The sequence below is a fragment of the Rhinatrema bivittatum genome, chromosome 3 (assembly GCF_901001135.1).
Source record: "Rhinatrema bivittatum chromosome 3, aRhiBiv1.1, whole genome shotgun sequence".
Lineage (NCBI taxonomy): Eukaryota > Metazoa > Chordata > Amphibia > Gymnophiona > Rhinatrematidae > Rhinatrema > Rhinatrema bivittatum.
In genome coordinates this window covers 348,559,457-348,631,545 of record NC_042617.1, presented here as the reverse complement: position 1 = coordinate 348,631,545, position 72,089 = coordinate 348,559,457, and positions in this window count along the sequence as shown.

Sequence of the window (72,089 nt, the reverse complement as noted above, 5' to 3'; positions counted from 1 at the left end):
CTATCTAAATGGCTTTTGAATATTTACCTCTCAGCTATTCAACTTTGTTAAAACAGCAGCAGAATGCAAGGAACTGTAGAAGGATCATGTGAGATTAGGGAATTGGGTAACTGAATGGCAGATTAAATTTAATGCAGGAAAGTGCAAAGTAATGCACATAGGGAAAGATAATCCTCACTGCAGATTCATGATGCTGGTTCTGTATTGGGAATTACCACCCAGGAAAAGGAGTCCTTGTGGAAAAATAAGTTTAAATCCTCGTTTCAGTGTGTGCCGGCAGTCAAAAAAGCAAATAGAATATAAGAAATGAAGTGAAAAGGAATAGAAAAAAAAGCAGAAAATGTCATATTGCTTCTGTATCGAGCCATTGTTTGACCACACCTTGAGTATTATGTGCAGTTCTGATTTCCCCATCTCAAGAAAAACATAGCAGAACTAGAAAAGGTACAGAGGAGAGTGAAAAAATGATAAAGGAGATGCAATATCTCACCAATGGTGAGAGACCAGGCAGGCTAGGAATCTTCAGATTGGAAAACAGACAGCTGAGAGGAGTCATGAAATAAGATTATCATAAGTGGGGTGGAATGGGTGAATAAAGGACATTATTTTCCCTTTCAAATAATTCTAAAACAAAGGGCACTCCATGAAACTAACAATTAGCAGATTTAAAATATAATTATAAAAACTACTTTTTCAATCAGGCTATGAAATCTGTTGCCGGAGGATGTGATCAAGGTGATTAGCATTACAAGATTTAAAAGAAGTTTAGACAAGATCATGGAGGAAAAGTCCATAACTCATTAGCCTAGTAGACTATATATAGCTTTGTTATACCTGGGAATAAGTAACAGGAATTAGATCTGATTTATGGGATCTGCCAGGCACTTGTGACTTGGATTGGCCTCTGTCTGAAACAAGATGCTAGGTTCGATGGACCTTGGTCTGAACCAGCATGGAAATTATGTTCTTGTGTTCATTAAAAATGTCACTTTATATAAACAATAACTTTTTTTTAGAGAAATGAGCAATTGATGGCTAATTGGTTGTTGAACTATTTTCTTGCATCCACTTATACAGTCCCCATAGATGAGTGTATGGGCACGCGAGTTGACATACACTGAAATTTTAAATCATGGTGCATTTACATGTGTATGATTTAGAATATGTCTTTCACATGTATGTGTGCTCCTAATTTTAAGTGTTTACTCAAGCAAACGTAAAGCACATATCTTCCTTAAGGATTTTTCGGCTTTAATGTGCGCAAAGAAGTAGATTTTAAAACATTCACATGTGAAGGCCATTCAGTTTTACCCATTAATCCACCAGTTTGCCTAGTCTGATGTCATTTGGCATTTCATCCTGCACTCCCCCCAGTTGATCCAGACCACTCACCAAGTCGATCTTGTTGCGACCGTCGCTGCCCGACGTCTACACTATGCCCACCTTACCTCTTTGGTGACTCCCTCTTTGCCTGTTGGAAGTTTGGCTGCCGCGGCGTCGTCTTGCTGTTCCCCTCCGGCATCCCCGGACCGGCTGGATGCTGCATTCCGCCATGTTTCCCAGCAGCCTAAGGGCGCGCGTGCGCAGCACGGCCCCGACTCAAGTACCAGCAAAGGCGCGAACCTCAGGGGCGTCCCCCTGAGGTGACATCATCCTCACCGGATATTTAAGGTCTCTGAAATCGCTAATGAATCAAGTTAGCAAGGGCTTTCCTCCATGTATCGGCGGATGGGATTCGCACTCCGCATACCTTGCTATTCTGCCTCCTTGGACTTACCAGGGGTACCCGCTCCTCGGGGGCCTCGCTTTCTCTTTGCTTTTCAGTCTGGAATCGGTATTCGCTCATCGAGGGCCCACGTTCCCGGATTTGCTACTGAATACCACTGCTGCCTACAACACCAGTGAGTTACCATCTCTCTCTCAGAGTGTTCCCTGGAACCAGGTACTCGCTCCTCGAGGGACTACTTCATTCCAGCTCCTGGGCTGCTTCTAAGAGACTCAGTTTATCTGCCTATGTATATCACTGAGTTTTGCTTTAGAACTGGAACCATTGATTTTCTATTACCAAGGTCAAAACTGTCCATCTTTGTATATGTTAAACTGTAGTATAAGCTGAAGTAATTGTCTAGACCTCTTTCTGTTTCTGATCTCCCTGTCTGTATGCTCTTCATGAATCTGTGCGCACATAGGGGCATATAGGGGCAGATCTTTAAACCTTTGCGCGGGCGTAGATTTGTTCGTGCAACCTGGCGCAAACAAATCTACACGCAATTTTATAACATGCGCGTGCTGCAGCGCGCATGTTGTAAAATCCAGGGTCGGCATGCGCAAGGGGGTGCACAATTGTGCAACTTGCGCTCGCCGAGCCGCTCAGCCTTACTCTGTTCCCTCCGAGGTCACTCCGAAATCAGAGCAGCCTCAGAGGGAACTTTCCTTCTACCCCCCGCACCTTCCCCTCCCTTCCCCTGGCGCACCATCCCCCGGCATGGCAGCTGTTCCGGAGGCCTTGGTCCCGCCCCCGGAATGCCCCCAGACCGGTGCCCCGCCCACAGCCCCGCCCCCAGAACGCCCCTTTTTCGAAGCCCCTGGACATACGCGCATCCTGGGGCTTGTGCGCGCCGCCGAGCCTCTGCAAGATAGGCTCGGCGTGCGCAGGGGCAGCTTGGGGTAGCTTTTCGGGGGTTATATGTGTATGTTATGCGCGTAACCCTTTGAAAATCTGCCCCATAGGGAACTGACAGGCCTCAAGGCCCTTGACAGCTTGGCATGGTGTAGGGCCATGGAGGCCTTTGTCAATTTAAGGGTGTGTAAAGGTTGAGAGGGTCCTTTTCAATTTCTTATGTGTGTGTATGTGTTGGGGGGCATTTATGTGTGTGTGGAGGGGCAATCTTTGACATTTAGGCCTAGTTAACACAGGCTACTAAGGACACTAGGGATAACCAAACACTCTGAAGGGTTGTTAACTTTTGCAGCATTAGTAAGCCATGTTAAGCTTCTTTGGTTTTAACTCTGGCTAGTATATCCCATATTTATTGCTAATGAGCTAATTGAAATATATGATTTTTAATGTGGGTCATCTGCATGCACTTTGCATGCTTAGAACATGGGCCTCATAAAATGTTTGCTTAATGTGGGTGTTAACACTAATGTCAGTTAGTACATAGGTTCCTAAGTGTTGTCAGGATTTGGTATAATTCTAAAAATACAGTACTTACCTGTAATTCTCAGACTTCTGTTGAATTGCCCTATAATTAATCATATAACCTCTCTGGAGCTGTAATATTACTGAGCCTTTGGGATTCATGTGAAGAGATTTAAATATCTTGATAAATCAAAATGGGATACTGTTATAAGGGACATCTTAAAATTTGTAGTCATTGCTAATGTAGATGTGGGTTATACATCATTAGCAATAGTAATAAAATAGGGTTTTATATGGAAGCTCAGCAAAGATTAATTAAATGATAATTAGGGTCTATCTGGCTTACCTGAGGTAAATGTTAATCCTTTGCCAATGATAATACATATTAGATTTAATCTGTCATCTATTACAATGCATACCATTTTTAATAGACATTCTTATGCCTGATAATTAGTTCTAACACAGATTATACTGGAGTGTACAATTGAAATATCATCATCCAGTATTAATTCAGCCTCCATAAGTTTATTAGTTTCTTTTTTTAATTGTATTTTTATTAATTTTATAACAAATACAAATCTAGCAAATACACTTGATTTAGAAAAAAACAGAGTTGCCTTAAGAAAAAAAACCTATAATTTTTATCATTATTTATTTATTTATTTATTTTAAGTTTTTCTATACTGGCATTCGCAATAAATATTGCATCATGTCGGTTTACAATTAACAAGTGTAGAGGGAACAAAGGTCATAAATAACATTAAATAACATAAATAATAATGGTAGTAGTAATAGTAAACATAAAACAAGAGGAAGTTAAGGGTTGCAGTTACAATAAAACAAGGGAGTAATATAACTTGGAACAGAGAAAAGAAGGTGGGGTTTTAATAGAGAGTACATATATGCCTATCAATGCAATTGAGGCAATTGCATTGATAGGCATTGCATGCCATCAAGAAAATTGGCACTCTAAACTACACCACTTAGGAGAGGAACAAGAAAAAATGTAAAGAAAAATATCTAGCCTTAATATTAAAAATTCCAGATAATATTAAGCCAAATCATCTGTCAACTCTTGATCACAAAGGAATTTCTCTAGTTGCTTGGGATTGTAGAAAACATATTTAAAATTCTCTAATTTAACATTGCACTTACCTGGGAATCGTAAATGTAAAGCAGCACTCATTGCCATTAATCATTGTCTCTTCTCCAAATATTGTTTATGCCTGATCTGTGTAGATCTAGACACATCTGGAAATACAATACGTTTACCCAAGAAACACTTCTGATCAGATCTGAAAATGTACACAAACCACAATTAAAGTAGCATTCAGGACATTATCTTCCTGAGAATTAAGCAATGTAATGCCAACACCAGCACTCCCAGTTGGTGAAGAACCTCCAACTGTGATAAGGCTGTTGGTTCCCTGTTGCTTCTAATAGAGAGATAAAGAATTTTTAATATCAAAGGAATATATTCAGAGGAAACATTTAAACACTCAGTGTAAAATCTCATGAGCATATCCAATGGTAACACTGAGAAAATCTTAGGAAGATTTATAAAAGATATATTTAACCTGTGAGAAAAATTCTCAGCATTTTCCAGCTTGCATTGTAATAGCTCATTGTCCTTAATAAGAGCTAAGAAGGAACTCTACAAATTAAGAATCTGAGAATCTAAACTTGCAAGCTTCATATCATGCTCACATTTAGAAGAAACATGGGAAACAAGCCCCCCCGCGTGTGTAAAATCCAGGGGTTACGTGTGTGGCCGAGCCTTGCGCGTGCTACATGCGTTTTAGAAGGGGCCCGGCCACGCGTGTAACTTCGTGCAGAAGTGCTGGGCCAAAGGAAAGGGGCGGGGCTGGAGGCAGGTGGTACAGCGGCAAATTCCCCCACTGCGTGCGCGAGTCACAGGCTACCTGCACACGTGTGCGTGGATTTGAAAATCTGGTGCACATAGCTATTGGATTTTATAACATGCGCGTGCCAGCATGCGCATGTTATAAAATAAGCACCTCTATGTGCACCGACCCCGGATTTTATAAGATATGCGTGGCTACGCGCATATCTTATAAAATCTGGCGTACTTTTGTTCGCGCCTGGTGCACGAACAAAAGTACGCACTCCCGCTGTGTTTTAAAATGTACCCCAATCTGTTTATCTATGTTTAACTCAATATCTACTGGTTCTCTTAAAAACCCTTCTTCTTATTCCACCCTCTCAGCACTCAAAGGAAAGATCCATGATTTCACTTATTTCAAAATGGTGAAGTAATTTTGTTCTAGCCAAATTTCCAGTGGCAGTTTATGCTAAAGGAAGGGACCCATTATTGATAAAACTCTCACATTCATTCTGTCCTGTACATCTCTTTTAAGGCAGGGACAGCAAGCGATGTCCTTTGGTTTGAGCGCAAATGACATATAGGAGCCTCTAACAAGTCAAAGTGTTCCTAAAATACAGAGGGGCAAATTTTCAAAGGGTTACGCTCGTAACCCTGAAAATCTGCCCCTGCGCGCGCCGAGCCTATCTTTGCATAGGCTTGGCAGCGCGTGCAAGCCCCAGGATGCGCGTATGTCCCGGGACTTGCAAAAAGGGGCGAGGCGTGGTAGGTCCTGGGCGGTCCAGGGCCGTGGCGTGGGTGTGGCCGGAGCTTCCAGGCACAGCGGCTATTTGCTGCTGTGCCCGGGATCGCAGGCCGGCCGTTGGCTGGCATGCATAAGCTTCGCCTGCTGGAAGGCAGGCGCAACTTCTCTGACAAAGGTAAGGGGGGGTTTAGGTAGGGCTGGGGGGTGGGTTAGGTAGGGGAAGGGAGGAGAAGGTGGGGGGAGGCAGAAGGAAAGTTCCCTCCGAGGCTGCTCTGATTTCGGCTGCGCGCGCATGTTATAAAATCGGGCGTAGATTTGTTTGCGCCGGGTTGCCCGAGCAAATCTACGCCCGCACGCAGGTTTTAAGATCTGCCCCTGAGGGTCCATTTCCACTCATCAACTATAAAACAAAAATATTTTAAACCATTCGGGCCTGTATTGGGAGATAGTACATGATCTCAAATCAGAGATAAAGAAGTGTGCTAGAGTATATATATTAGCGGGCGGATTTTCAAAGCCCTGCTCGCGTAAATCCGCCCGGATTTACGCGAGCAGGGCCTTGAGCGCCGGCGCGCCTATTTTCCATAGGCCGCCGGCGCGCGCAGAACTCCGGGACGCGCGTAGGTCCCGGGGTTTTCGGAAGGGGGCGTGTCGGGGGCGGGGACGAATGACGCGACATTTTGGGGGCAGGGCTCAGCGTTTTGGGGGCAGGCCCATGGGCGTGGTTTCAGGCCGGGGCGTTCCGGGGGCGTGGCCGCGCCCTCCGGAACCGCCCCCGGGTCCGGTCTCGGCGCGCCAGCAGCCCGCTGGCGCGCGTGGATTTACGTCTCCCTCCGGGAGGCGTAAATCCATGGATAAAGGTAGGGGGGGTTTAGATAGGGCCGGGGGGGTGGGTTAGGTAGAGGAAGGGAGGGGAAGGGGAGGGGAGGGCGAAAGTGAGTTCCCTCCGAGGCCGCTCCGATTTCGGAGCGGCCTCGGAGCGGCCTCGGAGGGAACGGAGGCAGGCTGCGCGGCTCGGCGCGCGCCGGCTGTCCAAAATCGGCAGCCGATCCAGGATTTTAGAAGATACACGCGGCTACGCCCGTATCTTATAAAATCCAGCGTACTTTGTTTGCGCCTGCTGCGCAACAAAAGTACGCGATCGCGCAGTTTTTCAAAATCTACCCCTAGGGATAAGCATGGGAAAACATTTATTCATTTTTTTTGTCATGGGTATTTTTGTTACATTTTTAAAGTTCAATTTGTTTCATTACTTATGCACATAAAATTTGGTTTATGTATGTAAATATGATTTAATTGAAATAAACATTTACACATGTAAAGTAATGAAACAGAAAAAAATGAATTCACGTCCCTAATTTTCATACCATTCTGGTTGCTGCATTCTGACCATTTGCAATCTATGCATGAACTGCTTGGGAAGGCACATGGATATGTTAGATGGGAAAATTAGAGTGTATAGCACTGAATGAAGAGTCTGATATAATTGACATCTCAGAGATCTGGATAGAGGATAACCAATTGAACACTGTGATACCAGGGTACAAATCATATTAAAATGATAGGATGGATAGGAGGGGTTGCACTATATATTAAAGAGGGCATTGAGTCAAACAGGATAAAAAGGTCTGCAGGAAACAAAATGCAATGTTGAATCTATGGATAGAAATTCCAGGTGAAAAAGAGAAAAAAATTGCTATGGGGGTATTTTGTCATCCACCTGGCCAGGGTGAACAAACAGACAATGAAATGCTATAAGAAATTAGGGAAGCTAATAAAATCAGCAGCACAGTATTAATGGGCTGTCCTTCTCTAATCCTGCTTTTTGTCACTTCAATGCTGATTACATTCAGATATTATTTATTATTTATTTACAAGATTTGTATTTCGCTATCTCTCAGAGATTCTGTCCACTGTGGATTACAAGAAGATAAAAACTATTTAAAAATACAAAGTTTACATAGTAAAAATAACATAATACTTAAAACTGTATAAAACCATCTACACATACATTTCTACAAACCGCTGTTCAGAGCTCTTAAAGACTACTCAACATAAGCTTTTTGAATTAGCCATTTTTTGCATGCTTCCGGAACTTCATTATATCAGATTCTTTCTTTAACGCGTCGGGAAGATTATTCCACAGTGAGGGCTCCAATACTGAAAATGCCCTTTTCCTACAGCTTGGTGGAGAGGCCTACTGGTTAGAGCAGTGGGCTACAAACCAGGAAAGTCAGAGATCAAGTCCCTTGTGTCCTCGGGCAAGTCACTTTGCCCTACGTTGCCTCTTATACAAATTTAGGGCCTCATTTAACAAGCATTTTTCCCCTAAACACAGAATGGGAGAAAAGCCTTCATAAATCAAGGCCCTTAGATTGTGAGCCCTCTAGGCATAGGGAAACGCTTGCAGTACCTGAGAGGGAATTGCAATCAAGTGAGCAAAAGCTCTTGATTGTTCCTTCTAATAGACTTCTGCCCTCATCCCTGGGCATGGGCTGACTCGTGTGCTCTAATGTGTGCACGCGTCGATTTGAAAGTTACCATCCCTGGTTTTATCCTAACCATTTTCCTCATTTTATCATCATCACCCTTCTGAAATTGAAATGCTGTCACAGTAGATTTCTTTAGTGCCCTCCCTCCAGTTATTACGTCAAATATGATCATGTTGTGATCACTTTTGCCAAGTGGTTCCAGCATTGTTATCTCTTGCAGAAGATCCTGTTTTCCACTAAGGACTCAGTCTAAAATAGTTTCCCTTCTTCTTGGTTCTTGTATCAGCTGCTCCATGAAGCAGTCATTTATTTTATCTAGGAACTTTACTTTCTCTATAAAGTCCCGATGTAACATTCACTCAGTCAATACTGGAGTTATTGAAATCACCCATTATTACTGTGCTGCTGATTTTGTTAGCTTCCCTAATTTCTTATAGCATTTCATTCTCTGTTTGTTCACTCTGGCCAGGTGGATGGAAAAATACCCCCACTGTTATTTTATTCTCTTTTTCACCTGGAATTTCTATCCATAGATTCAACATTGCATTTTGTTTCCTGCAGACCTTTTTATTCTGTTTGACTCAATGGCCTCTTTAATATATAGTGTGACCCCTCCTATCCATACTATCATTTTAATATAATTTGTACCCTGGTATCACAGTGTTCAATTGATTATCCTCTTTACACCAGATCTCTGAGATGTCAATTACATCAGACTCTTCATTCATTGATATCCTAAATCATATTGGGTGAATTGAATCAAGTTCTAATGTTGAGAAAAACACTTTAAGACATCAAATTCCCACTGATTTTAGGTTAGCACTCTGCTCTATCCAACTGCACACTAATATATTTAACCTTGATAAGATCCACAATATTTATTGAAAAGGCATGTCAACATAAAGGAGCCCTTTAAAAGCAAAAGTTTAACATTTTTTTAATCTTCTGATTGAACGCTATCCAAAAATAACAATGTATCTCTATCCAGCTTAGCCCAGTCAAACAATCCTTACCTTTTTCCTATTTCTTTTTTTCACAGCCTTAATGACAACAAGCACTCCTGATCATAAACTGAAGGGTATCAATCATCATCACTACCAGCCCCCTTTCATGACTTACCACTACACTTTGCAATGATCAAAAAGTTGCCAACATTAGTGAGACTGTTGCCCAAACTTCATACCCGATCATATTAGGACTGTAACCATGGCTGGCTTGCACAGGTTGCCCCAGCTATTTGTGGAAATCCAGTGCAAACACACCACTGTATTTGCAGTGAAATCATAGCATAGTGGCTGACATCAAATAAGGACCAATTAATCCACCCAGTCTACCCATTTGTTGAAGTCACCATTGTTCATGCTAAGGATAAACCCCAGTCGTTGGCCATATAACCTTGACCAACTGCAGGGAATCGTTTCTTAACCAAATCAGTTTTTCTGTCTTCACTCTTTGGTCCTCTGCCTAGCAGGATAGATGAACATACAAGTTTCCATACTTAAACCAAAGCCAAGTCCATGACTTTTATCCAGCTTTTCAACCCTGTTTTTACTATTGTCTTCTTTATCTGTTCAAAGCATGCTTAAATAAATTCTATCACTGAATTAAATATCCATGACTTCTGCTGGAATTTAAACAAGGTGAAAGAGGGAGCATGAAGCAGCAGCTCAGGAAGTCTATTCCAAGTATATGGTGCTCAGAGTTTGGAATTGGCAGCAGAGGAGAAGGGCATAGATAGCAGTGACTTGTGTAATGAATGGAAGCGTGTAGAGAGGGATAAGAGAGGTAGTGGGGAGCTGCAGCAGAGTGCAGGCACTTATAGGTGTGTAAGAGGAGCTTGAACTATATGCAGGCATGGATAGGAGGCCAATGCAGTGACTTCAGAAGGGTTATATGGGAATAGCGACTTCATATTACCTCTGAACCTCCCTCCCACCAACTTATTTTCATAACCCCTTATCCTTGAATTTACTTGTCTATGGAAAATTTCACATTCCTGTACTTTAGCATAGCTGGTAAATATTTGAAAGCTTTCACCATATCCCCCTTGTTGTTTGTTTCCTACAGTGAGTACATTGAGAGTGTCCTGTAGGGTTTATTTGTAGATTTGAGAAAATATTTGAGAAAGAGTAGTTAGAAATAAAGATGGCTAAAGAAGAGTCTAGAAATCAAATCCTGTAGTGCATATGTTGCATATTTCAGTGTTATCTGGTGATCTGAGTAAATAACAACCAGACATACAATTTAAGATTTGATTTATTGAAACAGCAGGTTCATGGCAGCTGTGCAACATTTAGCAAAATCAAAGTCCACTGGGTTGAATTGGATGGTGGATTTTCAAAGCAAAGTTAGAAAACACTTCTAGTGAAAACATTTAGGGGTAGATTTTCAAAGTAGCGCGCAGGCGTAAATATGTGCACGCTACCCAGCACGCACACATGAACGCCCAATTTTATAACATGCGTGTGTGCATGTTATAAAATCGTGGGTTGGCGCGTGCAAGGGGGTGCACACTAGTGCATCTTGCATGCGCTGATGCCTGCGGGCTTCCCCCGTTCCCTCCCAGGCCGCTCTGAAATCGGAGTGGCAGAGGAAGTTCCCTTCCAGGCCGAAATCGGAGCGGCCTGGAAGGGAACTTCCTTTCCCCCTAACCCTCCCCAAAAATTTTGACAAACCATTTGCGCCTGCCTGGAGGCAGGCGCAGGTTGCGCACCAGCAGCACGCGATCCTTCGACACAGCATCAAATGGCCGCTGTGTCGGAGGCCTCTGGCTCCACCCTTCCCCACCCCCAGACCTCCCCGCCCCTTTAGTAAAGCCCCCGGGACTTAGCCCCGGGACTTAGACGTGTCCAAGGGCTTTACGCACATCGCCGGGCCTTTCAAAAATAGGTCCGGCGTTCATAGGCCTTTGAAAATCTGGCCCTTAGACTGCATTCTGAATAGTGATGTATGAACAGTTTTGTCTGGAACCTAAGCCTGGTTCAGATTTGAAAGAAAGTTTTCTCTCTTCTGGGGGACTTCCCTTGCAAATGTGGTGAAAAATCCAACACACACATTCAAAGCAGCTCTACTAATGTGAGTCAAATCCACTGATATGGAAGATTTCCTCAAATCTGGTTCAGATGTTTTGGGGATCTACCATGAAAAGGACCAGAGGAGATGCAGGACAATGAGGATCCCCGTAATTCCTGAGTTATTTATATGAACGCAGAAAGTTCTCTGAGAACAAGCATGGCAGATTCTAGTGATTCACTCAGCCTGTCCCTGGTAAGGGACATAAATGGCTGTGGATGGAGGTGGTTATGAGGATTTACTGTTAAGTAACAGCAAATCTAAATGTTTACTTCTTTCTGTACATGCTAGTTAGGGCCTGATTTAGTAATCCCCCCCCCCCCCCATCACCCAATCCCATATAGATGGAATGGAAATAAAATGTTTTAGTAAATCAGAACCTTAGGGCCGGATTTTAGAAGCTCTACGCACGTAAATCAGCTTACGTGCGCCGGGCCTATTTTATAAAGGCCAGGCGATGGGCGTAAAGGCCCGGAACGCGTCTAAGTCCTGGGGCTTTACTGAAGGGGCAGTCCGGGGGCGGGGACGGAGGCCTCCGGCACAGCGGCCGTTTGCCGCTGTGCCGGAGGATCGCGTGCCGGCAGGGTGCCGGTGCTGGCAACCTGCGCCTGCATCCAGGCTGGCGCAAAAGGTATTAAAATAATTTGGGGGGGCTAGAGTAGGGCTGGGGGGGAAAGGTTAGGGGAAGGCGTGGGAAGGTTACGTTAGGGGGAAGGGAAGTTCCCTCTCGGGTTGCGGCCTGGGAGGGAACGGGAGAAGCCCACATCAGCGCGCGCAAGGTGCACTAGTGTGCACCCCCTTGTGCGCGCCGACCTCTGATTTTATAACATGCGCATTCCTGCGCGCGCATGTTATAAAATCGGGCATACATGTGTGCAAGCCGTGTAGTGAGCGCGCATGTACACCAGTGCGCAAGTTTGAAAATTCACCCCTTAATGTGTATGCTGTATTGACATAAATTGTTTTGAAATTTTCCTTAACCCAGGGCTTCCTAAACTTATAGTCGATGTGACCCCATTTTAGCACTTGAAAATTTGCATGACCCCAGATGATGACCAGAACAAATTATCAGGAGTGCAGACTCCTCCATCAATCCCTCCTTCTTACCCTACTTGCACTCCAGCTAATTCCCTCTCTCGACTTCCATCCCTTCCAGAGGACTTCCTCTCCCCTGTGGAATCCCCTGTCTCTGTGAAGGAAAGTGTGGGTGTGCGCCCTTTGTGCTGCGGTGTAGTTGACTAGGGATGTGAATCGTTTTAGGACGATTAAAATTATTGTCCGATAATTTTAATATCGTCTTAAACCGTTATGGAACACAATACAATAGAGATTCTAACGATTTATCGTTATAAATCGTTAGAATCGTGAGCCGGCACACTAAAACCCCCTAAAACCCACCCCCGACCCTTTAAATTAAATCCCCCACCCTCCCGAACCCCCCCCAAATGACTTAAATAACCTGCGGGTCCAGCGGCGGTCCGGAACGGCAGCGGTCCGGAACGGGCTCCTGCTCCTGAATCTTGTTGTCTTCAGCCGGCGCCATTTTCCAAAATGGCGCCGAAAAATGGCGGCGGCCATAGACGAACACGATTGGACGGCAGGAGGTCCTTCTGGACCCCCGCTGGACTTTTGGCAAGTCTCGTGGGGGTCAGGAGGCCCCCCACAAGCTGGCCAAAAGTTCCTGGAGGTCCAGCGGGGGTCAGGGAGCGATTTCCCGCCGCGAATCGTTTTCGTACGGAAAATGGCGCCGGCAGGAGATCGACTGCAGGAGGTTGTTCAGCGAGGCGCCGGAACCCTCGCTGAACGACCTCCTGCAGTCGATCTCCTGCCGGCGCCATTTTCCGTACGGAAAATGGCGCCGGCCATACGCGTATGGCCGGCGCCGGAACCCTCGCTGAACGACCTCCTGCAGTCGATCTCCTGCCGGCGCCATTTTCCGTACGAAAACGATTTGCGGCGGGAAATCGCTCCCTGACCCCCGCTGGACCTCCAGGAACTTTTGGCCAGCTTGTGGGGGGCCTCCTGACCCCCACGAGACTTGCCAAAAGTCCAGCGGGGGTCCGGAAGGACCTCCTGCCGTCCAATCGTGTTCGTCTATGGCCGCCGCCATTTTTCGGCGCCATTTTGGAAAATGGCGCCGGCTGAAGACAACAAGATTCAGGAGCAGGAGCCCGTTCCGGACCGCTGCCGTTCCGGACCGCCGCTGGACCCGCAGGTTATTTAAGTCATTTGGGGGGGGTTCGGGAGGGTGGGGGATTTAATTTAAAGGGTCGGGGGTGGGTTTTAGGGGGTTTTAATGTGCCGGTTTTGCGATTTTTAGATTTTTAGATTTTTCACGATTTTTCACGATATTTTACCCCCCCAAACGGCAACAATACGATTCCCTCCCCCTCCCAGCCGAAATCGATCGTTAAGACGATCGAGGACACGATTCACATCCCTATAGTTGACACAGCCTCATAGGTGAACCTACTTGGCCTATGCCAGCAGCTGGCAAATGAGCCCTGTAGTGGGACAGTCTGGAGCTTCACCTATACTAAGCTCCTTTCCTGCAAGTTGAGACCTTGAGTTCTGGCAGCCAGCAAGACTTAGGTGGATCCCTAGGGCAGTGAATAGAACAAGAGTCTAGTGGCTTGCTGGAGTCAGGGTATGCAGCAGACTGATGGAGTTGGAGACAGCCAAGATCGGGGGCAGGCAGCTAAAAAGGATGGTCAGGTCCAGTCGGCAGACAATCATGGTCAGGTCCAGGCAAGAGGTCAAGATTTGGAGGGTCAGGCCACGGGTAGACAAATTCACAGTGAAGACACTGGATCATACAGAAGGGCAAGGCAGGCTGTACAAGGAAGACAAGGTGAGGCAAGGCAGGATAAAGAATCAGGAACTGGGAACTGAAGGCAACATACACTGCAAAAGCAGGAGACATGTTGCAAAGGCAAAGCAGGTAGGTCCGAAGAGCATGTATATAAGACTGGGTTGCTGACATCATCCAAGAGTGCCTCTTCCCCTCTGACCTTTCTCTCACATTCCATTCAGCATATCCCCTCTTACCCCCACCTCTTTTGTCATTCCCTCCCTCCCTCACCCCCCACAGCCAATCCTCTTCACTTTATTCAACCCTCAAACCTCTCTTGCTTTTCATCCATCTCTTCAAACAGTTCTTTCGCCAAACATCCCCCCTGGCCAGGGTCAGTGCCAACATTTTCATTTGGTTCCCGGGCAACAGGTAAATGACAACCGGTGGGAATAGAAGGCAAGCAACATTTTACTTGGGTGGATTTAGTGAGGGCTGAGGAGAAAGGAGCAGTGGCAATCTCCTCCTCTCCCCTCATGGCTAGTCCCAAACCTGACTGATCTGCAAGTGGCAGCAGCTTTACTAATGAAAGTCAGCATGGGGCCTGAATGCTGCTGCAAGCTCACAGGGCCTGCAGCAGCCCTGATCCTTCCTGATGCAGGGCTTTCTGTTACCCCAGAAACTCATGCAAAGCCAGTGCCACTGCAGGGCCTATGAGCACAGGCTTGCTCATAGGCCTCATGCTGACTTCCACTACTAATGCTACTGGCACCTGAAGAGTGCTCACATTTGAAGCACTTGTGACCCCAAGTGAAGGTTTGGTGAGCCCATTTGGGGTCTCGACCCACAGTTTGGGAAGCCCTGCATTAACCCCATGATAGATATGAAATTTGCTCTGTTTTTATTGCATATGAGAATGCATTTTAGCATTTCTTTCAGAATACTGTATGTATTAGCTTTCAAAAAATTTGTGTTGTGTACATTTATTCAAATTTAGCTCTGGGTAACAATGTACACCTCTTAGTTATGGCAATTTCTCCTTTCTTCGACATTATAAACCATTCAGAATTGATTGCTATTGAATAGATCGATATATGGTGTGTTTTTAAATCAAGTGAGTATTATAATATACATAAAACTGTATGCTTCTTTTGTAATAATGTATTCATGCTGTTTGCAAGCAAGGATTAAATAGTAACATATTCTATGATGATAGAAGAAGACCAATAGGCCCGTGTAGACTATTACTATTACTACTTAACATTTCTATAATGCTACTCAACATATGCATCGCTGTACAAGCATACAAAAAGACAGTCCCTGCTCAATAGAGCTTACAATTTAATCAAGACAAGCATAGAGGGCAAAAGAGCCTTTAGGAATTTCATTTTTAAGAAAATCATTAAAAATTAATGAGATTGTAAGCAGGACAATCAGAGTTAAGATTTAAAAGCAGCCTCAAAAAGTTGGGTTTTTAAAGTGGATTTAAGTAAGGCAAAAGAGGTAGCATGATGGATCAGCTTAGGAAGTCAGGAATTGGTGATAGAGGAGAAGTGCATAGATAGGAGTGACGTGCCTGATGAGTGGAGTACACAAGGAGAGGTGTAGAGAGAAATAAGAGAGGAGAGATAAAGAGAAAAAAAAATACAGATATAGGGTTGTGTTATAGACTATATTCAACCATTCATGGAGCCGAGTCATATTTGCTTGTGTTTATCATGTGTTGTTTAAGACTTCTAATAAACATTTATTTATAAAAAAAAAAATGAATGGAGAGATAGTGAGAACCTGCAGAGTGATCTTGTAGGTGAGTAAAAGGAACTTGAAATGTATGCGAGACTTGAGCAGAGGAGTTATATGGATGTTGAGACGGTGAACGATAAGTTGCATAGAAGAATTTTGGATGGATTAAGATGATTCACTAGGCAAACTGTGAGGAGCAGGTTGCAATAGTCTAAGGAGAAGGTGATAACAGAAAGTGGATAAGGGTTCTGGAAGTGTGTTCAGAAAGGGTCAGATTTTGGTGATGTTATAGAGAAAATAATGGCACATTTTAGCAGTGTTTTGGATATGTGTAGAGAAGGAGAGAGGGAAGTAAAAAATGACTCCATTTATGGGCTGAGGGGACTGGGAACATCCACAGAAATAGAAAAAGGGGGAAGAGGGGAAGTGGGCTTGGGGAAAAAGATAAGGAGTTCTGTCTTGGCTATGTAGAGTTTAAGGTGGCAGTGGGACATCCAGACAGCAATATGAACCATCAGCATAAAGACCAGGAGAGGAAATCAGAGCACCAAGGGAATTAATATACAGAGAGAAGAGGGCCCTGAACAGAACCCTGAGGCCAACTGATAGTAGGATAGCAGCAGAGGAGAGTCCTCCAGAGAGAACACTAAAAGTGCGTTGGAAGAGGTAAGAAGGGAATCACGATAGGACAGAGTCCCAAAATCCAAGGGAGTACAAACTACCCAGTTGTACCACAATACAAGGATATATTTTTTACAGTTCATAGGCTTTGTGGACACTTGGACCGAGATGGGGTAGATGCCACCTGAGGGGAAGACCCCTCAGGTCCCCACTGTCAGCAGGCGGAGTCAGATGAAGCGGTGGTCAGAATCTATAGGCAGTTCATAGGGAGGTCAGGCGTAGCAGTGAATGGAGCTCCGTGGCCAGCTGATGTAACAACATTCCAGCTGCCAGTCATAGGAGCTTGACTTTCTATAAGAAATCATACCTTATACGTTAGTTTTTATTATAGGTGTAATAATAATGGAGCAATTGTAAAAAAGGAAGCAATGTAACATTTTTTTCTCTCCTAATTTAAGAACATAAAATGTACCATGATGTGTCAGACCAAAGGTTCGCTGAGCCCAGCATCCTGTCTCCGACATTGGGCAATTTGGGTCATTAAGAAAGAAGTGCCCAGCAGATACTAAAAAGTAAATCCAATTGCTTGTTACTATTTCTCAGGGCGCAGCAGTAGGGTTTATGAACTTTTCCTCCAGGAACTTATCCCAACATCTTTTGAACTCAGCTATGGTTGATGCCTTCACCACATCCTCTAGCAATGAGTCACACAGCTTAATTGTGCATTGAGTAAAAAAAAAAATCCTTTCTCTTGAAGCATCTAGGTGGTTAACAATGTAAAACAATCAAAAATTCAAAATAAAACATGCATGCAAATACATAAATTGCTATCTGACTTTATCTTTCTTCCTTATAAATTTGAAAGTTCTATTAACATTTGAATAGTAGCAGTAACGCATGCTTTCATGAACAAGTAGTATGAAATAATATATCTTATATATCATGCTATAGATCCTCCAAGGTATATTCTTTCTTATGATCCTTGCATGACAGAAGACGATCTCCAGATGTGTTATTCTTAATTTTTATTTCTTTATCCATTAATAGTTTTATATTATAAACTAGTAAGATATAATGTAATTATAACTGATTTGAGTTTACACTCTTACATAGATATTTATTTTCTTATAGTTGCATGTTATTATTATTGCAGCTCTTGAAAATCAGACTGTGGGTATAAGGTAAAAAAGAGAAATAATGAGATATGAAACAAAACTATGATGGAAAATGCATATATCACTAGAGAATAGATGGCAAGAGAGTTGGCCGTGTTGTGTTTGAACCTATTTATTACAAAAATAGTGTCCAAGTACAGGAGAAAAGCAGGATATAGAGCTACTGACATAGAAATTATAACAAATTATTGCCACACATGATCATTTCAAGCTATACATAGAAGAGAGAGATTCCTTTCAAAATAAAATTAACATGTCTATACATTGGAGTAACATACAGATTACGTATAGCTAAGAAGTGGTCCACCAACTTCCACTTGATGGAAACTTGATGGTAACTTGATGGAGACAAACAGCAGCTTCTTTCTGTCTTGATGGAGACAAACAGTGTGCCACCAGAAAGGAAAGCTCAAATTTGTAGCTGTTTTCCAGTTAGACAAAGGCATTTTGACAGCAGTGAGAGAAGTGGCCTTGTTAAGTGACATAGAAACATTTTCTCTGTCAGCATGAAAGATTTGATTGTGGCTACAGCTGAAGAATGGCTCCTATTATTGAAAGCTGTATGCAATAAAGAAAGTGGAAGGGCTGCAGCATACATTATTAGATGCAATAATGAGCTGAGGAAGACATTTTTGAAAAACCTACAGTTTCTTTCACCCAAGATAAAAGGGGCTCAGACCCTTTAAAAAGTTATAGTACAGGAAATGCTGGCAGGTAAATATCAACTGGCCCACCCAGTCTGTCCAGTTTTTATGGTCCATGAGGTAAAGGATATACTCCAACTGCCAGATGTAGAATCCTGACTGCTTATAGGATATTGCCTCTTACCCAAATCAATTGTCTTTATCGTAATCTTTGGTTCACTACAATTCTAGGTATATATAAAGTTCTCATATTTAACCTTATATCCATAATTACACCCCTTCTAACCCCCTATGCTTTACCACCAAACGTTGAAGTAATCTTAGCAGCTATCAAAATTAGCCAGGCTGTTGTTCAAACACCAATCCACCTGGTAATCTTGGCCTTCTTGAAGAGTCTTCAGTCACCACCAACCTACCAGCATTGATCCAGTGGGTTTCTGGGGAACTATAGCCTGCTAATACCAGTGTCATTAGGTTGTGCTTCCTTTATGGCAGTGATAGCGATCTCCAGTCGCCAAGTGCCACAAATAGGCCAGGTTTTCAGGATATCCACAATGAATATGCATGAGATAGATTTGCATACAATGGAGGCATTTCCTAGCAATACTGATGTTCCCTCCAATGCACCTGATGTTAAATTAAACAAAAATGCCTGGCAGTTCCCCATCCCCACAGAACCCCCACACTGCTCCCAAAACCAAGATGGCAGGAGGAGTCACTCTTACCTCCTATCAGCTCAAGGTTGCAAGACTGGATTCTGGGCCAGAATGAATCAAAACTGAATCCCCCTGCTGGCTGAGGTTTTTGGGCACTTAGAGGGTTTATAGGAGATAGGGTGGATAAAGAGGCTGCCAGAGGTCATTGTTTAATTTGATATTGGGAAAGGGGTGGGAGGATCATGATGCTGTTTGAGGGGATTTATTTTAAGCATCAGGGTATTGATGGTTGGAGGGAAGGCAGCATGGGCTGGAGGTAGGGGGTTTACTGTGAGATCAGGGTTGGGAGGATGGGATGGGGCATCAAGGATGGCTATTTTCAGCCACAGCTGCACATTTGTCCCAACCAGCTAGATTTCAGCTAACAGTTGAATTCTCAGCAGTCCCTGCTTCTACCTATTGAAATTCAACACTGCAGGTACCATAATGCATCTGAATCTCCATCCTTGAACTGGATCACTTGACGTCTCTGTTAATATCATAGTCTTAGGAATATCATATTGAAGAGATAACCAAGAGATGAAAGGTTGAGCTTTTTCACAGGCTTAGAAAATCCTCTTCCCATGAGGGTCATATTTGCCAAGCAGCCCTACTGCAATACTCTGAACCTAACAGATTAAGGAGATCCAATGTGAATTTGTCCTTTTGAGTCAGCATAAAATTTATTTAATTTACAACACTGCTGTCAGATATTCATTTCATTCTAACTAAAGCCATGACATGACATTTGTCTTATTCCCCAGACAATTTTTATTCCTGTACATCGTTTTGTATTCAGTTTTCAGAAGATTTCCATCATAGACATGGATTGAAACTTCCCCCTCCTTTGAATCTCTATGATACAAGCATAGTTTCTTCTAGTTTGACTATGACATTTCATTTCCTTATGTCTACATTAAATTGTGCAGGAATATATTTTATTTATAATTGTAAATCACCTTCTCAAATCGTTCCCCAAAAGGCTCTCTCTATGGTTCCTGGTTTGTCCTGTTTATTTGTCTATTATTTTCTCTTTTCTAGTGAATATAATACTTGTGCAAAATGCTGGGTTGGCACAGCCAGAAATGAAAATCTTCCATCTTTTGATGTAATTGTTCTCTGAGGGGCCAATGTACTAAAGTGTGCTAACCCTCCCGCAAGCATTAATGCAGTATCTCAAATGGTTAATGCATGTTAATTGCACTGTTACTACAAGTACACCATAGTGTTAATGTGAAATCTATGTTAATAAGGTGCAAAACAGCTCATTGCCTATTAGCAGAGTGAAAAGGTACGCATTCCAGGAATTTGCAGGACAACATTTTTCAAATTTTCATTTGGGCTCTTTGTTTTTTGCTCCAGGGTTGTTTTTTCATTTCATTTCTTGGTTCATGCAATTTTTTTTTTTCAGTTTGGTTTGTTTCCAAATCCAAAAAATAAACCCAACATAAAAACAAAAAATTAAAAACAAAATGGGCCTCCCAACAGCCCCAACCCACCCTCTTCCCTCCTCCCCAATTTGATATTGTAAAAGACAGTATAGAAATGTCTTAAATAAATAAATAAATAAATAAATAAATACATACATACATACATTTAAGGGGCTGAGGCCTACATGGCTGGATTGAGCTGAGCCTGGCTGGAGCCTCCCTGGGCCCCTCAAGAAAGATTTACTGGGATCAGAGTCCTCCCTTTTTGACCTCCATTTAACCACTTTTGTGGAGTTCACTTCTGGAAGATGAAAAGAGGAGGAGTGATGCCCACTCATTCTTGCCCTGCCTACCAGAGATTTAAAAATGATGTTGGGGACCTAATGCTGGTGCCAAAGTGATGTCACATTGATGCCTGTCTCAGGTGCGACTGGTGGCATTACGTTGTAATGGGTCCAGATGCTTCAGCTATTATAAGGCAACAAGCCCTAGAGTGAAATGGATCCATGCTTCTTGGAATCAGAGTTCTGAAAGTTCTTGAGTCAGTCAAGAGTTTAGACGCCCAGGAGCTAGGTTCCAGGAACTGGCAGAAGTGAGAGGACCAGGACTACGTTTCCAAGATCAGATAGGACAAACTGTCAGGTACTGCTGGTGCCAGCATATGCTTCAGTCTGCTAGTTTTACATACTGGCCTCAGTCAAGGTTCCAGCATTAATCAAACTAACACGGTCTTGTTGAGGGCCTGGCCTGAACTTGTCTGTTGTGGATTGTGCCTTCTGTGTGGCCCTCCTTGCTGTATGACTGGTTGCCTACCCTCCTTCTTGCAGGTTGCCATTCCAGTCCAAATGTTCATCACGGAATCAAACCCACATGAGTTCAAATCAATAGCCCTGGTGATATTCAGGAAATGAAGTATGTCTACGAAATCGCTTTCTACTGCTCTTCTTTTCTGTTCAATATAGGATTATTGAATACAGTCAGGAATGTAGGTAAGCATAGCCTCCAGGAAACAGTTGAAACACCTGGAGACAAATGCCAGTTGTGTACCCTGCAATCCTTTGGAAGGATCTCATAGCCAAATAGGGCAAGAGTGATTATTTTCACCCTGCACAGACATACTGTAATGACAATCTATGGAAGAGGCCCTTCAGTTTGTCCGTATAACTTCTCACACAGCTGGAAGATGAGAGCTCTGGTCATTTTTTACCTACTCAGGTGCTCTCTCCTTGTCATCTCCTCTAAATCTGGCCTAGTGCAAAATATTCTACTGTGATAGGGTCCGCATCTTCGAGAATGTGCATTATATTTTCTTATAGCAATTGAGGTTCTCAAAAGCGTAACCATCTTAGAACAAGTGGAAGGTAAAGGACCATTCTCGTTTTTTACCCAGGCTACTGTTAATTGTGAGATCTAAACAGGGATTTATTTTAGCTGTGCCAAGTGGCACACCCCTCTTTTCCGCTGGTCCTCTCAGACCAATATTAGGCTAAATACTGCAGAGGTCAGGTTATTGTCTTTTCAAAGGTGGTAAGAATGTACTGCAAGAGGGATGGGGTTTGTCCCAACGTTTCCTGAATCCTTTCTTTGTTTACAGCTGATTTATGGGGAGCAAATAAAAATAGTGTGGTATGGGCCAGCTCCCAAGATTTTTCATGGAAGGAAAGGAAATTTTAAAATAAAACCAACAACTTTGGATTTACTCCTGCTCTGAACTGGCAGAAAGATATTCATGCTAGAGTCCTCCAGGAGGTAGACAGAACCTGTATATCTTGGGCAGGGGAGTGAAGGGGGGTGGGGTGTGTGGGGTTGAATTACTTGGAAAGGAGATAGAGAGGAGCCTGACAATGGAAATTGGAGAAGAGATGACTATACTTCATAAAAAGGAAAGGTCCTCTACTGAAACATTAATATGTTATTTAAATTTGATCATGAAGATGCTAAAAATAGATATGACCATCATACTAGAAATCACAAGTGGATAAGCCTTCACTTGCCTTATGTTTTATCATTGGTCAGATCAAAATGTTATCCATATCAACCATGTTCTTTTTTATTATTTTCTTTACAACTGAAAATAGCACATCTGGCTTGCTATAGTCTTCTTATTTGACAATAAGAAACCCCGACAAGGGTCAATGTTTCGAAGAGCTGGCTGCATCAGCGGGTCATTTAATGTATTATGATCGTGTCTCTTATCATTGCACAAAATCTTCTTTCAGAAATCCAGATGATCAGACTCTACAATTAATTATCAAAACTTAAGTACTAAAAAAAAATGTAAGTACTAAAATTATTTTTGTATACATCCACTCTATTTACAAACATTTTGACAGCATCTATGCTTCTTAAGTGCCAGCTTTCAGGAACCTGAAGTGTAGCTCTCAAAGGCATTTAAATATCCATGCCTTTATCACAATTTAAAAGGCTTTTAACAAGAAGCTTTCACTATCAAGCAAAACATTCAGCAGTAAATAAATTTTAAATTAAACAATGCAATTCGATATCTACAAGGCACCCACCTTCTGCTTGCTCCAAATATCTGTTTTTGGGACCTTGGAAATACAGTATTGGGTAGATTTTCAAAAATACGCGCGGGCATACATGTATGTGTGCTACCCGGCACTCGCACATGTACGCCCAATTGTATAACAAGCACGCACAGGTGCGCACATGTTATAAAATCGGGGGTTGGCGCGTGCAAGGGGGTGCACACTAGTGCACCTTGCGCGCGCCGAATCCCGCGGCCTTCCCCCGTTCCCTCCCAGCAAGCTTGACCTTCCCACCCCTGCCCCTAGCCTTTCCGCCCCTAACCCTAACCTAACCCCCCCCCCAAATTGTTGTGTCACCTTTTGCGCCTGCCTGGAGGCAGGCGCAGGTTGTGCGCGCAGCAGCCTGCCGGCACGTGATCCTCTAACACAGCGGCAAATGGCCACTGTGCTGGAGGTCTCTGGCCCCGCCCACAGACCACCCCGGACCGCCTCCCCCAGACCACCCCTTTTGTAAAGCCCCGGGACTTAGACGCGTCCCAGGGCTTTACGCGCGTCGCCAGGCCATTATAAAATAGGCCCAGCGACGCGCAAAATCCCCCTACACGCGTAAATCTTCTGGATTTACGTGTGTAGGCCTTTGAGAATCCAGCCCTATATCTTCTGGAGAATTTGAAAACAGCTCAGAATACTTACAAATACCCTGTTTGATAAGAGGAGATATGCAAGATAGCCCAATATTTGTCTGCTGCTTGCATTCTGAAGGCCAAAGCAGCTGAGGATGAACCTACCTCTTTATTACTGAGTCCATGCAACTCCCCTTTTCACATGCCATTATTTAAGGTGTTCCCACCAGTGTTATTGGAATAATTCATTGCACCCAGGTGCTGATTAATTTTCCCCTACTCAAGAATAAATGCTTTGGGATTGAATGCCAGCGGAATGCATATGTACTGAATTGCTCATGTGTGATGTCTTAAACCATTGCCCTAGTAAGTAAGCCAAATAAGCTGAATCTGTTCTTAATGCACAGAAGATCTATTAAATTGCTATTGATTTTTTTCCTAATGGACAAGCTTCTCATTTGCAGCTGGCTGATGAGTGGGTACAGAGCTGTACATTTTTGGCTAATGTAAAAGTGATACTTTTATCCTTGGGTTAGCTATTATAAGATTTCAGCAACATAACTTAATAAAATTGTATTTTATTGATGAAAGTGTTTAGAAACAGTGAAAAGATTCAGAATGCAATTCAGAGAAAATAGCAAGATCAAAGAGGTGAAGTATACTAACTATATTATTCAGATCATAAGTGAATAGCTAAGCCTTAATAAATCTCTAATAGGTACACAATATCAAATCCAACAAAATACTCTACACATTTTTATGAAAATGGGTAGAGAAGATTAATTTTCAATTAGAATATTAATGTATAATTTCTAATTATGAATGACAGCCACTAAAATGCAGTAAGAAAAACATGAGTCAAAGTGTGAGCAACAAAACTGCTATTTCAAAGCAGACCAGTAGAGCAGCAGTGCAGAGTTAAACTGGTCTTCTCTTCCAGCCACATCCCAGTCCTGGGTAGGGAATTGGGTGCTTTCTGGGTAAGGTAGTGAGGAAGGAGGAGTAGTGGATCAAGTGTCTTCCTGATGGGTGGAGTGAATTGGATGCCTGGTGGAGGAAGATTGAAAGCCGATCTGTTGGGTGCCTTCCAGGTGGGTAAAGCTCATAAGCATAAGTAACCTTGTGGAGGAAGTGAGGCCCAGGGGAACAATTTCATTATTCTATCAGTTAACTATAGCTCTGGAAGTGAACTTAACTTATCATGGCTATGCAGACAAGGTGACCTTAACACATCTTTACAATTATCACAGCAATGTCTAATGTGGTCAAAACCAACAAGATGGTGTCTATTTTCAAGATGCCAGTGGCTTGTTTCTCTAGCTCTGATATTTTCATTGGAGCCTATGGGGAAGCATGAGAGGAGAAAGCCATCATACCTTGAGGTACCCCGTCTCTAGTCTTATGAACAATTTTAAGAATAATGGTGGTGGCAGTGAAGAGCTGCTGGTTATTTCTCAGAGGACTCCAATTTCAAAGGAATAGATTTAGTTTCAAGACAAAGCAAGTCTGCTAGTTTCATGTAACACTTGTCAGTTGTTGATGGGTCTGACATCAAAAGATTCAACGGTATACGTTATCATTTAACTGTTCTTCTTACCATTGTTATTCCATATATTTACTGTTATTGTTGTTCCATATATTTACTGTAACTCAACTGTTCCTCTCTCCTTACTCTCTTCCAACCTCCAAGTTCCTGTAACCCTCGTTCTTTGTAACTTACTACTTACGACTTCCCTTAACTCTATCAGTAGCTCTCTAGCTATGATTATTGTTAAGTTAAACTCCCATGTTTTATGTGAACCGATGTGATATGACATGTGTCATGAATGTCGGTATAGAAAATAATTAAATAAACAAATACATAAATAAATAGTTTTCCAATCAAACATCACTAATTATAGGAACATCTGATGGCACTGAGCAAGAGACAGAGGAGGTTTCAACCCTAACACAAGTCTGTTCTGGGAGAACTATAGTTTGTTCTAGCCACAGGGATAGGTTCCCACAGACATCCTTCCATATTATAGAAGCAAGAGAACAAGACCAATGGGAGAAGGAGAGAAAACACATTCCTTAACCTGCTCTCTTTGGAGTTAGAGACTCCTTATGATAAATGAGTCACTTGTATAAATTCATGGGAGGATAGAGGGGTGGATTTATCAAAATGCGGTAAGTACGGCATGCAATAGTAAAAGGGGTGTGTTTTATTCTAATATAGCATTTATTGCAATTTGTGCTAATTACCTGTGTGAAGAGCTAAGTTAGTGCAAATTGCAATACCATTTCAGATTCTGTGATAAGTGCCAGACCTGTTGTATTTCCTGCATTCAACCACTGGGGGACCATTGTGAGAGAGAGAGAGAGAGAGAGAGAGAGAGAGAGAGAGAGAGAGATAGCAAGCCTGGCCATAATATCATGGCCCATAGGTAGGTATTTGTATCCCTATGGTAGGCCCACCTAGTAACTCGAGGTGGGGATTAGGTAAGAGTGTAGGGGGTTAGGGGCCACTTTGACATTCTACGTGATACCTACGAACAGAACAGTGGTCTCTTGTGAAGATTTGCTGGCCTTCGGAGTGAGGAAACTCACTCCAAGATGAGATTTGGGCAAGGTTCTCTCAACCTAGCTTGATGTTACCATCAACCTTGCCCAAATCTCATCTTGGAGTGAGTTTCCTCATTCCGAAGGCCAGAAAATCTTCACAAGAGACCACTGTTCTGTTCGTAGGTATCACGTAGAATGTCAAAGTGGCCCCTAACCCCCTACACTCTTACCTAATCCCCACCTCGAGTTACTAGGTGGGCCTACCATAGGGATACAAATACCTACCTATGGGCCATGATATTATGGCCAGGCTTTCTTTCTCTCTCTCTCTCTCTCTCTCTCTCTCTCTCTCTCTCTCTCTCTCTCACACACACACACATCAGGCATACAGGAGACATGGCAATGAAACCTTACCACATGGACACAGCCTAATGCAATCAAAAGAGGTGTAGTTAAAATCAGCTGTGCAATAGCTCTTCACAGACAGGCTAACTCCTCCTATTTTCAGAATTTGCATTGCACCATGCGATCGCATGCATTAATGGGGCTTATCACGTTTTGAAAAATGACCCCCTTAGTTTCTTAAGATAGGTAAAGATTTTCTTTCACCTGATACTAATTTAGGGGATAATTTTTTAACTGTTTGCACAGATTAAAAGTCCTTTATCCATAGACTTCCTTTTGAAAACTATTCCACCAAAACTACCAGCATACATCTACACCTGTTAATTTTGTTATTTATAGTCCATCTTTTATGACACTTCTAGGAAGTTTACATTCAGGTATTATAGGTATTTCCTTATCACCAAAGGGTTTGCAATCTAAGGGCCTCATTTACTAAGCGGTTAGGCTGTTCACCACATAATAAATTATTTTTACCGCACAATAAATGGCCTAAAGCAGTAATAAAGTGAGGTATTTAAAATACTGCACATTATTCTGCCCCTGTACCAAGCATGCTAATGAACTGATTAGCATGAAAATGCATGCTAATAATCATCGCATTACTACCCTAAAACATGGAAATCAAATAACACAAATTGCAAGCTACGTTGGGTGGCATATAACTTCCCCCCAGGAGCATCAGGATAATAATGAATCTGGAGGTCATGCCTTAAAGGGTCCAAACAGCCCTGACTAACACAACACATCCCAGAAATTGTCAAAGACCCCAGGGAACTCCAGAGATGCTTTCTCCCCCCACCTCCTCTGCAGGTGGCTGAAGTTTTATTTATTTATTTCTAAAAGCTTATATTTCGCTGATCCACCAACCTCAGCAGATTACAATTCAATATACATATTCAACAATAACAGTATACTAACAGCAAACAGCCACATTTACAATAGTTACTACATGGTATACCTATCACCCCCTCATGACAGAACCTTATAGGATAGATCCCAGGCCATAGCTAAAATACACTCTCAGAATAAACTAATGAGAAAATGTAAGATGTAAGAAGCTTTGTAAACCGAAGCAGATTAGTTTCCGTTCACAACTCATCAGGAAGACTATTCTATAAAGAAGGACCTGCTAAGTGAAAAATACATAGCAGTTCCCCCAAAAAGGTTTTCATTTTAACAACCCCAGGTATAGGTCCCACCTCCAATCCCCAACCTCTTCTCTTTGTTCAGAAATAGTCCCCCAACCCTAGACTACTCTCCTGACCCCTTTAGACATCAAATTTGCCCTGGTGGATTAATGCAGACCTGGAGCACTTCCCTAGGCTCTGGTCCTGGCAGCAGCCATTTTTTAAAGGGGCACCAGCCGGCTGCTATCTAGCCTTTGCCCTATCATGTGACAAGATAGCCAGTGTCTTCCATTGTAAGTATTCATGATTACTGAAAGTATACGTGCAAACCTTTAGAACAGAAATATGCAGTATTTTACAACTTGTGCAGCTCCTGCCACACAATTTATTTAATGCTAGCATTCATCTCTGCACATTCACTTATGAGCGTAAATGCTGTATTGTGGAAAGGTTTGAAAGTTAGACTCAATCTTTGGAAATTGCAAAGGTTTGCAAGTGCAAATCCCTCCCCACCCTTACTCTCGGATTCCCTCTGCTCACTGCTGGTAAAAGCAGGAGCTCGCATATCCTGCGTGGACACTTTGACCTGCATGTAATCGGGCAGTTTTGTAATAGGCCATTTTCACAGTTAAGTGGCTTTAAAAATTACCCTTCGCCTCGTCATAGATATACGTGACAATTATTATGTAATTCACAGATATGTTCAGAGCAACAGAAAGACAAAAATCCAATACATATAAAAGAATAGATGCATAAGTAGATGACTACAGCATAGTTAAATATAGAGAGTAAGCACATTTCCATATACAAACCAAGAGGAGAGCAAGGAAAAACGCTGTCAGAGAAAAAGAACTTGTGAAGGAAATAATGGAAGTCAAGAGCCTAAGGGGAGAAGAGTCAAAACAGAGTTAATTGCCTATGGGATAGAAATATTCATGTTTCATTATTCACACACATCGTCATCATCATCAATATTTAGACAATGCAAACAAATCTGGTCAGCAGGATAAGCATCAGACGAAATCAGTCACAGAGTACCTTCACATAAAAATTATGAGGCCAATTTTCTGCCTCCCTGCTGTGCTTGCAAGTCCCTGGGTGCTTTGTATCTACAGGTCTGCAAATCAGTTTTCAAAAGGAAATCCCTGCAGAGAGTTTGTATTTGGAAATTCAGAGTGGGCAGGTACCACAGGAAGTCTTTACCCTGTGTCCTTTGCAGGTTAAGTGGTGTAAATGTAATCCTGGTGTTAAGTAAAGCCGTCCCCGCTGCCGTTCCTTTTCCCTGTGGGGAAAAGTAAGCAGACTATTGACAGCGCATGTGCTTTTCTCCCCTAGGAGGAGGAGCAATTTTCCAAGGGACTTTTTCTCTATTTACTTGCAGAAAATTTGTTTGAAACCCTCCTCCCCACCCCCACCCCCATTTAGCTGAAACTAGCAGTACAATTGTACCGTCACCTACAAGCACTGTAAATTCAAAAAATCCTTTTTTTTTTTTTTACACAGTAAAGTCTGATTTATTCAAAGGTTGTCTGAAAAAGAGAAATCAAACCTGACGGGAACAATTCCCAGGGATTTTAGAGAGAACCAGGACCGCAGGTTATGTCTCTCAATCTGCTGGAGTCGGAGAAATGCTGGGGGATCGCAGGTGGCACACCAGGTTGTGTGGTGGGTGCTTTTCGGCTTTTCTCTGGCTGCGTCTGCTGGAGGGGAGGCATGGCCCAGGAGTCTGGACTGATCCTGGTATGTATGTACAGGGAACTTAGGGAATAGCCACTGCTATTAATTGCATCAGTAGCATAGGATCTTCTTAGTGTTTGCGTAATTGCCAGGTTCTTGTGGCCTGGTTTGGCCTCTGTTGGAAACAGGATGCTGGGCTTGATGGACCCTTGGTCTGACTCAGCATGGCAATTTCTTATGTTCTTATGTTCTTAAGCACAGCTCTGGTAAAATAGACACCATGATCCTTCCATTGGCAGCAGCATATCTCATCATAAGAAGACATATGGATACAGCCAGGGAGAAAAAGCATAAAGGTGAATTTTAAAAGCCCTACACATGCCAAAGCTGGGAGATATGTGTGTGTCTCGGGCCAGCGCGAAACGTGCAGATTTTAAGAAGCACCTGAGGACGCGCATATCTCCCGGTATGCGCAGAAATAAAAAAAAAGGGGCAGGGTGAGGTTGTGGTCTAGGGTGAGGTTGTGGTCTAGGGTGAGGTTGTGGTCTTGGCAGAGCATGGGCTGGACAGGGGCATTTTGCGAAGGTCACTTGAAATGTGCGCATAACTTTTACGCACAGAAGCGCACGCTGGGGTCCACTTCTGCGTAACTTTACATCTGCTATGGATGGCGTTTATGTATTAAAAATAAAATCAGGGCTAATCAGTGGGGTGGAAGGGTGGGGGCTAATAGGGTAAAAGGGAGATTAATTAGAGGGATTAGGAAATCAGGAGCCTTTACTTGGGCAAACTGGGAACAGACTGGTGAAACAGGTAATTGCGTTGGCGTATCTAATAAAATCCCTCCACTTAGTAGATCTGGCATTTGTGAACACAAGCATGCTTCCATACAAAATTGTGTGCACACATACACGCGTATAGCTGATTTTATGTCATAAGTGCATATACACGTATATGTTATAAAATGGCCACATCCATTCATGTGAGCTGCCATACGCACGTACATGTACGTCCTCGCGGCTGTTTAAAAGTTACCATCCCCATGAACTAAATCAGAGTTAGAATGCCACAAATAAAGGAAAGAGAAAAACTATCTCAGTAGCTTTGATCAAATCTGAGTCAACATATCTGAGGCTGTAGAGAAAAAAACATCAGGATAAACAGCTTGAAAATTCATGCAAATGTGCATAGAGGAACTGAATTAACTGCAGAAGCTTCTATGATAGTTCAGGTAGTAATTAGTGCCCGATTCTTCAGTTCCAAAATGTAGTCCTCTAGCATTTGGGGATCCTCAAACTGTCTGATGGTGCTTTTATAAGTAAGTCCCATACAGACCTGAAAGAAAAAAACCATACCACACACCCACATGTGGTCTCACAGCTAATTTTTTTTTTACTCCATCCACTGTTGCATCGGAGAAGTCTACTGTAATAATTAATGTATGTCCTTCCCAAACAATCAGAGCAGATTTCTTTGCTTTCTTTAGAATTTCTAGTACTGGAGGATGCAGCACTTCTAGTGGAAATTACAACTGACATTGATTATTGTTAACTCCTTATATGCTGGTCTTAAGAAAACACAATTACATAGATTACAGCTCATTCAAAACACTGTGACTAGGTTGTTTCTAGGCCTGGCCTTCAATTCTGGGAATTATATCTCCACAGCTTCCAGTAGCCAGTAAAATTCAATTTAAGATACTCTTCCAGGTTTTTAAAATATTATTTTATCAAAACCTATTGGATTGCTTACTATAATTGCCCTCCAGAGATATATTCCGAGTAAAGCCTTAAGCTCATCTCAAGAAGCTTTATTTTGCATTCCTTCAGTATGAAATGTCAGGTTATCTGTAAGTAAATCACAGGCCTTTTCACATATTGGTTCCATATTATAGAATAAAATCCCCAAAGAACTATGATTGTTTTTTTAGGTTTTAGAAAACAAATTAAAATCTAACTTTTTTCCTACTTTAAATTGATAATATATTTGATTTAATATCTGCAGCTCTTCATTTTATTATGTTTGATGATTTAATAGTTTATGGTATGCTATTGTTTAATTATATTGTTTTATATTTGTATCATATGTATTGAGTTTAATATTTAATATTTATTTTATGTTACATTTGTATTCTATTCAGAGCAGTTTTGATAGGTGGACGATGAATAAAATAAAGACATGTTCAGGAAAATTTGTGAAGGCACATGGTGCGCTCATTTGACCTCAAAGGGTCTGGCACATTGCAAATACAAAATTTCAGGCAACACTATTTTAATAAACCTAATCAGATCTTAGGCTTCATCTCTCTTGGGGAGACTCTTAATTCTAATAGTATTGCACCTTAACTAAATCCTTGATGCATTTACTTATCCTAGCAGTCATCTTGAACTGTTTATTTATAGCAGTTGCAAAATCTTCTAGTTTCCCCATACACTGTTCCAGTTCCTCTAATTTATTTGATTTGATTTTTTATTAGGAATTAGTACTTGCCTTTGGAATAAGAAATTTGCCCTAGTTGGGGTGCTGCATATTAGAATAGCAGCATACAATCAGAGATCAGTAGCAGATTAACAATTATAGTCTTTTTAGAGTAAGGACTAAACTTGAAATAAACAGCAATAGGTTGCAGCCGTACATTCAGGCACATATAAGCAGAGTTCCTTGTTTCCTTTAGCAGATTTTTCCAGATTCTATGGCAAGAGTTAGCAAATTCTGTGGTAATTATGAGGGAAAAGAGGGCAATCTATTGGGGAGGTAAGGGATGGAGAAGATGGATGAAGAAAGAGGCTTGGGGTATGGAAATGGATGGAGGCTATTGGATGGATGGTGAAAGGGGAAATTGCACAACTGAAATATAGAAACACAAAAATATGGTGACAGAAAAGGACCATGTGCCATTTGCAGTCTGTCCATCCTTGCAACTGTACAACCCCTACTATTCCCCCAGAGGTCCACTGTGCTTGTCCCATGCTTTCTTGAATTAAAATATTATCCTTGTCTCCACCAGCTCTACTGGGAGGCTGGTAGATGTATCCACCACCTTTTCTGTAAAGAAATATTTCTTGATGTTACTCCTCAGTCTACCCCCTTTAATCATCATCCCATGATGTCTCTCTCCAGAGACGCCTTTTTTTTTTTTAATTTTCTGTTTTTTGACACTTCAAAGCAGATTACATTCAGGTACTGCAAGTATTTCCCTGCACCTAGGGAGCTCACAATCTAAGGCCTAAAATCATCAAAACACTGTAAATATAGCAGAAATAGCACCCACATTTAAAAAGGGGTGTGTTTATGCAAATATGAGACATACCGCATTGTGGAGAAAAGATTTGTGACCCACGATAATGTGTTGCGTTGTGGGATGCAGTATCACAGTGTGCGACACATTAGCGCATTCAGTGCTCCCAAAGTGGGAGATACACGCATAAATCGGGCTGATCTGTACATAATTTTATTTTATTTAAAGTTTTTTTATTAAACATAACACTATACATTGAACAGCTGTCGTAAGTATAACCAATCGTATTCATAATGTATAGCAGATTTACAGGAATGTATGAACAACATAGATATCCAGTTACCAACGAATTAACAAGTACAATTGAATGATGTCATGTGCTCTTAATAGTTATTCAAATTTTAATTTTGTTTTTTTGTCTCCCCATCCCCCTTCCCCCTTTTATTCCCCCCCCACACACACACACACACACTCAAGTCTGCTAAATTCAGATGAGTGTATTCATAAACTGAGTTGATAAGATTTATTTATTGTCCAAAATAATGGCACATAAAAATCATTGCATACATAGGTTTGAAATCACTTGGCAAGCGTATCACACATGGAAACATAAATCTACTGCCATGCAGTGAGCAGATAACGAGGTACCCTTAGGTAAAATACACAACAGTACCATACATGCCACCGCTGGAAAGACATAATTTTTTTTTTAATACCATTTGAGTATGCGCATATATCCCTATGTGCGCATATGTGAAAACAAGATGAAAAGGGGTGGGGCATTGGCATAGGGAGGAGACCAATAGATGTGTGTGTATATTCTTAAGCGCACAGGCACATGCCAGGATCCCCTACCTCTTTACATTACTAATGCTATGGATGGCATGTAAGTCCATAAAGCAAAGACTATTCAGCCTGATATAATGGGTTAGGGGCTAATAGAGGGAAAGGAATACAAATAAACTAGGCACTTTAGGAAGGCTTTTCCTTTGCCTGTGCAAAATTTGAACTAACTGGTGAAACTGGTGATAGCAGCAATGCCCCTCTCTTTTAAAATCCCTCCACTTATGTGGTGAAAGCAGAATGAGCACATGCATGTGCGCGCACATGACAAATACAGCACACATGTATACTCTTTCAGCATGTTCTACCATGTGCGCATGTATGCACCTACGTTATAAATCAGCAACATGGGGGTGTACATGCACGCATGGTAGAACAGGTTGAAAGTGCATACATATGCGACGTATTTGTATTGTGTGTGCAGAAAACCTGCTTCCATCCTCTAAGTGGGCCAGTAAACCAGCCAGTATCCCAGCATTAGCACACTTCCCCCTAACGTATACATTTGAGAAGGACATGGCAGGGAAAATATGATATTTATTTTGGGCCAGCAGGGCTGTATAGGTGTGGGTGAGAAAAGCCCTCATTTTATCGGTCGCAAAAATAGTCATCATAATAGACGCGACCAACGATAACGTCGGCTATCCAGCAATGAAATAATTTTTTCCCCTTTACCTGACGTTAAATTCAGCATTATTGTGCATTAAATCACAGCAAATGTGGTAGGAGACCTTAATTTGCATTAACTCCTCCCTTTTGAATACTCATAATAACATTTACAATCTTGCTTGCAAAGTGCTTTAGAAACCATTTAACACATATTATGGCCTCAACGCGATTTGAAAAATAAGGGCTGGACTTTAAAAGGGTTACGCGTGCAGGGCCTATTGCCTATTGCCGCTGTGTCCGAGGGTCGCATGCCGGCAGCCTGCCAGAGGCAGGAGCAAAAGGTAAGACAAAGGACGGTGGGGTTAGAGTAGGCCTGAGGAGGGAAGGTTAGGGGAAGGGGTGGGAAGGTCAGGTTAGGGGGAAGGGAAGTTGCCTTCCAGGCTGCTCTGATTTTGGAGAAGCCTGGGAGGGCACAGGGGAAGGCAGTGTGGCTCGGCGCGCGCAAGGTGCATAATTGTGCACTCCCTTGTGCGCACCGACCCCTGATTTTATAACATGTGCGCGCCTGTGCCCGCATGTTATAAAATTGGGCGTACATGTGTGCACAACAGGTAGTGCGTGCACAGGTAGGCCGCTCACACTTCTAAGCCTATGTTTGTATCTGAGGGAACAAGGTGAATCGACTTTACCCATGGTCACAAGGAGTGGCAGTTGGATTTGAACCCTAGTTTCCCTTATTTGCTGTGCTAAATACTAAGCTACTCCTTCACTCCCCTACTCTATTTTCCCTTTCCATTGGAAAATTATAACCTCCTATGCATTGATACATCTGAGATTTAAATGTCTCCTCTATCTCATCTGTCCTCTAGGGGTGTATATGTTTTAGGGATATGCAATTGTTTTTCCAGAATTAGGCAATGTCAACGAAATTGCCTAATCTGGAATGGTTCGGGAGAACCGAAAAACGATTGATTTTTTCCAAAATTTCAGAAAAATTCATTTTTCAGATGTGGGGTAGATTTTTAAAAACGGCGCGTTCGCGTACTTTTGTTCGCGCTCCAGGCACAAACAAATGTATGCTGGATTTTAGTAGATACGCGTGTAGCCGCGCATATCTGCTAAAATCCAGGATCGGCGCGCACAAGGCTGACGATTTTGGGCAGCCGGCGCGCGCCAAGCCGCGCAGCCTGCCTCTGTTCCCTCCGAGGCCTGCTCACGTAAATCCGGGCGGATTTACGCGAGCAGGGCTTTTAAAATCCGCCCCATAGTGCGCACTAATTAAAAAATTGGGGTCCCCGAACCACGGGAAAAATGAAATTCCCGCTGGGGGGAGGGCCCGAAACGAAGCCCAACACAAAATTTTAACCCAAAACAGATCTCTATTATGTTTAGATCTTTAAGTCTGTCTTGATATACTTTACAACAAAGATTGCTGACCATTTTAGTAACCACCTTTCAACCAACTCCATCTTGTTTATGTACTTTTGAAAGTTGCAGTCTCCAAACTTATGCACAGTATTCCAAATGTAATCTAAATAATGAGATATACCTGGCAATATCACCTCCCTTTTTCTGCTGATCATTCCACTCCCTATGCACCCAAGTGTAATTATCATGGATCCAGAGGAGGAAACCTAGAGGCAAAAATATAGAAATAAACATAAATCACATGTATGGAAATTATCATATATTGATCCTGATCCTTGCATGATCTCCACTTGGCAGTCATTTGACTGAATGCCTTTAAATGTACTTTTTTGCTAAAGTGAACTGTCTAAAAACGTGAACATAATTAAACATATTTATACATTTATATAGGAAGAGGATTGGTTTCTGACAATATCTGAGGTAATCATGAGAGGTCTAGAACGGGTAGATGTGAATTGGTTATTTACTCTTTCGGATAGTAGAAAGACTAGGGGCACTCCATGAAGTTAGCATGGGGCACATTTAAAACTAATCGGAGAAAGTTCTTTTTTACTCAACGCACAATTAAACTCTGGAATTTGTTGCCAGAGAATGTGGTTCGTGCAGTTAGTATAGCTGTGTTTAAAAAAGGATTGGATAAGTTCTTGGAGGAGAAGTCCATTACCTGCTATTAAGTTCACTTAGAGAATAGCCACTGCCATTAGCAATGGTAACATGGAATAGACTTAGTTTTTGGGTACTTGCCAGGTTCTTATGACCTGGATTGGCCACTGTTGGAAACAGGATGCTGGGCTTGATGGACCCTTGGTCTGACCCAGTATGGCAATTTCTTATGTTCTTATGTTCTTATGTAATCTATAATTCTTCCCATATTTTTGTGAATTTAGCTTGAGTCCCCTGGTCACTTACCTAACTCCCTTTCCCTATTGATATTTACATTTTCTAATAGGAATCTAAAGAGTTCATGGCCAGCATGTTCAGTTCTTCTTATGAATCCAAGCATCTAATGTGAATATAAAAAATGTTCTTCTTACTTTTGATTAATTAAGCATGCTAGAACATATTGTTACTGTACAAAAATACACTATTTGTAAATGCACAAAGAGCACAGCTATTAAAAGCCACACTTACACAAATTCTCCTCAAATCACACCCCTCTTTTCCTTCTAAGAATCGTAGGCGCTGCACATGCAGGTTTCGCTAGCACTGACTACACCAAAACTACTCCCAAAGCTTACATAACCCTGAGGTTCTGTTCAACCATCCACAGAATCTTCCTGCATTCCAGGGGTAAACTGTTTACTAGTCGAGTGCTGCTCAGGGAATCACCCACCCTCTGTGCCTGGGAGCATGAGATCTCTTCCCTTCTTTGCAGAGACTTAAACCTTCCCAGAGTCTTATCTGAATGTGCCTAAGCACAATCCAATCATATATGCTTGATCTGCTTCTACAAGGGGTGTCTGCCCTGTATGCCCTGTGCATTGGGGGTCAACTTAAAATTCCTAAAATCTAAAAGTCAAATTTGTCTCTCTCCTGTTTATATGCTGCAAAATGCCCAACTCATGTGTACCTTAGGTGTATGAAGAGGGAGAACAGAGGGCCCTATATTAAGGGAAAGATAAATTCTTTACTTACTTACTCCCTCTCCCTACACAGCTGCCTCACACCAAAACTGTAGGGGGTGCTAGTAAACACTCAGTACCAATACCCAATAAGAGAAAAATACATCTTTAGTTCTTATTATTAGGTATCTTATAAGGAGCACTGAATCTTATCAAGCAATGTTGAGTAAAGCCCCAGCTTAGAATTTCTGAGCCAGTCACTTGAATATTTCACCACCCCCTACATTTACACATTGGTGGGTTAGTTTCTTTACATAATATTTTTCAACTCTCTGGCATTATTTTATCTCATCTATGCTAATAACACTTTATTCTTGTAAGTCATATAATTTCTTGTAAATTGAGCCCAGAAGACAGAAGCAAAGTTTAATGCTGATTTTTTTAATATACTGGTTAACCTTTATCATACTTTAGCATTTCAATAGCTTTGGCTATTTCTACAAGTCTGATCAGAACAATCTCATTGTGCTGTTATTTTTTCCATTTCTTCACCACCAATAACTAGTCTGTCTCCACAGAGAATCCCCTGAAAGCACCCTTACACAATTTGATCACTTCTGAACCTTTACAGTGGGGCTGTAATGATATAATGGCCATTGCTAAAACAGGAGGATTAATCATCCTTCTCAAAAACAAAATAATAACAACAATAATATTTCTGTATTGTATGGTACTTCCCTTAGCTCAGATATTGAAATCATTTATTTATTTAAAAATTTGCAAACCACACACTAGAAAGTTTGTAGTGAAGAACTGTGTAAACATTCATAGAATTAGGATATACAAATATATAAGTAAAACAACTAGTAAATCCATCATATATGCCTACAGACAGATAATGATCCTAAAAACAAAGTAAGATCTGAGTCAAAAGCATATTTGAGCAAAAGCATTTTCAATGCCTCCTTGAATGCTTGTGTACAAACCAGAGCCTGGAGCTATTCAGGCACAGTATTCCAAAAATAAGGACCAACAGAAAAGACCCGTTCCCATGCATCAGCCATGAGGTGAATTTTAAAAGCCCAGCACCCTTCCAAAATCGGTAGATATACGCATAAGTTGGGTTTGTGCGTGCCAGCTGACTTTTAAAAGCCGCCCCGATGCGTGCACAATGCACATCTCAAAAATATTCAAAAAGGAGTGGGGCATGGGCAGGACATGGATGTTTTGGGGGCGTGGCCAAGAGATGTCCATGTAAATATGTATATGCCTAGGCACGCACCCAGATCTCCTGCCATGAAAGTTTACTTCTGCTAGGGATGAGGTGTAAGTTAAAAAAATAAAAAGAAAGATCCATTTATTAGAGGTTTAAAGGGGGGTTTGGAGGGCATAGCTTTTAACTGGGCAAACTGGTGGATGAACTGGTGAAACTGACAATGGCATGGATGCTCATCCCTTTTAAAATTCTCTGACTTCCGCGGTAGAAGTGGGATTTACATGCGTGGGCACACACCCACTTAAAATTGAGCGCACATATATGCGCGGACAGGCTGTTTTATAACATGCATGCATAGAGGTGTGCAAGTTATAAAATAGCCATGTATCTGGGTGCGCACCGATGCACATGCACCAAAGAGCACCCGTGTGCCAGTTTGAAAGGTACCGTCTATATCAGCGGATTGCTGGGAAGGTACCTCCAATAGACCCCGGTGTGAATATTTTAGTGCTCAGGAAGAATTATAAATATGCATTTTATTTTCATGTCAACTTGAATCCCACAGTTACATAGTAGTTGTTGACTTACCCAGCCTGCCCAGAGGCCCCTACCTACTGTGTCACTGCAGACCCTTCAAAATCTCTGATTTGCCCTTATTCTTTGGCATCTCGCCATCACAGCTGAACTTTGTCAGTATTTGACGTTTTCAACCTTATCGGTAGATTATTCCATGCATCCACCACCTTCTCAGTAAAAAAAAACAACATTTCAAATGAAATCCAAGGTGTATTAGTTAATAGAACATTTTCAGAGAATGCAATACACACTTAAAACAGAAGATGGAGCAAATGAGTCATGCAGGAATGGAAATATATTGAAAACATGAAAGCATGCTGTCTTGTGCTAATCGGCTTGCACAGGTGTTGAAGAATAATCTTCTTTATCTCTTTATAGGACACTTGAGGAATTCTATAATTGAACTAAAGGTGGAAAATGAGAAAAAATGTGCAATCGTAGGAAAATCCAACTATGGTTACTGCATCCTCCAAGGTGTTCACTTTATTCTTAAAGTACTAATAAGAATGATATATTTAAATGACCTCTCTAGGAACAACTACAAATAAATTTGTAGTTTTGAAGTTTTCTGCTGCATGACATGTCTTCATGCTGGTAATTTTTCCTGTCTTCCTCCTTTTCAATTTACAGTATATTTTCTGAATATTGGGCATTTTGCTTTTCCTTTTTTTTTAATAATTTGTTTGGAGAACCATAAAGGTGAATTTTAAAATCCGGGTGTGCACCAAAATCAGGATATGTGCACATCTCCCAATATGCAAACATCTTACTTCAAATGAAAAGGGCAGAGGCAGGGAATGGGCATTCTGGGGTGAGGCAAAGAGATGTGTGCAAAAGTACCTATGCGCCTGGGTACGCACCCAGGTGCAGTGCCATGTAAGTTTACTTCTGCTAAGGAGGACGTGTAAGTAAAAAAAAAAATCTGGCATCCCTGAGGGGTTTAAGGGTTCTGTGCTAACGGGGGGGTTTGGAGGACCTAGCTCTAGATTAGATGAACCAGTGGATGAACTGGTGAAACTGGTCACGACATGGATGCACGCTTGTTATAAAATTCCCCCACTTACATGGCTCATACTTGACTTTACGAGGCTGTGCATGCCCACTTGCAAAACCAGCGCACACATACGCACACCTATGCTATTTTATAACATATGCACATATGTGCGTGCCTGTTATAAAATGACCACATGTCTGGGCATGCGCAGATGCACACATGTACATGTACTCCCAAGCGCCTGTTTGAAAATTACCATTATAATGGATATGGGCTAGGGAAGAAGTAGTTTGGGCTGTCCTAAACAAAATAAGATGGTGCTTCCATTTACACTGGAATGGTCTACAGGCCTCTGACTCAAACTGAAAAATTGGACAGAGATCTGGTTGAAGATATCCAAAAGTTGGGAAAGAAGGGAGAAGTGGTGCCCATTGGAGATTTTAATCTGCTGGACGTGGATTGATAGAGGATGCCCTTCAAGGGGTTCTGCTTAAACAAATGGTGATGGAACCCACAAGGAAAAGAGTGCTACAACCTCACCTCGGTAATGGGAAAATGAATAAAGACTTTGCTGACAGAAAGGATCGTGAACTATCTACAATCCGGTGGGCTGCTGGGCCTGAGGCAGCATGAATTCACCAGGGGAAGGCCCTGTCAGAAAAACCTGATTGACTTTTTAAAATTGGATGACTAGAGAATTAGATCAAGGAAGAGTGTTTGATGTGATTTACTTATATTTCAGCAAAACCTTTGAAACTATCCCACATAGGAGGCTCGTGAATAAAATGAGACGCTTGGGTGAGGGGCACCAAGGTGGTGGAATACATTACAAACTGGTTGACTGACAGAAAACAATGTATAATGATAAATGGATCCTACTCTGAAGAGAGAACAGTCTTAAGTGGAGTGCCTCAAAAATCAGTTTTGGGACTTGTTCTATTCAAAATCTTCATGAGTGACATTGTGGAATGGTTAGATGGAAAAGTTTGTCTTTTTACTGATGATACTAAGATCTTCAATAGAGTGTACACACCTATTTATTTATTTATAAAATTAATAATCTGTTATTCCACAGATTTCAGAAGATAACAACAGAACTTTCACAATAAAGCAAATAAACATAATATAACAGGGTTACAATGGACAGCATCAAATAATATCAGCACATAAGAAGACACCAAAAGAACAAGATGACTCCATTTAACATCAGGGTACAAAATGTTCTGGCATCAGGATGTGTATAGGGTTTGCTCATACCAATCTAAGGCAAAGTCAGGCAGCAAATACACAGGTAAACAAGTGAGTCTTGAATAGTTTACAAAAATGGAGTAGGTCATGTTCAGTTCTAATTTCATCAGGGAGATTATTCAATAGCACTGGACTAGCCATGCTGAAGATACTTTCTCTGGAATCAACTAGGCGGACAATCATAACAGAAGAAATTTATATCAGCTTTTTGCAGGAAGAATGAAGAGAGCGGGTAGGGAAGTAATTTCGGATTGTAGAAGAAATGTACGAAGGAGCTTGCCCATAAAGAGCTTTGAAAACCAGAGTTAGTATTTTACATCTTACCCCTCATGTGGTAGGAAGCCAGTGTAAGCCAGCCAGAGCAGGAGATATATGATCTCTAAAAGATGAGGCACCTATGAGTGTGCTACAGAATTTTGAACTCCGTGTAAATGGCACAGATATGAAGATGGTAAACGTAGGAGGAGTAAAGTACTAGGGGGTCTAGGAGAACTGGAGATGGGTTTGGTAAACTGGTGAATGTAGCAGAAAACTGGGTTCAAGCACATGCACATATTTTAAAATATACCTGCCTCCACATACAAATCAAGGTTTTAGGTGTAAATGTTATATTTTTTTTTATGTAAAATATGCATGTGTATGTTTCAAACAAATGTGCATAGTGGCATAAAAGCACATATATGGCAGTGAGTGGACCTATGCCAGTATTTTATAACACACATCTATGACATACGAGCATTTTATAAAGTGCAAGGTGTTGCATATATACAGCAAGGGGAAAATAACCCTTGCTGTAGTTACACGATGTTAGGTTCCATATGAGGAGCTACCACCCAGGAAAAAGATCTCTGCATCATAGTGGATACTACTTTGAAATCGCTGGCTCAGTGTGCTGCGACAGTCAAAAAAGCAAACAGAATGTTAGGAATTATAAGGAAGGGAATGGTGAATAAAACAGAAAATGTCATAATGCCTTTGTATCGCTCCATGGTGAGACCGCACCTTGAATACTGTGTACAATTCTGGTCGCCGCATCTCAAAAAAGATATAGTTGTGAAGGAGAAGGTACAGAGAAGGGCAACCAAAATGATAAAGGGGATGGAACAGCTCCCCTATGAGGAAAGGCTGAAGAGGTTAGGGCTGTTTGTCTTGGAGAAGAGACGGCTGAGGGGGGATATGATAGAGGTCTTTAAGATCATGAGAGGTCTTGAATGAGTAGATGTGAATCGGTTATTTACACTTTTGGATAATAGAAGGACTAGGGGGCATTCCATGAAGTTAGCAAGTAGCACATTTAAGACTAATCAGAGATAATTCTTTTTCACTCAATGTACAATTAAGCTCTGGAATTTGTTGCCAGAGAATGTAGTTAGTGCAGTTAGTGTAGCTGGGTTCAAAAAAGGTTTGGCTAAGTTCTTGGAGAAGTCCATTAACTGCTATTAATCAAGTTGACTTAGGGAATAACCACTACTATTAATTGCATCAGTAGCATGGGATCTTCTTGGTGTTTGGGTACTTGCCAGGTTCTTGTGGCCTGGTTTGGCCTCTGTTGGAAACAGAATGCTGGGCTTGATGGATCCTTGGTCTGACCCAGCATGGCAATTTCTTATGTTCTGATGTTATGTGTATCTCTACCCCATAACATATGTGCGTCTGTAGGCTTATGTGTGAATATGTATAATGCATTGAAATGTATACAGTTTACCAATGCATTGAATGTGCAAATTTTTAAAGATATGTGTATAATTTTACACGAGAAAGTAAATTAGAAATTATTAGATTAAATCCCAATTTACATGCATAAACTGGCCAAACTTAAAACATGCACATGTAAATTAAATTAACCATTTTACCAATTAGTCTATTAGTTTGCCCAGTTCTTCTCCAGACCTTCTTGGTTCTTTAATCTGAATTCCCCTCAAGTCTTCCACCCAGTCAGTACTACACATTAAACATGATTAATATCACTTACCTCAGATGATTAAGAGTTGTAAAAATACGAGTAAATTGGCAAATGTATACGAGAAAGAGTCTTTTTAAAAAGCAGTTTATGTGCCCCTTCTAGGAATGTCTTTAGATCATCTCTTTTTACGTATATGCAAATCAAAGTGAAAATACTTGCATATTTTCAACTTTTATGAAATACATAATATATGACTAGATGCTACTTATGCACGATATACTAATTTGTACGCATGTAACGTTTTGAATATGCATCCCATAGTTTTCTCAGGCTAATAAAATGGTACCTACCTATCCCAGCAAACTAGGAAACTTGATTATCTCACAGCTTCCCTTTTTGAGTTCTTGTATAGATGTTACATTTCTGGGCCCTTTTTGAGGGGCAGGATTGGTGCAACCTGCAGGCAGGAGCCTTGCACGTTCCCATAATCAGCAGGCAGATCCAAGCAAAGCAGAGACCCAGTGGGAGCTTTACTTATACCAGCCCTCATTCCCCTCGGGTTGAGCCTTTGGGTGCTGGGGCTGGTAGTTCTTAGATGGGATCTCTGCTGATAGCAGATGTGGTGGTCCTTGGATAGCTTGGGCTGTAGGCAGGCGGAGGTCAGTCGGGTCCAAGATTTGGGTGATGGTCAGAGGCGGGCAGCGTTCAAGCACGTCAGAGATCAGACTGAGATCAGGTTTGAGTTATCCATCCAAGAGGGGAAGACAAGTGGCAAATAGGCAGGGCAGGAAGGTCTGGGCAAATACAGCAGGAACAAGGTTGTAGACAGGCTGGACTGAGGACCTGAAGACAAGGATGTTGTAATGAAGAAACTGAAGACGAGGACCCTGGAAGCAACACGCTCTACTCTGGAGTAGATGGACCTGTAGCTGAGGCGAAGCGGGCAGGAGCGAATGAGCCCTTTATAAGGCCTAGCATGTAACATCGCCATCCGGTGCCATGGGAATCTTCCTGCCACTGGCCTTTAAATAAGGCCAGCACCTAGGGAGGGGCACACAGCTGATGCTTGATGAGCCAGCGGCGTCCTGTCATGTTGGAGTATGGAGGGCCGCCGCATGGAGTGAGGGCTGCCTATCCGGAGCAGGAAGAGGAGGCCTGGCCAGGAAGGTGAGTGCGGTGGTCTGCAGGGGTAGCCCACAGACCGCCAAGCATTACAATAGAGTTTTATGGCCAAAGGCATCCTTGTGCCTGATACATTAAACTAATTATTTAAATTGTTGAAACTGAATAATATATAAGCTGTTAAGGATTTCAAATGAGTATCCTTTCATCATCTTACTTGGATTGCAAACTGTAGTTCAGTGGAGAGGTATATTGCATTATATTGAATAGCTAAAGCTATTGTCTCCTAGATGAAGAAGGATATATTATTGGCTCTTTTATTGATTACACATAACATCGCACTAAGGGTTAGAAAGCAAAGCACTACAGTATTTCCTCCACCGTTTCCTAATTTTTGTTTTAATTATGCATTTGGCTGATCTCCATAGAACATCCCGACACAGAGATTGTAATCAATATGTATTACAAAACTCATTCAAGCTTGCTTTCAGCTCTCGATACTGTTCAGCAAATATTTGTAATTGAAAATGAAAGCGTACAGCACTTTGTTAGAAAACACGAACTTCACCATGGAAAAGCTTGGCACAACTGTATGCAGCAATGTTTTCTAATCAGGCAACTTTCCGTTCAAGGCCCAGATTCATGAGTACATTAGAGATATGCTTTCATTTTCAAATGACTTAAAAATACCAACAAAACAAGCTGTTTTGATTTGTACTATTTGGAAATGAAACAAAAAGGAATGCTAAGGAAATTTTGAACACATTTCAATTCATTTTATTTTTGTTTTTAGTGAACGCTATTTGAAAATATCAAGCACTAAACTGGAATTGTACTAAAACAACAATGCCAAAAAAATGGTAATAAAAACAACCCGCTCTTCCCCACTTTGAAACTACACAAAATGACATTTTGGGGGCTGCAAACTCCTAGAGTACATCTGAGCACTGGTTCTAAAGGACCCTTTTTTTCCCTTATAGCGGGTTTTTAATCAATAGATGATGTCATTAGTGTGCAGATATTTTGAACTCTGGAAATCTAGGGACCAAAAAACATAGAAAATATAGAATATCATGGCAGAGAAAGATCTTCGCAGCCACCTAGTCTGCCTATTTTTCTTTCTATTGTATTACAACAGGGTCTACTTGATCTTCAGTACTACCCTAAAAGTACTCTTTTCATTTCACAAGATTTAAGGGAGAATGTATGCATAAAAAAGCAGAAAAATATAAAATGTTAAAGATTCGTAAGGCTCAATTTTCAAAAAAGCAGAGAGCATCTAACTTAGCAGACATATTTTGGCTGGCCAAAATAAGGGGTAGATTTTAAAACATCGCTCACTCATGCGCGCACATGGACACATGATTTTATAACATGTGTGCGCTGGCATGCAGGCATGTTATAAAATGCCAGATCGGCATATGCAAGGGGGGATGATTTTTGCAGTTACGCGCGCCAATGCATCGGGGCCATCCCCATTCCCACCCCCCTAGCGTGACTTCCCTTTCCCTTTCCCTTCCCCTATCCTGCCCTCCCCCTCCCCCTATCCCTTTCCCAAACCCTCCCAAAATCTTTAACTCAGCTTTTGCGCCTGCTTCTGAGCAGGAGCAAGTTGAGTGCGCAGGCACCCTGCCGCCACACGATCCCCAGCACAGTGGCAAATGGCCGCTGTGTTGGGTGCCTCTAGCCCCGCCTCCAGACTACCACGCCCCCCCCAGACCACCCCTTTCATAAACTCTGGGACTTACACGCGTCCTGGGGGTTTACTCGTGTGGCTGGGCCTTTGAAAATTGGCCCAGCACGTATATGATTTAAAATCTGGCCCTAAGCTGATTATCAGCTGAATCTAGCCTGCTAAATTTTCTGCTTAAAATCACTCTAGACAGCTAAAACCTGGCCAGCTAGATTTATCCCGCTCAAAAATACCTACCTAAAATGTTCCAGACAGTACTGAAATTCAGTAAAGATGTACAGAAGAAAAAAGTTTGTATCATTGTGTCCATTCATTTCATTGGGACCTCCAACTCATTTCTTTAATTTCAAAATGAATAAAAATATATATTTGTTTATTGGTTTGGTTCCTTTTTTCAATTCCCATGAAAGTCAATAGGGAAAGCACTGCAGCCTATTTTTGGCTCCAGAACTGGGGTTTTCTCATCAACTCTCATAGAAATTGTGGGAAAAAACTTCAGAAGGGGAAAGAACTCCAAGGTACCTAGACTCTGGTAAAATGGCACCAGACGTGGCATGAAATAGCTTGAGACTCCATAAAGGGATGAAGGAGTACTAGCATCATCAAAGGAGCATAGAAGATAGATAGTTTGGGAAAAATATCCCGAGACTATAAAATAGGGCACCAGCAACAGTGGCATGAACCCTTGATGGCAGCACGAGAGGCAAACTGGCACCCAAAGAGCCATTTGCATCATAAGGCACAATGAAAAGTGAATGAAGCAGAAAAGATGGCATTCATAAACTACAACAGATTGCAGAAAGAGGAAGGCACATAACAATATCTGGAAAAATTAAGAGAAGCTGGGATCCACTTCCTGGTGCCTGATGAGGGCCGAGCCAGGAGAACCGGGACCTGCGCGGGGTGGAACGCTTTCGCCGCCGGCTGCCCCCTCTGGAGGGCGGCAGAGAAGGGAAGGGGCTGAAAAGCACAGAACAGTGGGCTCTCACCTGACTTCACAATTCGATGAGGGCCGAGCCAGGAGAACCGGGACCTGCAAGGGGGGGGAACGCTGCAAGCCGCTTTCGCCGCCGGCTGCCCCCTCTGGAGGACGGCAGAGAAGAGAAGGAGCTGAAAGCAACAAAAAGTAAGAAAGCAACAAAAAGTAATGTCGAGTCGCTTCGGGAGGAGGGGAGGAGGGGATTTTAGGTTTTTAGAGGTTTCCTTTTGGGGGAAAGTTTGCCGTCTACCCTTACCCCTGCCTCTAATGCAGGGGTAAGGGTAGGAGGTAAGTTAGCAGGTTAAACGCGCGGCAAAACGGCAAGGTAAAATAGCGATAGTCGGGGCACGCGTTACTGTATGGGAGGGAATAGTTAATTCGATCGTTTACATTTAATATACATGCCGCGTGCGGAAGGGGTTACCCGGTGATTTAAAGAGGCGGTAAGAATCGGTTAAAGGGGATTGTGTATCGCAGAAAGGGCTAACACGGCCGGAAAGTGAGTAGAAAGTGGGTTAGGAGCGGGGTAACCGTGGTCGCACTTTATTGACCTGAGGGTTAGCCCACGGACTGCCTAATGTAACAATTTAATGGGCTTATGAGATGATATCCCCAAGAGATTTTGTAATGCAGAGCACAACACCCTTACAGGATGATATATCTGAAAAGCAGAAACAATACATTGTGGAGCAAGATTATGAAGGGCTTTAAAGACTAGGCATAACACTTTAAAGTGAATTCCACTAGCCATGGGAAGCCAAAACTGGAGAAATGTGCTCACAAGTAAAGATTTAATAGAAGGTGCAGGTACGCCTAGGAAGAGAAAATTATAATAGTCCAAAGATGAGAGAAACAAAGCTTGTGCAACATTAAGAAAGTCAGAAGAGCAAAGAAATAGCTTCACAGAACGAAGCAGACACATTTTGAAAAAGGAAGATTTGATTAATAAATGAATCAAATGTTGCCAAAGTGTGAGAGAGGAATCCACACTTATACCTAGGTTCTGATCATATTCTGCCTATTCCCAAAATTGTTCTCAAGGCAGATTGCAATACATTTATATTGGAATAGCTCACAATCAATCAGAATGTGTCATTAGGGAAGCACTGGGATCCAGCATGATGGAGAGGGGTGAGAGTGAAACGTTTTCAAAGAAGACAAAGAGTGGGAGGATTTGGCTAATCAATGATGCTAGGAAAGGCTGGGACTCAATGACATGAGTCTGAGATATTTGCAGCTAAACTGAAATCTTCATGCTCACTCATGTCCTTACTTTCATGTGTTTGTAGATTTTGACTTCTTTCAAATACTTACCGTCAAACATAACTGTACTAAATTCTAACATGCATACCAACAAGCCAAAGTATATCTGGACTTTTTTTTTTCCCAAAAAATTCAGTCGTAATATAAACCAGATTTAATCTAAGTAAATTTTGAATAAAATTGTCACAGATTTTAACCTAGATTTGAATTTGGTCAGTTGAGGTTCATTCATCCTTAACAGGGGTAGTCAGAAATCCAAAATGCATTGAGAGCAATTTGTATTTTACTAGAAATACTAGTGGAAAAAAAAGAGAAGGGAATGAATTAGCATGGAAGATCTCAAAATTGAACTAATTTAGGGCTCATGCAAACACTGGACTCCATCTGGTGAAATGTTAACATATGGTTTGTCCCTTAACATAGTATATTGTTCTCTTGCTTCTATTTTGAAGATGATTAAACTGTTTTCTATTTTAAGCATGAATGCTAAACTAAGTGGAAACGTGTTTTGCTTTTCTCATTTGAATGGGAAAACTGCACAATTTGAGCAATTTTCCTCATACAGATATTGAAGGCCTGTAGCTCATTGTTCTTGCTGCAGATAGATCTGCTTTATGCTGAGTGCTATGTATTTCTGTTAGTATTTTCTGGGTTAAGAGAATCATTAATGAGTTTAATTCATAGCCATGTCAAAGCAGACATGCAAGAAGACAGCTCAATTAATTTTGATGGAGAAAATGTTCCACTTCACGTTACAAAAATAAGGTTAATGGGTTTAAATGTACATTTGTTCTCTGGGAAGAAATATAATAATTTTTTTCAAACAGAAAAAAAAAAGATTGATTAAACATGTATAAAGGTAAAATGAATGTCCAGCTTGCCACATATGATTTAACAGGTCAGGTATCTTTTAGAGAGTCTGATATGTCCATGGACTAGCAGCAATCCCCAGTGACCTAGAAATCCTTGGGTTTCTCTCTTCAGTTACTTCTAAGGTAAAGATAATGTTTGTAGAACATTTAAACCTGTTTGAATTCAATAAGTTCAAGTAGAAAATAAAGCTTCCAAAGAACGCCGATTATTGTCCACTGAAGCTAAAAGAGCACAAGATTAGGAAATTTAGTTTGATGCACCCAAGCAGAAGCTATTCATATGCATTGTAAAATGTAAAGATACAGAATTTAACCAGGAAAAGACTTGTGACATCAAATTAACTTGTTGCTGCAAGGTCCCAGTGTCACATTAAAACCAATGCATATGCAGTCAAAAGACTGAATAAATTATAATGATTTACAGTACAGTATAGAATAGTCTCAAACACACACTGCAGAAATATGCATAGCTACTCGAGATGAGGGTTTTGTTTTTTTTTAATAAAAGCATCTTGAATCTTGTTTTTCCAAACACAATTTTACATTCTCATAAGCTATTTTTATTTTTCCACATTATCTGTAAGAGATAACAACATGCAATTTTGCATGTCTTTTTCTGTGAGCTGTGATGATGTGAAGTGTGTGAGTATGCTTGCTTCAGGGATAAGAGGCTAGCATGATTTCTGTTCAGAATTTTGCTGCTTGGCATCTCCTGTATTCAAGCCTGTAGCCTCTAACCTGCAGAATCCATGTTAGCATTGTTGAGCCAGTGTGTCCACAGGGTATTAGCTGACTTGATATCAGTCTGTACATAGATGAGAGGCAAAAGAAAGGGTTGAAGGAGGAGGAAGCAGGCGGAAAGAAACAAGAAAGCTGACTGTCATCTCCGTCCAGGTCTGGGGGCACACGGGGAGGGTCACAGATCACAAAAGTCCACGTGACTTCCTGGGTTCCTGCACAGGAGGGAAAAGATCTTCTTTTCAAGGCCTTTAATATTTCCTTCACACTCTGCAGATCTTCCACGCATTGATTGCAGGAAAGAAGAATCCAGATCAGTAGACCAGTTGATAGTGCACTAGAGCAAAGTTCAAGAAACATCCAAAAAATAAACTCAGTCTCTTCTCAAGCAGGTCAGCTCTTGCTATTGATCACTGGAAAGTGCTGTCTAATAACTAATCAAATATGCAATGGAGGTTAAGTAATCTAGTCTGTATGTGGCCTACATAGTTTGTATGTATATATTTTGCAGTAGCAAATTATGAATCTCCTTGAGGTTGTTCCCAGTAAAATGAGAAATCAAAGGCTGCTTTTCCTTATTATTTTTGTTGAATCTGTATATTGAAGGGTTGCGTAAAACCTGACATATATCACTAAATCAGTATAATCAGTGCTCACCAAACTGTATCATGAGAGGTCTAGAACGGGTAGATGTGAATCGGTTATTTACTCTTTCAGATAGTAGAAAGACTAGGGAGCACTCCATGAAGTTAGCATGGGGCACATTTAAAACTAATCGGAGAAAGTTCTTTTTTACTCAACGCACAATTAAACTCTGGAATTTGTTGCCAGGGGATGTGGTTAGTGCAGTTAATATAGCTGTGTTTAAAAAAGGATTGGATAAGTTCTTGGAGGAGAAGTCCATTACCTGCTATTAAGTTCACTTAGAGAATAGCCACTGCCATTAGCAATGGTAACATGGAATAGACTTAGTTTTTGGGTACTTGCCAGGTTCTTATGGCCTGGATTGGCCACTATTGGAAACAGGATGCTGGGCTTGATGGACCCTTGGTCTGACCCAGTATGGCATTTTCTTATGTTCTTATGTTCTTATCTGTGTCAGCTAAAAGGTTATCTCTTTACAGACTTGTCTCAACTCATGATATCCCCAAGCATAACATATTTTCACTGTAAGCTTCTTCAAAAGGATTATTTAAAATCAAAATCTAATAGAGTGATTAATGCATCATTGTGATGCTATCAGCACCGCACTACTTACATGTACTATGCCTCCAATGTGATTTGTCATTTCATTCAAGCACATTTAAGAATATGTATCATATATGACCACGCGTATCTATCAAATGTTTAGCATCTAATGAAAGGGTTATGACCAGGTCAGTTATAGGTTTAGAAATATGAATAATATCAAGAATAAGGTAAGTATAGTGAGTAAAATTCCTCCCTTTCATAAATCCAGTTTGATCCAGGTGGAACAGAAAGATTCAAGATGCTCCACTAACTCAACCTAGTAGCCAACAATTTAGCAAATATTTTATAATTGGAATTAAGCAGAAAAATTGGTCTGTAGTTAGAAACCAGTTGGGGGTCTCTGCTTGGTTTGAGTAAAGCAAGTACTCAAGCTTCAATGAAATGTACATCATGCAAACCATTATAGAGAATATCAGAGTAGTACTTGGAGAGATAAAGAGAGATGAAAACAGAGACCATAGTATAAAACTCAACTGGGAAACCATCAGGACCTGGTGACTTTTGTAATGGCAAGTATTTCATAGCCTGGTGGATCTCCAACAGTGTGATTGGAGAGTTTAATAAAATCTTGGGTATAATAGAGAGTACCAGTTAAGGTAGGTGTTCTAAGAAAAAGGTATAGAAAGAAATGAGCTTCAGAAGTATATAAGGAAGATTAAAATCTTCTAAATTACTTTATGATGACATCATCCTGGTTAACCAGGAAAGATTCAGATGTTCGTATAGCAGTAACACGTTATCGACAGGTGAACTATTTGAGATAATTTGCTCTTATTATTATCTGAGCAATAGTAAGCTTTTGGCAAAAAAAAGAGTGACCAGACAACTCACTTAAAAGCTTGTTAAGTTCATATTTTAGCTTAAGAAGAGAAATTAATATGATATTCAATTCAAAATGTGAGTCAACTCCATTTCTGCAATATTGGTTTCAAGTTGTTGAACTCTACTCAAGCGTTCCTTGTTTTCATAAATAGAATAGCTGATGATATGATGTTGCAAGACAAGTTTAAATGCCTGCCACACATTTGGAGAGAGATGTCATGTGTTTCATTGGTATTAAAATATTACATATGTTTGTATTTCAACAATTGAACAAAGTTGCTATCTTCAAGCAAACCATTATTAAAGCACCATCCCTTGTTGGAAGGGTCTGTGCCAGGCAAGTGTAGCATTAAGGTGATCGCTACGTGGTTGTAGATGGGAATTGGAAAGATGCTAGCATTTTGTACTCAGGAGAGTAAAATATTGGAGATCAAGTAGTAGTGGATGCACTAATGTGCTGAGGGTAAGAGAAAAAAATGTCTGTCTCTGTTGGATGAAGCAAACGCCATGGATCAACCAAACTAATATAAGACATCATGGAAAGAATGTTTTATTGAGTTTTACTGCTTGCAGAGATCAGTGTAAATTGCTTATCAAGAAGTAAGTTCAAATGTTGATTGAAATGGCTGCACAAAATTATTTACATATCTGGATGATCCAGTAGAAGAGAAGAAATAACATGGAAAAACTCAGGTTCACAAGATTTTGGAGCATAAATATTAAACGCATGAAGCAGAGACTATCCTTGGATCATAAGGAGGGACCAGACCCATCTACCATTAATATCAGCTGCAGACGAAAATATGTGTGCATCAAACAACTTGTTTAATAATATTGCAATGCCTTGTTTTTTATGAACTGCAGATGAGAAAAATCCACCTTTCTGACCCACATATTTAAGTTTAAGGGATTCAACTGAGGAGAGGTGTGTCTCCTGAAGCATACATATGTCCAGGAGCAAGGTTGTAAGATATGAAATTACTTTTTTCCTGTGGGAAATTGGATGGTTGAGGCCATTAACATTGAAAGAAATACAGGTCAAATTAGCCATGTTGAAAAAGTAAGATGTACAAATGGAGTGGGAAACATCCATATTGAAAGGAAGGAACTCCAGTAAAGCAAGTAGAAGCAAAAACCAACAATACAGTTCTATGTACAGAAGTATGAAACAGTTAACAAAAACTAGCCATCTCCCAACACTGTAGAATAGCAGAAGATATAACATTTGTGGGGACCATGCCTGAAAAAGAGCACTACCTGAGGAATATTTGCAAAAGAAAATATTTAGAAGAAATTTCCTCATGCCTTGAGGAATTGTTCAAAAAAAAGGACAAAAGTACCGGGTGTTTCCCCTTTTTATAATGAAAACACAGATGTCTGAATGTTAACAGCAAGATACATTCAGATTACTCTGCTATCTTTAGTGAGGAGCTGCTGTATGAATTCTATAAGCTCCTCAGGAGATGAAAAATTCTGGTTTCAGTTGCTAAACATTACCCTTATTGTTGCCAGATACAAAAGACCATACTGTGCTCCCATCTGTTTTAATTGAGGTCACATCACAAGAAAGATTTTCCATTGTGCAGTCAATTTGGCCCAGTCCTGGACAAATAAAATTGTATTATCTTCTACCACAATTTTGGAGTGTTTCCTTGCAGCTGCCATGATTTCTAAATTTTGGGGATTGAATACAATCGAGAGAAGATATGAGGCATGCTTCAATAGACGAGAAGGCACCCTATGTGCCTCTTCGATTTCCAAGGGAAATGTTAAGGTAATACCCAGTCAAGAAGGAAGATCAGGTTTGTTCACCGTAAATGATGTTTTCCATAGATAGTAGATGAATTAGCCTTGCTGTCTGGGACATCCTCCATGCCACTAGGTGGCAGAGCTCTCAAAGGTAAACTGATCTTTGTCAGTGAGGTGCGCCCGCTTGTATGTACCTGCACTACCTCAAAACTCCTCAATTCGTTACAAAGCAAGACTAGATGTACAGGTTAAAGGGAAAAACTGTCCGGGAAAGCAGGAGGGTCAGCATGGCTAATTCATCTGCTATCTATGGAAAACACTGTTTACTGTGAGCAAACCTGCTCTTTTCCCATAGATAAGCAGCATAAATTAGCTATGCTGTCTGGGAGTCCCCAGCTGATGTATTGAGCGCACATAGTCCATTTTATGTGACCTTTATGAAAACGAGGAAAGCACTCAAGACATAGAGAAAAAGGCAGACAGGTTTATGAATTACTGTCGTGGGTGAGACGTGTGCTTCCCGAGAGTTGTGGTTAACCTGTGTGTGAAATCCGCAATCTGCCCGTCCCTGTAGTAGCGGAAGGCGAATGGATGTAGTGAAGATTAAAGTGCTGTGTGGCAACATCCCAGGTAAGGGTCTTTATGAAGATGACCTAGCAAAGTAGCTCACAGCAATGTCCCAGTGTGCCTTGGGGATGGCGGATAGGGATTGTGTAATAGTTGGAAAAAGAATGTAGTTCGAGATTCCGGACTAGAGCATGCACTTGAAGATAAGTAGTGCTGTGCTATTCTAGATTAAGGGAGACAAAGAGCTGTGAGCAAAAAAGAGAACTACATTGCTGAGAAGCAAGTACTGGGTTGCAATCCAGTGAATGAAGCTTAAATTCGCCTTGCTAAGTTTGAGGCTTTGGAAAAAACTCGAGAGGGTGATGGAATAGTCGTAGTGGAAGCTGAAAGCTCCTGTGAGAGGAAGGTGGGATGCATACGCTGCGTAATCCTGCCATACCATGGCTTCAGGAAGGGGCTGCTGGCCAACCAGGGACTGCAGCCTGCCGATGCACCCTGCAGATGCAAGGGCATCCGAAAAATTAACCATTTTTAGGCAAGGAACATGAGACGACAATCGTGCAGTGGTTCCATGGGTAGTAGCATGAATTTGATCCAGCTCTTTGTTTATACACCACAGAGGTAAAGGCCCTCGGGATGGGATCGAAGATACAGGACCCCAAACCAGAGCATGGAGGTGAGCAGGGACAAGGAAGGTTAAGAGGAACATGGTAGGGCTATGAACTGAAGTACACTTAGACCGGGGTTGTCCCGGTTGGCCCCATAAAGAGAAGCTGGAAAAACCAGGAGATGCTCCGTCGGGAAGGTGAGCAGGTTTCCGCTACCAGCTGAGTACTGGGAGGTATAGTGCATCCCATTTTGTTGGAAAATTATTTGAGTGGAGTTTGCCCTGGTATGAGAGCCTAGGAGAAAAACATGAGTTGTGATCCAAGTCGTGCAACAAAATGCGGTGAAACATAAGGGATAAGTGGAGAGGTTGGAGCAGGGGATCCTTGCCTGGGTGAGGAGGCATGGGTTGATCCCAGAGGGTTCGGTTGGAGCCCCGACAACTGAATTAGGAAAAGGGGTGTACCAAAGGTGTCGGGCTGACGGTAGAGTGGCAAAAAGTAGGTCTGTGCTGCATGCGATGCAGTGGTAGATTCCGTGGGGAAGGAGGGCTACGGAGGCAGCAGACCTCCCTTTATTGCATGAGAAATTGGTCAGTTAGCGGGCAGTGAAGCATGGCCCAGGAAAAAAAATGATATGCTGTTATGCTCGGTTACGAATTGGTGAAGATCCTACACACAAAAAAATCTTTCCTGCTAGCATCTATGTATTTATTTATTTATTTTTATATATTGACATTTGATCGAAGATATCACATCAGTTTACAGTAAAGAAGGGTTGAAAAAAGACTAAGGCGTTTGATGAGAATTCGCAGGCAAGGGTTTGGGATTGTAATTTATATTTATTTATTCATATTGCAAAGTTTGCTTCGAGGAGGTACGCAGGGTGAGAAGGATGGACCGGCCCGGTCGGGGACCAGGGACCTAACCGTCCTTGAATGGACGTTCTATACGTGGAGGGTGAACCTGAATGTCCAAAGAGCGGGTCGGGGGCCCATAGCTCCGAGTAAGTCAAGTGCCACATACATTCTGAAGTGGACGACAGACCATAAAATCCTAGTTGGGAGAGGAAGGAAACTGTGGAATCTGTGGGAGGGAGCGCTAGGGAGCACTCCCGATTCCTGGGGATGTGTGCCATGGACCACAATGCGACTGCAGAGAGGAGCTCCGTGGAAGCGCAGCGGCAGGCAAGATGTGCCCCAGCATGGGAGGAGCAGGCTGACCACCACCCTAACGTCTGCCAAACCTGCACGCACTTACCTAACAACGCAATACTGGTCTCTGGGGTAGCCCTCTGGCCACTCGATAGTCCTTTCGGACTTGCCACTGGGTAACGGCAGATGCGGCAGGACGGACAGAGGTCGAGGGCAGGTGATGGTACTGAAGCTTGGAACAAGACGAGATCTCGGCCTTAATCTAGGCTGACAGCTTCAAGAAGGTGAGGAAGCTTGGAGGCTCAGATGAAATGAAAACACGTGGAGCTTGGGACTCATACGAGTTGAGGATCTTGAAGAATCAGATGAGACAAGGATGTGAGGAGGTTTGGAACTCAGACGAGACATTCAGACATAGGTGGAGATCAGAAGTGGATTCTAGAGAGTCAGGTGAGGATTCCTGATACTCCAATGAGGATTTGGAACTTTGAAAGACTCATGTGAAGATAAGGACTCGGGATACTCAGACAAAGACAGAGGCTTAGGAACCAGGAGGAATCCGGGCAGATCCTGCCGGAAGAGGGCTCCAGCCACCAAACAGACACTGGATAGAAACGGATTTACTCCCAGGAAGGTCAGCTGAAGACGAGGTCTGGGGTGAGCGAGCTGAACCCAAAATGTAAGGACTGATGGTACTTTAGGATCGGAACCTGACAAAGGACATCAGAAGCGAAACTTGGAACATCAGAGTTGGAATATAGGACATCAGATATGAATGGACACCAGTACCTTGGGATATCAGGACATCTATGGCATCTGGACATCAGAGGACGTCTAGAGGAGGACCATAGGAACGACTGGAACATGATGGATGAAGACATCAGAAGGCTGAGACATCGGGACATCCGAAGACAAGGGAACATCAGGACATTTGGAGCTAGGGAGATGTCAGGACATCTGAAGTTGGGAAAACATCTGGAGACACGGTGACATCAAGACATCAGAAGACATGGAGACATCAGGACATCTGAAGACAAGAGGACAGGATCTGATGAGAGACCAGAACATGGAATGAAGACGACCACGACGAAGGTTCAAGAACCATGGACGAAGACAAAGAGGACCAACGAAGAACAGAGTGCCTTGAAAAAGTGAAGAAGGATCAAAGAGGGCTCCTGGAATGAAGAGCTGGAACTGAAGATCCAGGAGAGGTCCAACTCCATGACCAACTCTTTGTGAAGATGAAGAGGAACTGAAGGCTGAGCCCTTTTGTAGGGCTGAAAAGGAAACACCTAAGGATGTCAGCAGGAGGAGCTCAGAAGGACTGCCTACCACTGGCTCTTTAAGAGCAGAGAGGAGGCACGGCCTCGTGCCGAAGAAGGCAGGACCATGGAGTTTGACATCCTGCAGAGAAGGAGGAGGCAGGCCTCAGCAAGAGCGGCTCCCTGCCGCGAATAACAGAAGATGATGGCGGCTTCCATCATCTTCTGTTGTTCACATGAAGAGGAGCTCTGGAGCAGCCTCCAGGCCGCAGAAAAAGTCCCAGATGATGACGGCCTCTGGGCCATGGAAGAGGAGCTTTGGGGTGGCCTCCAGACCATGGAAGAAGAACATTGGCGGCAGCCGAGCCACAAAGAGCCAGAGAATGCGGTGCCCAGGCCGCAGACGAAGAAGTGGAGTTGGCAGCGGCTTCCAGGCTGCAAAGAGGAGCATCAAGGGCGGCGTCCTGGCCGCAGAAGAGACAGTGCTGGCGGCAGCCTCCAGGCCACGGAAGAAGGAAGTGGCGGCGGCGGTCTAGCTGAAAAGAAGGAGCAGGGACGGCCCCATGCCGTGAAGAGGACAACAGGACAAGTGGCAGAGGCGACGATGGCAGTGGCTCGATGCATAATGGCAGTGGCAGCGAGGAAGATGTCGGCGGCTTCTGGGCCACAAGAAATGGCATCGGAAGGCTGGCAGTGGAAAGGTAAGAGGCTGCTTGTGGCCTAGCCGCAAGCAGCATCACAACAGAAACACACTATGTCTTGGTCAAGCCACCTAAAGGAAATAGATGGGTCCGCACTCCAAGTCTCTGTGCATGCTGGAAGGGATAGTGACAGGAGCGGAGAAGAATAGAAGGATTGACTCCACTGGGTCTCATGTCCCAGTGTAGATGATGCACCTGTAGCACACAATGACGCACCTGCGGCACACAATGATGATGTACCCGGAACCAGAGTTGTGAAGGATTTGTCAGGCCCAGGGCATTGGTGGCCACCTGGGTTCGATCAGCACGTGTTGTTAGGGTAAGACTTGGGTTTTAGAAGGCCCTGTTCTGAATGGTCTCAAAAAAGCCTCTATGAAACTGTGAGACTTGAGTGGTTGTAGATGGGACTGCTCATAGACGGTGAGTAGGCCCTGATCGATTAGGCAAGAGGTAGAGTATCTTGATGGGTGAATTGGTTTGAGGTCACCCGTAGAATCGGCCAGACAGGACTATTTATATATTCTGGATTCTATGTAGATGAAGGGGAGCCCATTTCTAACCTTCGGGTTAGAAAAGCAGTATTCGCCAGCTATCAGGTTGGCTGTTTTAGTTCTTGTGAATTAAGAAGTATTTGGATGAAGCCCCCGGTGAAGGTGTGAAGAGGATAGCACCCGAATGCATCCTTGTGGGAGGATATGTTTGATCTCCTGCACTGGAGGCCCACAGTGCAGATTGCGTTGGTGCACAAATAAAAAGGGGAGAGAAGGGAAGTTGAGGGGACCCTGCTCTGACAAGGGCAGTGGGGACGAGGATTCCAACACCTTTGAGGGCTCGTCTGGGTGGTTGCCTTCTTTTCCCTATGGCTGTGCAAGGCTGTAGACTACTTCATTGGAATGACAGGGGAATGACAAGGCTGAGACAACTAGTAAGGATGATGCCAGAAGAATACTGAGTGAAGTAGGATATTGAAGAGGCATTTGCAAATGGGGTGGTTAGAGATATGAACTCTCATCCCCCTTCCAATTTTGTAGCTGAAGGACTGTTTCCGCCAGATTATCTGCAGGAAACTTGTCGAGGGACAAGGATGGTCCAATAATCTGTGAACGCCCTCATGAACGGCGGTCCCCTGCAAGCAAGTCCAGGAATGAGTTGCTAAGGTGATGGTGGTGGATGTTGGCGAAGTGTCCAAAGCTTCATAGAAGAATGGAGGTGTGACAAAAAAAAATTTGTTTTTTGTTCTTGTTTCTTTTTTTTTTTTAATCCTGGAAGGCCTGCAAGCTGAGCCTTCCAGGGGAGAGGTTTCATCGACTGGAGAGAATATCAGAAAGACAACGTGACATAAATGTGTTGTTGCATTGTGGCATGCAGCTCCTCAGATTGGAACGCCTTTCGCTCGAAGGAGTCAGTATATATGTTGTCCTTGCCAGGAGGTTCAATAGAGGAAGTCCAGAATTTTGTTCTTCTTTTAACAATACCGAGGCTGGAGGGAGTTAGATCATGGGGGAAAGGTTTTCGCCAGACAGCATACGAGATTCATCTGGCGGGGAGTTGGCGGTCCCGATCAGGGGAAAATCCAACTCTTGGTCTGCACAGCATGCCGGACAGTGGAGGAAGCCAAGTTGTTGGCTCCACAGGGCTCTGAATAAATGGGAAGAGGTCCCAACATATGTCACTCGGAATATAGACTCCTGGAGCCCCATTCCAAGGCTGTGGTCCATATTCATGAGGAATTCATTGAGATAGGTGCTTGCTGGGAAGACCAGTTTAGATATCATCTCGGTGGATAGGAGTGTCGGGAGGAGTCTTCTGACCCGTCAGCCATAACGGGCAGTCCCTGAAGTTGGCATTTCAGAAAAACACCAGAATCATAAAATTTTCTGGAAGGTTCTCATATAATCTGAGGGCTATGCCTCTTGGAGGCAGTGTCCATGAATGAGCCCAAGCACCCATCACCGTTTGGACTTCTGGAAATAGAATGCTCCAGGGAAGTCCATGTGTCCTCTGTTTTTTTTTTTTTTAAAGGAAGATGATTCCTCCTCGTAGTCGACCACCAGGGTGCAAAGGACCTGTGGGGGGTCTGTGCCCCAAGAAATGATCCATGAGTGGTCTCTTTTATTTTTGATGTTTTTTACATGAGCTTTCTGGCATCATGTAGTCTCAGTGCCTTGTTGAACTTGCACTGGTATGGTGCCTAGAGGTCGACTCCTCAACGCTGGTGGCCTACGCATCGAGGTTTCGGTCTGCCTGTGGATGTGTAGGTGTGCCGGTGGATACATTGGTGTTTTGGCACGTTGGGGGGCTTGTCGTTGCACCAGTGGATGCATCAGCAGTTTGGTGTACCAGCGGATAATTCAGTGTGCCAATGGATGCGTCGGCGCCTTGGTGAGCCGGCAGACGCATCGGTATAGTGGTGGACGCGTCAGCAGTTGGGTCTGTCAATGAATGGTACTGAAATAAATTGACATCCAATTGGTTAAATGAATCAGTGGTTGGATGTGAAGTCTTTGAGTGAGCCGCTTTATAAGACAGAGGGTAAGCTCCGAAGAAGCTCCTCGCGCTGGCAGATGCTGGTGCCAAAGGAGGGATTGATACACCAGCAGATGTGTCGCCGCTCCTGTGCATCTGGAAAATGTGTTGGTGCGCCGTTAGACGCATCGGCGCTTTGGCGAGCCGTTGGACGCATCAGAGCTTCAATGTGCCGGTGGAACACGTCGGCGCTCCGATGCGCCAGCAGACGCATTGATGCTTTGGCGGGCACGTTAGTGTGTCGATGTGCCGGCGGTCGCTTCAGTGCAACGATGTGCCAGTGGATGTGTCAATGTGTTGAGGCACCAGCGGAGGCATCAGTGCATTGACGCACCAGTGGGCGTGTCAGTATGTTGAAGCGCCGGCCGATATATAGTGAGTCCTTTGCGTGGTCGGTACATCGATCGCCATGTCGATGCGTTGGCTAGTTGATTGTGCGTCGTTGCAAACGCTGCTTCAATGCCATGACAGCACTTCTGGCTTCATTCATTGCTGTTGCGGGAGCTCATCTCGATGCCAGCCCAGGTGGACCGGGAGGCCACCGAGGAGGGCAGCACTGGAAAGGGGCCTCATATGACCCGATGGGGTCTCCGGAAGATAGGATTAATCCACAGGTAGTGGATTCAATCCCTGCGATTCAGGCCGTCTGTGTCGCTGCGACCATAAGGGGTATAAACAGCTGCAGATGGAAGGATAAAGAAATCAGATTTTAAGCAGGGGGACACCGATTACCTGTAGTCCACTTTTTTTTTTTTTTTGCTGACCACATTTGCCAACTTGGCAAGTCAATGTCCGATGGACACGGTCCGTCGATTAAGGAGTACTTAATACTCTTTATTTCTTCAATCTTTTTTTTATTATTTGTTGGGTTTTTTTTAAGAAAGTTGAGAGGAGAGAGAGAGAGCTCCTTGTGCACTTAGTTGCGTGGACAAAATATAGACTGAGGAGATTTGAGGTAGCGCAGGTACATACATGCGGGCGCACCTCACTGACAAAGATCAGTTTAGCTTTGAGAGCTCCGCCACCTAGTGGCATGGAGGACATCCCAGACATCATGGCTAATTCATGCTGCTTATCTACGGGAAAATCAGTTTAGTTAAGTATACAATCACATCTGAGCCTTTGATTCCTTTATGGTGGTCTAGGATTCTGATATTATTTCTACTGTTTCTACTGGATAGATCTTCGACATCGATCGGCGCTGATTCCACTTTTATAAAAGCCTTTTGTAGCTGTATCACAGAAGTCATGGCCAAAGAAGTATGGCTTCCAGATCATCTAATCATGCAGAGAAGGTAGCGATTTTTGCATTTAGAACAGCCACTTCTTGTTGAGTAGCACGTGTGGCCTTAGTATTTTAATTTAAGCAATTCCTTAAGCTAAAGCAGTTTGACTAGAACCACATCTTGCGCTGGTGTCAGGCTTGATTTAGGTGGCATGGCCTTCTCAGATGAAGGGGGAGGGGTCGTACTTAGAGCATTTGAAGCTGATAGATAAAGCAAATATGGTTTGTATCTTATCTGATTTTACACTAGTCATTGCGAAGTAATCACTGACAGGCTCAAAAATCGGAGATACAGGGGGAATTGTAGCACGAAGGATAAGTTTACAACTGTATCCAATAAAACAAAAGAGATCAGGCAGCCTTCTTGTCACAGCACAGGTGTGCCCCCCAATAATTACAAATATATTGGATAGATATGCAAAGGGAGGGATGCCAGGAATGAAAAAGTGGTAGATCTTGTATGCTCATCTGCATAAGACGGTGAAATGAAAATGAAGTAAACAATGAAAATTGTCCTGGATAAGTGATATATTATAAATGGTCGCTTTCTACATCTGGCTGCTGAGATATATCATGGCAGGATGGTCAGGAAAAACTAGGTAGACTGAATGGGCAAGTTGCATTTTTTCTGCCATCATTTACAATACTATGAAACTACTATTCAGCACTTATTTATTTATTTTATACATTTATAGCCTAGACAATCCAAAGTATTTGATGGGTTACAACAAGCATACATGTGAGTTGAGATAATAATATAATATATAATATACACATAAAAATCATCTGAAATAAAAACTTGAAAAACGTACATAATCCAATATACAACTAAACATATTTAAAAAACTTAGAAATCATGATCTAAATCAGAAATATTTAAGATCTTGTTCCTTCTATACGTTTTATGTGGAAACTTATAGAAGTAACAGGCAAATGCTTGTGAAAAGTAAAATGCTTTCACTTATTTCCTAAATGTAGAGTAAACAGGAGTTATGTGATCTGACAGCTTAATGTCTGCAAAGAGTCTAGCAGTTGCATTCTTGAACGCTTGTAAACATTTTAACATGTATGCTAGGAGTCTTACATACAGTGAGTTACAAAAGCCCAGCTGGGATATAAACAAAGATTGAATTGTGGTCTGAAAGCCTTTTGTAGTAAGAAAAGGCTTAAAGGGTCAATTTCATCAAAGCAGATTACAGATGCTTGTAGCGACCATTTTTATTCTCTTAATGATAAATTGGATTCTAGATTTACCCCTAAATTCCATACTGAAGTGGAAATATTTAATGACCAATCCCAAAATTTAAATAATGTAGGGAAATTTTTGGATGATAAGCTGTTTATAATGATTAAATTGATCTTTCTGTTAAGGGCTAATATATTGGTGTACATCAATTCATGAGTGTATCTTAAAAAGCAGCCCACAAAACTTAATGCATTAGATGTAGATGTGGTGATGGGAACAAAGACTTGTATATCATCTGCATAGAGTCCAAATTAGGGAGTAGGCTATAAACTGGATGAAGTTATTTAAACAAAAAGGCAGAGAGTGCTGACTTCTGAGGGACTCTTGTGGTGAGTGGATACCATCCTGAATTTTGGGTCCTTATTTTCATTTTGAAATAAGTAATTATTAAGAAAAGATTCAAATCACCTTAATACACAGCTGGATAATCCTATTTCTTTCAAATGAGCAAGTAACAGCTGATGATTGATTTATAGTGTTGAATGTAACTGAGATGTCCACTAAAACAAGGATGTACTTAGTGGATATCTCAAAACTGTGCTTGAATGTGTCCAATGCAGTTAACAACAAAGTTTCTGTGTTATGATTTGGGAGAAATCCAAATTGGTAAGGGTCAAATATGTCATGGTCATCAAGGAAACACAGATAATAAAAGGACAAGGGGGGCAATCCATGAAGTTAGCAAGTAGCTCATTTAAAACAAATCAAATAAAATTATTTTTCACTCAGTGCATAGTTAAGCTCTGGAATTCATTGCCAGGAATGTGGTTACAACAGTTAGTGCAACTGTGTTTAAAAAAGGTGTGGATAAAGTCCTAGAGAAAAAAATCCATAAACTGCTATTACAGTAATTAATAAGCAATAGTAGCTTGCGATATAACTAATGTTTGGATACATGCCAGGTACTTGTGACTTGGATTGGCTACTAGGGATGTGAATCGTTTTTCAACGATTAAAATTATCGTCCGATAATGTTTATATCGTCTTAAATCGTTATAGAACACGATACAATAGAAATTCTAACAATTTATCGTTAAAAATCGTTAAATCGTGTTAGTGCGCACTAACTCGAGTTAGTGCGCACTAACTCCCCGTTAGTGCGCACTAACTCGATTTAGTGCGCACTAACTGAAAATGATACAAATAAACATTTTCCAGGTCACTGAAGGTCAGTTAGGAATGAATATGTGTTCCTATTGGCTGGCTGCCCTCTTATCTATTGATGTTACCAAGGCTAATACTGAGGTAATGGTTGGGGGGATGTGAAATGGAAACAGTTGGAAGCTTGACAAAAAAAGTAATGTAATGATCAGCACTCACGTGACTAGAACTTGTTTGTTTATTATTTTTGTTAGCAGGCACCTGAAATGCTAGTGCATGTTGAATTTGCCAATCACTGTGCATTTTAGAAAGGTGGTCCTGGCTGGAACTGTACACAGTTCAAATATATGTAATTGATTGTTGGTAAGTGTATTTTTTAAGTAGCCACACTGGCACAAGTATGTTTACTTTTCCTCCTACTTAACTCACTAGCTCAGCTTTGTAAGAAGGGCTTCTCTGCTTGTGTGTTGTTTTTGTTTGGTGTGAGGAGAGCAGAAACATCAGATCTTTATTCAATCTACTACAGTCATCTCTTACAGTGCCCTATCCCTATTAATACCAGGAGTGTTGTGATCTTCCTGCACACAGTGCCCTAACCCTGATACCAGTCTGAGACAGCTCCCTCCCTGCATTACTAGTGAGAGGCTGGCTTCACAGACAGGGGGGAGCTGCCTGACCCTCACTCCTGACTTCCCCCATGTCCCAGCTAGTGAATGGTGTGTGGGTGAGGGGGGGGGGAGGATGGTGAAGTCTGAGACAGCTCCCTCCCTGCATTACTAGTGAGAGGCTGGCTTCACAGACAGGGGGGGGCTGCCTGACCCTCACTCCTGACTTCCCCCATGTCCCAGCTAGTGAATGGTGTGTGGGTGAGGGGGGGGGGGGGGGAGGATGGTGAAGTCTGAGACAGCTCCCTCCCTGCATTACTAGTGAGAGGCTGGCTTCACAGACAGGGGGGAGCTGCCTGACCCTCACTCCTGACTTCCCCCATGTCCCAGCTAGTGAATGGTGTGTGGGTGAGGGGGGGGGGGAGGATGGTGAAGTCTGAGACAGCTCCCTCCCTGCATTACTAGTGAGAGGCTGGCTTCACAGACAGGGGGGAGCTGCCTGACCCTCACTCCTGACTTCCCCCATGTCCCAGCTAGTGAATGGTGTGTGGGTGAGGGGGGGGGAGGATGGTGAAGTCTGAGACAGCTCCCTCCCTGCATTACTAGTGAGAGGCTGGCTTCACAGACAGGGGGGAGCTGCCTGACCCTCACTCCTCCGGGGTATTGTGATCTTCCTGCACACAGTGCCCTATCCCTGATACCAGGGGTGTTGTGATCTTCCTGCATGCAGTGCCCTATCCCTATTAATACCAGGAGTGTTGTGATCTTCCTGCATGCAGTGCCCTATCCCTATTAATACCAGGAGTGTTGTGATCTTCCTGCATTCAGTGCCCTATCCCTGATACCGGGATGTGTGCAAGAAGATCACAACACCCCCGGTATCAGGAATAGGGCACTGTGTGCAGGAAGATCACAACACCCCTGGTATTAGGGATAGGGCACTGTGTGCAGGAAGATCACAACACTCCTGGTATTAATAGGGATAGGGCACTGTGTGCAGGAAGATCACAATACCCCTGGTATCAGGGTTAGGGCACAAGTTCTAGTCACATTGACTGATCACATTACTTGTTTTGTCAAGCTACCAACTGTTTCCATTTCCCATCCCCCATATACTGTCAGTAGGAAACTTGGTAACATGAATAAATAAGAGGGCAGCCAATAGGAATACATATTCATTCCTAAACTGACCTTAACTGACCTGAAAAGTGTCAAATTGTATCATTTTCAGTTAGTGCGCACTAACTCCCAGTTAGTGCGCACTAATCGGAAAAAACGATTTTTAACGATTTTTTAACTAAAAAATCGTGCCTAAGACGATTTTCTTGCCCTGCCACACGATTTCTATCGTTAAGACGATATGGAAAACGATTCACATCCCTTATTGGCTACTGTTGGAAACAGGATACTGGGCTTGATGGATCCTTGGTCTGATCCAGTATGGCAATTTCTTATGTTCTTATGTAATTGGTTGAGAACTGATTTTTCAATAAGTTTAGAGAGAAAAAAGAGTGACAGTTTTGGTCAATAGTTTATTGGGTTGCTTTGGTCCAATTTAGAGTTTTTTAAAAATCGGGGTTACTAAATCTTTTTTTTTTTTCAAAGAATCAAGGAAAAAGCCTTCAACCAAGAAAGAATTTACCAGTTTGGACATGAAGTCAATAGAATAATTACTTAATTTCTTTAAAGTACAAGTGTGGTATGGGTTTAATGCACAAGATGAGTTATTTAAGAAGTCAATTATTCCAATTAGCTCCAGTTTAGAGACATGTTCAAAACATTCCCAGTAAATGGGAGCATCAACATTAAAGAAGTTCTGATTACAGTTGGGAAAAGTATTTTAAATAACTTGAATTTTCTGACAAAATGATTGTATGAATGTTTCACAACTAATAGATTGCATTCTGTCTGGATTTAGGTAGATAAGATCAGAATTTCTTATGATATGGTGAACTGTATTAAATAGAAGGTTTGAAAGTTGCAAGCATCTGAATCTTCCTCTAATAAGCATTCTTTGCTGTTTCAGTACATTTCTTGTAATAGCTAAAATAATCAAAGTAAGTTGTCTTGTCAGTGTGGGTATGGGATTTTCACCAACATCTCTCTGCATTGTGTAGAGCCTGCTTTGATATTTTCAGAGAAGCCAAAGTATCAGCTACAGAGGACATAGTTTCATGCCAACTAAGAATTATCTCATCAACTTTGCATTGCAATAGAATTTTACATTTAGGTAAAACCAATTCTTTGAGTTTAAATACAGGATGGTGAAACCATAAAAGTTAATGCACTTGTAAATTTAGTGAATCATTAGACTTAAAGAAAGCACTAATAAAAATCAAATCTAGGGTGTGTCCATTTTCATGTGTAGGTACATTGACAATTTATTCCAGCATAATGGGCCGGATTTTAAAAGGGTTACGCACGCCGGGCTTCTTTTTAAAAAGGCCCGGCGACGCGCATAAAGCCCTGGAATGTGTGTAAGTCCCGGGGCTTTACTAAAGGGGTGGTCCGGGGGTAGGGTGGGGGCAGTCCGAGGCCAGGCCGGGGCCAGAGACCTCTGACCATTGCTCTGGCCATTGCTGCTGTGTCCAAGGATCGCGTGCCAGCAGCCTGCCAGTGTGTGCAACTTGCGCCTGCCCAGAGGCAGGCGAAAAAGGTAAAATAAAAAAATTTGGGGGGGTTAGAGTAGCGCTAGGGGGGAGTAAAGATTAGGGGAAGGGGTGGGAAGGTCAGGTTAGGGGGGAGGGAAAGGGGGAAGGCAGCATGGCCCGGCGCATGCAAGGTGCACAATTGTGCACCCCCTTGGCGCACCAACCCCTGATTTTATAACTTGCACACGCCTGCTCACACAAGTTATAAAATCGTGCAGACATGTGCGTGCGCCGGGTAGCACATGCACATGTATATCCGCGCGCACCTTTTTAAAATCTACCCCAATGTGTACAAAATAGGAGTTATCTTATCTGACAGCTTAAAACCTGTAATGGGTCTGGCAGCTGCATTCAGGACCATGTGTAAATATTTTAACATATATGCTAAGAACCCTACATACAGTGAGTTACAAAGTCCAGCTTAGATATAACCAACGATTGAATTATGATCCGAATGTCTTTCTCAGTAAGAAAAAGCTCAAGGGTTAATAGTATACAAAGCTTATTAAAGGCGCTCATATGGACTTATTTGGCTAAATGGCAGTGGCTGAATATCCATTCCCATTCAGTGACTACCACTTAGCCAGATAAGTACTTATCTAGCTAACAGACCGATACAGTACAGTGCGCTCCGGTGGAGTGCACTGTTAACCCGCGATTGGACACACATTTTCGACGCGCTAGCTTTACCCCTTATTCAGTAAGCACGTCGAAAATGCGCGTCCAACCCCCCCCCCCCCCCCGAACCTAATAGCGCCCGCAACATGCAAATGCATGTTGATGGCCCTATTAGGTATTCCTGCATGATTCAGAAAACAAAATGTGCAGCCAAGCCGCACATTTTACTTTCAGAAATTAGCACCTACCCAAAGGTAGGCGTTAATTTCTCTGGGCACCGGGAAAGTGCACAGAAAAGCAGTAAAAACTACTTTTCTGTGCACCCTCTGACTTAATATCATGGTGATATTAAGTCAGAGGTCCCGAAAGTTAAAAAAAGTTAAAAAAAAATTGAAATTGGCTCGCGGGTTGAAAACCGGACACTCAATTTTGCCGGCGTCCGGTTTCTGAACCCGTGGCTGTCAGCGGGTTTGAGAACCGATGCCAGCAAAATAGAGCGTCGGCTGTCAAACCCGCTGACAGCCACCGCTCCTGTCCAAAAAGAGGCGCTAGGGATGAGCTAGTGTCCCTAGCGCCTCTTTTTGCCGCAGGCCCTCATTTGAATACAGAATCACGCACACAGGAGAGTGGCCTGTGCATGCGCCAGGAGAGCGGGCGTTTGCCTGCTCTCCTGCGACTTTTACTGTATTGGCCCTTAAGTAGTTAATCTGTATAACTTGTGGGCAAGATATGGGCATTCTGGGAAGGAGCTACTTATCCAGCTAACTTACCTGGATAAGTAGTGATACTTAAACTTATCTGGTTAAGCTAATTGGATAAGAAAGACCTGCTCAATAAGACCTATCCAGTTAACTAACAACTTTTTGGGAATATTCAATAGCATAGCCATAACGCGCATTGCGGTAAAATAGTTATGCGATGCGGTACCTGGAAAATTACCTAACCACACCCCATTTTTATCGCATGCTTTAATTTTGTGATATTTATAGCAAAATGATGAATCTAGGCATAGCCATACTGCTGAATATCCCTTGTAAGTTAGCTGGATAAGTCTTAGACCTCGATTCATCATTTTGTTATAAATATTGCAAAATGGTTAGCGTAATTTTCCAGGTACCACATCGCATAGCTATTTTACCGCATTAAATTTATTGCACTCGCAATAGTTTCATATCAAAAGCTGAGAAGTACCCGTAAGTACCTTGCTTAGTGCATCAAGCTAGGGAGAGAGATCATGGTACAAATCTACTCCATTCAATTTTCATCCCTCCAAATCACATTAAATCTTCACTGATGGTAATTGTGCTTGTTTATACGTATGACTGTGCATTTTAAGCTGCCTCCTCAAATCCAACTCACCCCACAAACCTCTCCCTGAGTTACTAGTGCCCCCTCTTTCAGTGGTATAAATAGTTCAAAATCAGGGAACTTCCACAGAGTCTCTCTCTCTCCCTCGTTCCCCTCTCCTCCCCAACCTTCCTCTCTCCTCTCCATTTCCCTCTCCCCTCTTGAAACAGGATTTGCAATACACCCATTTCAGCCGTAACGTACAGCTATCACAGGCATAATGCCAAGAAAAAAGGTGTAGTTATTTCCAGCATTAAATCCTGGGATTGTGTGTGTTACATTATTGCACGCATTGTTAACCAGCCCCCATTTCCATTTACTCCACCCAAACTCCTTCCACTTGAATAACATTTTCAAATGTGCATACGCGTTTCACGATGCGGTGTTTATCACATGCTTTATGGCATTATTGCGGGTGTTAGGGCCCTAACGCCCATGATAATGCCCTAATGCATTTTGATGAATGACCCCCTTACTTAGCCAGATATGTTTGAAAATCAATCCCTATTTTATTATGTAAATCCATATAATAGAAGAGTTCTAAGGATACAAGACCGATCTTTAAAATGAATGTAATGTATACAAGTCACCATTTGGGGTTTTTCACATATATTTTGTAAGTTGTGACAGTATTCACTGGAAAACTATAACATAAACTGCAATGTATCAAGGTTCAAATAGAAAGTTCTTTATAAAACTTAAATATCAAATACATTAACAATAATATCACATATTACTAAAAGAAAATTAAAAAAAACTAACGAAAGATAGAAAGGAGCATAGGAGAATTCATACTCCACACTGCTAATAACAGAAAAGAATTTCCTATGATTAATTTTTGGGTATCCTTTAGCTAATCATCATACTCTTGTCTACCTCTCCCTATATATTTTTGTATTGATTTATTAATTTACATTATTTTGACCCCAAATTACTAAATTTTATACTCATATCACTAAGCTATACTACCCAATAATATCTGCAATTAGCAGTGTGGAATACTCCTATGCTTTGTTCCATCTGTCTTCATTAGAGTCCTTTATTTTGGCTTTCTTTTGGTAATATGTGATATTATTGCTAATGAATTTGATATTCAAGTTTTATAAAGAACTTTTGGTTTGAATCTTAGCACACTACAGTTTTTATCATAGCTTTTCAGATTAAGTGGTGTGCGATATACCCTATCATTATTACCGAGTGGTTAACATTATTTACTGGACCCGTTTAAAAATAATCAGAAGGTACTGCATGAATTCTTGAAACTGTATGAGCACTTTCTTCAGATGTGATTGCAAAACTCAAAAAGGAAATAGTTCTAGCTAGAGACTGTAATGGGAAGGAAATGTCAAGTGGGAAATGGATTAGCAGCAATTATAATGTACTAGCAGAGATATTAAATGCATTGTGAATAAGGTACTCAAGCAGTCCCTTATGAGGTCTATGAGTAAATGTTAGAGGTATCAAGGCTTGATGAGGGGATTTACATAGGACTAAACTTTAACTTAGTGAACTAGGCCTCATTCTGCTTGACACTGACAGCATCTATTCTTCTCTTAGCTCTGCCTTTTCAAGTTCCCCAAGGACTATGAGTAGCTTAGTCACTGATTGCTTGCACTATTTATTTTCTACTTCTTGGCTAATTCCTTGCTGGTGCAGTTAGTTACTATGTTTTAGTGATACTGCTGCTCATTTCTTGCTGCCAGTTCCTGGTTTGTTTGTTTTTTTTTCTTTACTTCTGCTTATACCTTGGTCCTGTGTAATTTCTTCCCCCCCCCCACCCCCATGTACCTGTTGTGGTGGTTTCCTCTGCCATTTTGTGAGTCCCAGGCTCACTTTCAAGTGTTCAAACGAAACATGACAAGCATAGGCATGTTACAAAAATAAGGTAATTTATCTGATAAAAATTTAAACAGTGGGCTTTCATTCCTTTATCACTGCAAGCCATGTATAAATTAAGTATATAACCAAACCTAATTGTAGTCCTGTCACATAACGGTGACTTAGGTGCATCAAAAGCAGGGATACCCTGTGCTTTTAAGATTTCGTGAGGTCTGTATGTGACATTCTCCCAGTATATATATGGCGAGATCCCTGGGTCCAGTTTGGGATCAGGCCTGTTCTTTTCTTGCAAATTAATTCCACAAGTGTGTTTGTTAATGCCTATCATTTGTGTGATTCAGCTTTGCCTGTCACTAATACTTCTCCCCTAGTTTCCATTTGGAGGAGGTTTTGCATTTTTGAATCCTCCACTTGCTTTATATCTGCCTTTGTGGGGGTGGTGGCTTAGGGATATAATGGACCCGGGAGCATGCTCAAACGTTTTGGGCTTTGTATTTCTTTTGTCTACCGCTCCGCTCTCTCCTTCTCTCTTTTTCTGTGCACTCTTATTTTCTATTTTCTATCTTCTTTCTTTCTTTCTCCCTTTCTCACTCATACTTAACAGATATCTGGAAAAATAGTATAACCAATACTCACAGAAGTACTCAGAATGGGATGCAACTTTGTGGTTATGGGGTGGGTGTTGTTCTTCAAACATAAAAAATGGGGTGCTGCATTGTATTGGTTATGTCATATGAGTGTTTTGTTTGTATCTCTGCAGTATTCCTCAATAAAGATAATTTGAGGAAAAAAAAAAAAGGGCTCCAGGGGCGATCCGGGAAACTACAGACCGGTTAGCCTGACGTTAGTGCCAGGAAAAATAGTGGAAAATGTTCTAAATATCAAAATCACAAATCTGTTTCACTTTTTTGAAAGGAGTTAATAAACATGTAGATAAAGGTGAACCGGTAGATGTAGTGTATTTGGATTTTCAGAAGGCATTTGATAAAGTTCTTCATGAGAGGCTTCTAGGAAAAGTAAAATGTCACGGGATAGGTGGTGATGTTCTTTCGTGGGTTCCCCCTCCCGTTCACACATGCTTGCACAACCCAGGCAAGACAGGCAAGGTCCTCAGGGTCTCTCTTACTCCTCTGCTGCTGCTGCCACCCGGTGCCTCATTCTTTGGGAGAGCAGGACAGGACTTGTTCCACAGTTGTAGGACAAACTTTTTGTGGCCCC